The following is a 72,089-nucleotide window of genomic DNA, read 5'->3' as shown; positions in this document are numbered from 1 at the left end:
AATGGACACTACGGAGTCTATTCCTGTTCCCGGTACAGTATAATCTTTAATCTTACCATTTTTAGAAGACCAGCTTATGCTACAAGGACTCTATTTGCTTATGATGAATGCGCACCGCCATTGCAAACAAATTCTTTCATAATATTAGTTTACGAATTCACATTTTCTTTACAATTGGGTCTCAGTTACACTACATTCTTTTCTGACACCAAACTAGAACAAACTTAATAAGTAATTCGTTCTCTGCGTTTAGGAAGGCTTGGTGGGACCCCACAGCAGAATAGCTCCATTGCCAGGAATGGAACGATCAACTGATGGCCTTGCAGCTCACATGATCTATGAAATTGAGCACAGGGACACGTTGAACATGGCTTTGTCTATGGAGACGAATGGTAAGAAAACTTTGACTATATACTTTGATGCTTGTACCTTTCTCTAACTCAATCCACAACAAAACACTACAGTTTAGAAATGGTAATGGAAGAGCACACGCGGTTGTAAGGGAATACAAGCACCTTAGGAACCGTTTCTTGTCGCCTATACCCCACGTGGTATTGCGGTGTCTGGGTACCGAAATTTACCTTTGGCTACCTCAAAAGGAATAGCGAGTTCTCCCTAACTGGAACTTCGCCGAAGTTTAAATTTAGAGTAATTATCATCCTCTTTAACATCACAAAACCAGCATGTTCACGTGAAGGGCAGGATGGTTTCATTTATTTGGAATTAACTTCCTTTAGCACGAGCTTATGCCAAAGTATGCCCATTAATTACCTAATCCCATGAATTCCCTAATCCCTCTAAAACTGCCCCGAAATATTTTTGTTTGGGAAGAATTTATTGTTCTTACACATGTTTCTTTCCACGTGCATTCTAGTATCCGACAGGGCAATTGCTGCAAGGTACGATGGCAGTTCGGGAAGAGTGCCGGACCGTGTTATCATTGAGGTCTTTATTGTAGCGGACAGCGCCCACCAGCGTCATTTTGCTAGAAGAGAACTACTCCTAAATTACCTCTGCGTGTTGCTAAATGCGGTAAGCTCATGTTTTAAAGTGCACATTCTGCCGGATGCCTGCGGTAGTTACTCTGAAAGTTTTTGTTTCTTCAAATACAAATGAGTAAAATCAGACAACACGAAGCGAAATCATCATCCATTTTCTCAATTTTTAATACCATATCTCAAAACAAAATATTACTAGACCTTGCCCGAAAGAGTTTTTTCAATGGAGGGAAGTTAAACATAATGCGTCAAGGATTGCTTGAAGGGCTGATAATTACCTAAGAAAATAAGAATAAAGTGCATGCATGTTAAGGCTTGTAGCGCCTATTCTATTCAAAATAAAAAAAAACGCTGTCATTTTTTATTATTTTGCTTACTTCTATGTCATGCAAAGTGTCTTATTTGAGCTTTTGATTGATTCTTTTGCTTACTTATGTCATCCAAAGTGTCTTATTTGTGCTTTTGTTTTTTTTATATTTGTGTTTTTTTTTGTTATTTTTTATTCTGTTCAATTACCTGTGCCCTCCCCCCCTATGTAATACCCTCTCGAGGACCTTTAGGGGTATTCTGTGTAAATAAATAAATAAATAAATAAATTATATAGGTCTCAGAAGTAATTCCTAGTGACCAGTTTCCAAAAAGAGATCACTCGCAAAATTACGAGCAGTTCGCTTGCTAATATAATGTGCATCTGGGGCAATCCAGGAATACACAATGTTGATATAGGCTAAACAGTACAACGCCTTGGCCAAGAATATTCATTTGTGTTTTCTATAAACTGCTGTCAGTAACGTCAAAAAAAAAGGAATGAAAATCAATCTATCAAATCAATTTTATTTTCGGGAAGGAGGAAAATATACATGGCGAATAAGGGGACAGTAGAAAAACCAGCACAGTGCAGCTTCACAAGCCTCCAACCACCCAGGCAACAATGACAGGATTTCATTGGTTTAAATTTGCACCCTAAAACTGGGCACAGTACAGAAAATATCAGCGGGAATCAGCATGTAAAAAACAATCAAAACAAAAACAGTCTCTATACTCATACAACTAAAATTTGTAAAAGAAGTAACTCTTTAATGTAAATTTGGTTCAATGCCATTACGTCTGCGTTGTTTTGCGAAATCATTAGGCCTGCGGGGGAAAGTGTAATCAATGCGATGGCGGTGATAGCTCGTGCATGTGAAAAATTTTCAAAAAAAAAACACCTTAGCAAAAACTTAGGGGTGTGCGAATATCAAATTTTTCGAATACGAATCGAATACGAATACTTAGTTCCGGATATCTAATCGAATATCGAATAATCAAGGACAAACGCATTTAATCACTAAAAAACATTTATTTGGGCACCAACGAACATCACAGTTCAACTATCGATGATTAAATGAACAGAAAAGGTGTGTGTGGCTGCACAAAAAGTATCAAAGTCTCGAACGTTATTCTTAGAAGAGTGGAAATATCAGAGAAGATGGCTAGTACACAGCATTGATTAAGGCTAGCTTGCCATCAGCACAAAAGCGCGTTGTTGGGAGGACGTAAAAGTTTGTCGTGAAGGAAAACCAGCTGCAGCACATGGTCAGGCAGAAGTAGTTCCCTTCTAACTGAAACGACTCCTCCAGCCACAGAAATTGCCCTATCACTTGGCACTGACCTGGCACGTATTGCGAGGTACTTCGTGCACAGCTCTGACTATACCAGCTTCGCAGGTATAGTAGCCACAAAAAATCTCACCAGCGCAGTCAGCTACGGCATGGCCCTTGGAGGAAGAAAGAATTTTCCTTCCGTGTAGGCGCCGCCATGTTGTTATGTATCTGTCGGTAGGGCTTGCGGATCGAAATGAACGCCGGTGCTCACAATGAATATTCGGCTAGATACGAATATTCGCGTCGTGTCGAATATTCGAAACAACACGAATACTTGGATTTCGAATCGAATTCGAATACTAAAAATATAATATTCGAATTATATTCGAAAATTTCGAATATTCGCACACCCCTACAAAAACTTCGTTGCTTCTCATGAGCTGGCTTAAAATGTCTGCGAAAAAACAGCATATCCACGACATTCAAAACGCTGTCGATTTGATTTCCCTACATGTTTATTTTCCTTAATTTTTATTTTCGCACTCCCTTGTCTTGCTGCGTTTCGCTAGAAAAGCCCCTCCCCAAATCACAGTTGCATGCCATGGCTTACTGAATACTGTCCAAAATCTCAACCTTTCAACAAATATCTTCCCTCTTAATCTCTCTCTTTTAACTTTCTTTGAGCCCGAGTTATTGGCTAATGGGATATTGCAATGTTGTGTCTCAAACCTATCTGCGGCAACGTGGCTAGGAAGCCTGGACTGCGGTCTAGTTCGCCTATTTTCACACCATTTGACACAGCGCCAAGAGCCAACCGTTTTTTTTTTCTTTTTAAAAATTTACACCGCTGCAGCAAGGACGATCCGAGAACCTCTTATTTGTGCGGTGCATGATTACACCCCTCAGCTATGGCGAAATATAAACATGTGCGGGGACGCATTGTCTTACAGCGCTAGAGCATCATATGGGGGTAAATATGCTGGTAAAATGCACATTTTTTATTTTTGTTTTTCGTTTCTATTGCTAAGCACTGCATTCAACAAGGAATGTTCAGTACCTGTTCCATTTCAAGCAGCTGCGCCATGAAGGATTTAATATGCACACTCTTAAAGTTAATGTTTTTGTTGCACGAATGGGCTCGAAGTCATTGTCGTTTTCCTAAGACGCCCATTGTTTACATTTTTCATGGTTTGGAAGAAAAGTAAGGCAAGACAGCAAGGAGCCGCTACTTTTGGCATCTGCAGGATATCACCTGGAAAGAAAACCCCGTTTAAATGTCAGTTTCTTTAAAGAACGCTTAGATGCACCTATATGCGCGACTGTTTCCATTCAATCGCCTGAGGCAGCAAGGCTAAAATGCGATAGCAAGGAGTTGACCCAAATTCCTAAAAACGGTGCACCACTGTTCACCGTCCGTGAACACAATCAAGAGTCGGAGTATTGGACAGCTGCCGTAGAGTCAAAAAATAAAATTGTGAAATTTCAATTTCCATTTTTCGCAAGCGCGTTTGCTCATCAGGAGATGTCGAGCACAAAAAAAAGTAATACTATTGTTTAAAGCTCCAATAAATAGTGTAATGTTCATATATAAAATACATTGGAGTTTTGTAATGTCACAAAATAAAGGCGACCATATGTCCCAGCAGTTCCTGCTTAAATGAAGAGTATTATCTTTCGTCAGCCATGTTAGCACCATGAAATTTAGATGTTAATAAGCTCGAAATAATTTTCAGGGACCGTGACACATATCACATTACATCAAGTGATAAACTGGTTAATAACCGTAATTTTCGTCTGTCCTAGTGCGGGGCTTATTTTGGGTAAAACGCGAGGCAAATTGGCTCTGACCCAACTTGTTAATAGGAAAAATACTATGTACCGTGACGCTCTCTGCCCAGACCTCTCCTTTCTCCAATAACATTTATTATCATAAATATTGATATGAATATTCATAACAATAACAATTATCCGTGAAGTTAACTATTAGAAGAACCCTAATCATTTGAATCTATTGCTGGAACCGTTCATACTTTGCTGCTGCATAGCACTTTCAGCAAGGTATCCTTGGCCGAACCTATATCTTCTTGCAGAAGCGGCTCCTCTGAGAATCTTAGAGAGTGCCAAAATAACACTGTTCAATTTCAACAGTGAAGCTATCTTTTCAGGTCAATCTAAGGTTTCGTTCAATGACAAGGCCAATGGTGACTCTAATGCTCACTGGCTTCGAACAAAGTTGGGTAAATACGTCCTCCTTGATCTCTCTTGATCACAAAATGCTTCCGGTAATCTGCTTAGACCAAATATTTTATTTTATTTAGAGAGAGCCCTACTGGCGTGGAAACGGGAAGTATATGTACGACACGCCAACACTAAAGGCATTCAAAGAATACGTCAGCGCAAAGAAGCAATCCTTTAATTCGCCTGATCTCGTATTTCTGCTCACAGGGTAAAGTGAACACTTTTGTTGTTATATCTTTCAGTTCGCACACTGCATTTTCTGAATAGAGAACGAGTTAACTTTTAATTTTTACCCTGCAGACGGGATGTGTTTTGTCAAAGAGCTAATGGCAAAAAAGCCACCGGTGAGTCATCAAGATTCCTCTCTCTACAGGGCTGTGTTTTGTAACCTTTGTCCGAGCTTGTACGCTTTTTTATTGCTCCCTTGAGATTTTCATTTAATCCATTCTTTCAATGCGAAATCTGTGAGTGTATCTCAAGGGCATTCCGGTTGCACTCTGTGTTTGTTTCATTGTTAACAGTGTTCAGCTTTCCTGCCGTCAAAAATCTTGACCTCCGCACCGACTTGTGCAGACTATTCGCTTCTCACACATTGCCGCTAGTATCATCATTATGAGCAAAGTTGTATATTACCCTGCATGACGATAGGCACTCCCAGTAATCTCCCGGTATGTAGGTGCTTTCGATTTTATTCTAGTAGCAAATAGCCTCATGACTCAAGGTAGTCGCTGTTCTCAAATCCGATTCCCATTTCGAAATACTTGTTCTTCAAAATAACAGTCAACTTGTCAAGGCTGTTTCCCTCCCATACAGCCCCAAGTCCAGGGTTTTAAATTTTCGTTTCATTTACCATCAAGTTACAGACTATTTAAAAACAGTGCAACATAAAAATATGTGGTGACCTGAGAACCTATCAACACATAGAACTTTCCCCCAGCACCTGGCCTATCTCTTGCACTAGCTCATGAAGTCAACACGCTAAAGAAAGAAATCGTTTGTCTAGTCCTGGTGCTTTAAATCATACGTATCCCATGATATAACAAGCAGTGCATACGCGGCTTGTAAATACGCTTCAGAAATATCATCTGCGGAGGAAGGATTAAAAATATTTGATTTTTATTGGTAAGAGCGTTAACCACAAGTTCTAAATTTTATTGCGAGACAAGATTTCTCACAACTCGCAAACTGCATTAAAAATTGCTATTTCTCATTAATATGCTTGCTAGCGCTGCTAAATTTTGTTTTGGTCAGCGTAAAATTTGACTCATTAAAATGATATGTTTAGCAGTTTATTATCTAATTCGTTTTTAGGAATGGCCTACGTTGGAGGCTTGTGCAATTCCTTCTTTGTGGGCCTTGGCGAGGACGATGCGGGATACTACACTGGAGTCCACACCGTTGCCCATGAGATGGGCCACCTGTAAGATATTTACAGCTACCTGCATGGCGCATCACATTGAAAATACTACAGGGTACAAAAAAAGAAGGCCACGGGGAGATTGAAGTATAATATTGCTCCCGACACAAGTTGCATTTTATTTTGCTTTACAACTGGCTAAGTGATTGCTTCAGGGTGAACAGTAACTTCCTGGAGAGAACTAATATGCTCAGGTTTTAAATAATGCAGTTATGTAGTGCACAAGGCAATAAATATTGCACAATTTCAGGGAAGACACATTAACTATAAAACTAAATAGCCATACTAAATGGCACAAGCCAGAGCCAGGCACATTAATATAGCCTGACTGACTGCGCATGCTCTCGTTGAATGAGCGGTAAAATCGTGGCCATTCTAAAAAAAGGCCAATTAAGCGACCGTTGATGCATGTGAGTTATAGGGAGCTCCTCATGTTTGCGTGGCTTCAGATTTTAATTGTACATTGATGAAAGCTAAACGGAGAGAACAATGACGACACTATTTTGATCCCTGCCAAGGTTACTGCTCCTTAACGAGCGTCACTCTGAAATTGCAATTTCACACGTATCTGGAGAAATGCAGCATTCACTAATTCAGTCCCCCTAGTGCATCAAGCTTCCATAAGATGAGAGTTTAGATTCCAGCTGATAAGTTGACAGCTAAGTTCTCTTAACTACATTGACACAACATAAGCCAACATTATTGTTTCATTGTCCGACACACACCTGTACAATGCAAATACATTTAATATGATCGCAGACCAGTATTCTTGGAAAAGTGGTTAAGATAGCCTTCAGCCAGCCTTTTTGTTTTGTGGCCTGTAAATTCCACCATTAATAGCTTTCTTCATCTCCGTAAGTACTGAAGATATGCTATTCAAGAAGAAGTAGGCAAGTATTTCTGTTTATGTACCGAACCACGGGCCTATATGTTCGCTGCAATAACTTTTGCCTGACAGTCGGCTACATCAGATCACCTGGCAGCGGCATTTCATCTTGTCTGTTTTTAGACGCGGAGGCCTTTAATGGCCTTTTTTTTAAGTATAGAGACCGACCACACTATCTAAACAAAATGAAGCTACCTCCTTACCACCGCATGGTGCCGTATTTCCATAGTCACCGTTTAAAAAAAACTGTAGCTTTCGCAGATCCTAGCGTGACTTACACTTCAAAATTTACTAATGAAGTTCTCGCCCTAAATAAAAGAAACAATACAAGGTGTACATTCAAATGGGGGGAATTTTCCGCATAGCACTACCCTAGAGAAGGATTATTAAGCAAGGTGAGCTTGATGGCCTTTATGAAAGAAGTTTCTATATCATTGCAAAATAGGAAACTGGGAAACTGGAGTCAGAAAAATCTGTTGCGTTAGTCTGGTAATATCGTTGAAACTGAAAGAACCGAAAGAACCGAAAGAACCACTGTCACTCCCTTGTCATAATGGAAAGAACCATGCCTGAGACTTGTGCTGAAGCATGCAGTGATACCTATTTCCGTGCCTCTTGTTTATGATGCCATATCGAAAAGCTGTATATTTCCCCAACGACAAGCGCCTAATTTTTCTCCCAAGCTCATGGAAAAAAATGATAGTCCGTAAAACGTGCTGAGTTCTTTTAGATGGACCTCTATTACTGGTGGAAGCAAGTCAATGATGCTGGCATCGCCAAATAACGTTGTCCTTATGTCTGGATAGACGAATTCATGCCTCTCATGGACATACTTTATAGACATGCCCATGTCTTTGTAGAGTAAGGAAAATGGGTTTTTCTATTGACAGATAAAAACTTCAGCCAAATTAAGCTTACGGCAGCTCTAAGACTACGGATATTGACCGCGGTAGTGTTCTCTTCATGGTTGTTGGACGAACGGCGTTCACACTGCCGAATGAGTGGGACCCATTTGCAATCGTTTGAAATTAAAAGCTAATTCAAACATATCCCCCGCGAGAGGCCTCATCCTTCCCCATCTCCTCGGAGTGTCTGGTATGCTGCGGCACAAAGCCTCACGCAAATGCCAAAAACAAACTTTGAAGTTTATTATCCCCGCAGTCTTTTCATTCTTCAGCAGTGTCCTCGCATTTGAGGTAATGAACTGCGTATAGCTCGCGAAGTGGTACCGTGCTCATAAAACGATTGCTTTAATAACACCCATAGTGAATTGAAAGCATTCCGTGGTGTAAGCATCGGCACCTTGTGCTTTAGAGATTACTGTGCGTTGAAGCAAACCGCTAGCATGAAAAGGCGGCAGTGCTGGTTTGCGGCTCAAATGACGCATTTGCATAATAATTTAAGCGATGTTTTGGAGTGATCTGTTCTCTTTTAGACGATATTCTAAACCTACACCGTTGCAGAAAACCCGGAAGTCATCGGCCAGAGAGAAAAAACCGCAGCGTGAGCGAAAATTCTCTTTACTTGACGTGGCGTAATCGTGACGGCATGTGGACGTAACCGGAAAACCCCCGTGTGATAATCTTCGCTGCTGCCTCAATAGATGGCGAGCGACCAGCGTGAAGACTTCGTTTCAATTCTCAATGCGGAACCTGCGAAGTGTGGTTCCTATGCTGTGATCACGTGCATCACTGTGAACAAGAACAGTGTCCGCGTCTGTGTTAATTAATGCTATCGCGACAACGTTTTTTGGCAAATAAGTAAAGGCGACAGAGCCGAAACACAGAATTTCTTTCTACGCAGTTGAATAGAGTCACAACTTTACGTTTATAGTTTTTTTTTAAACATGGTATATCCTAGGTTTGGTTTGGTTTATGGGGTTAAACGTCCCAAAGCCACTCAGGCTATGAGAGACGCCGTAGTGAAGGGCTCCGGATATTTCGACCACCTGGGGTTCTTTAACGTGCACTGGCATCGCACAGTACACGGGCCTCTAGAATTTCGCCTCCACCGAAATTCTGCCGCCGCGGCCGGGATCGAACCGGCGTCTTTCGGGTCAGCAGCCAAGCACCATAACCACTGAACCACCGCGGGGGCCAAGGTATATCCTGAATATTCGTTATATCACGCGTATTCCTAACACAACCGCCAACTGTGAAAGTTAGAAAGTGGCGGAAAAACAGACAATTTTCCTGGTTTTGCAAAATTTGCTGAGTGTGCCTTTTTAAAGAAGCTTCTATAGGTGGCGCCAGCTACACCAGCGGCAGAGTTAAGCTACCGCGGAGAGACAGAGGCGCGCGGCGACCAGGAATAGCGCCGTGCGCTATTTGGCCGAGTGTCGCACTAACGGACTCCGTCCCGGTAGCCTAAAGTTTATTCTCAAGAAACCCTGCCGCCGAGCATAGCGAAAGATCATTCCTACGGGCCCTTAGGGTTGAATGAGGTAGCGTAGGAGTGACTATAGGCGGCAGTGCTGCGACCGGCCTTTCGTGTTAAGCGGTCATTTGTTTTGACGCCTCCTCTTGCTGTCGTTCTGATTGACGTCACAACGAAGTGAAATGAAATGAGGTTTCGAAATCCACCTTCTGCACAGAATATTCTAAGGCTCGTAGAATTTTTTTCAGGCTCTATAAAACGGCTTTCAGGCATATATTGGACTCAACGGTGACGAACCGGACAAGATACTTAGTGTATTCTACTCTTACTCTGTTTTGAAAGGCTGGGCGCCACTCATGACGGAGATGGGCCGGAACGGGGTATCCCAAATCATCCCAGCGCCAGGCAATGCTCCTTCAACGACGGATACCTCATGAGCTATGTAAATAAAGGAGTGCAGCGCCACTTCTTCTCACATTGCAGCCTCCGCCAGATGCGGTTTATAATTAGGTAAGTACAATGTTTAGTACGTAAGTTGTTATTAATCGTGTTATTTGAGCGAATTGTCTCTGCCTTGCTCTAAGAACTACCCTCAGTAAAATGCTTCGTTTCTGGCAGAATTTTGCACAACGGCACATTTACCTCGTATATATCTGAGCTTTTTCAAGGAAAAACAATAACTTTACCACCACTCTCGAAACCGGAACCTCGGTGTGGTAACTACCAAGAATAAGCTATTTGGTGACCGGTAATAAGAGCTGCGATTACTAAAGGTAATCCCTGCATCGGATTAAATTATATTTGTTAGTGTTTCCTGACTCAACAGAAAGTGGTCCCGTGGGGTCGTGAGGCAATTTACGAGCGTACCAACAAAGCATTGAAAGAGCGATGGTTTTACGTGTGAGAATTTTGCATGTCAAGAAAATTATTACGGCAGTTCACAGCAGCAGGTGGCCTTCACTAGCGACAATAAGCAGACAGCTTTCACCGCTTCACTTGCCAGAGAAACCGCACTTGCACAGGGCGGGAACATTACAGCCAAAGGGAAGCGCTCCATCTTTCCTAAACGCCATCGCCAGTCGGGCGACATTAGCAAACTTGTTTTCCCACGGCATAGTAACCAAATAAGTGCAGAGAATGAGAAAGAACGTAAGAGAGGTGGAAACTCACCCATAATGCCGCCTATGACCACTTTAATGCTCATGACGAGTAATACCTGGACGACGTCAAAGAGTGGATCAGACCCCGCAGTACGGCAAAAGTGGAAGATTACATCCTTTTTATTTCCGCCCATGATGTGTCCAGCCGCTCGTTTCGATTTAAGACATAGAAAGCAATCCACTAGAGTCGAAATTGTGATTATCAATTAAAAAGAAAACAGCTTGAACCAAACGAAGCCACATTATTACGGCCAAGTCGCTTCCGGAACAAACGGAGCTATCTTAAGCGGTAACCGGACGAGCGCCAAAGCCAAAAGCGTTGTGATCCAGACTCTTGATCAAAACTCGCTATCTTGTATTGTAATTTGCATGGCTGTTTCTGCCTAGATACAACTGGCAGTGTTATGTAGGCTTTACGTTATGATGCACATTGGCGGGAATGGTGCATTAAGGTCCGGCTACGTACTATGTTGAACCACCTTGAGTTTTTAATGAGAAGTGTTATCACGAAGCACATGGACTTGTCCGCATTCCGGCTCCGCCAAACCTTTGCGGCCTAGGTCAGGATTTCGTACCGCGGGTTCGGTCTCAGCAGCCCAAATCCATAGTTACTAGTCACCGCGGCAGGAACTTGCATACAAGTGTCAGACTTCTTATAGCCTCATGTATTGCACCAATATATATGGTAGATATTTCCTTTCCACAGGCTTATTTTAGTGAAGGTTATAAGTGGCAGACTTCTTATAACCTTTTGTATTCCACCAATACACCTAGTAGCTGTTTTATTTCCACAGTTTTATTTACGTGAAGCTTAAGACGTCGTAACACTCTCTTCAGGTACCCTCTGAGAACAGTCAGACAAAGCAGACTCTCTGCGTATTTCATCGTCACCCATATGCTTATTGTTTCAATAATGTTATGGCAGGACGGAATGAACTGCCCTTGTTTAGGAGTCTCAAGGTTTCGATAGGATGATCTGAAGTATCCTTATTGACCACGTAATTGACGTTCTCGCCGAGGCAACAGTACGCGAAAAATGAAGCCGTGATCTTACTAGGCGCGCACCCGGGATACTCAAAATTGTGTCAAGGCTCGTGCTAGACTTCTCTGAAAATGAAGCGATCCCGCATGAAAAGTGCAGAAATGTTCATCGTAAAAGTTTCGCACATAGCCCTTCTTCAAATACGAATCATGCTCAGTTTTGAAACGACTAAGCACAGTGCTCGGTTAAATGAAATATTTGATTGTTGCAACAACATATAAAACATTCACCTCATTGCGGCGTGCGGGTCGAACCTAACGGACGAGTAGGAACGTAAGCGCATTTAGGACACCAGAGGTCATTGCTAATTATCGATGAAGAGAGATAATTGCTGGTCTTATCTTAAACACAGCATGGCTTGATAGTCAGATTCCACATCTCACTGAATTATAGAGCAGAAATTCAGAAAAAGTTTATGTAGGATAAGCAACGCAATGCAAGTATCTGGAGTGACTGGTGGATGCTGAGAGAAAATGAAGTGCAGGTCATGACGGCCAGCGTTTAGTTGCAGCGGTGAGGTTTCAAGGTTTCCTAAAATATGCAATCCATATGCCAGGCACGCAAAAAAAAAATGAAATTTTGATCATTCCATGAAGCCGTATCTCCAAAGGCTACTAACTTCGGTTTATAATTGAGATCAGCAGAAAATTTCTGGAGAGAAATAAATTATACATTAGGGACTCTCTATGCGTTGTACGATTTTCTAAAATGTTACAAATGGCTTCGAATTATTGAAAGGTTTCTAAAGAATGTGCTGAATGGCACCTAACGCCCACGTCAATAGCTTTATCATGTGAACTTAACTCAGATCTTTTCAAAACATTACTGAACTCGTTATTAGATAAACTTCCTAATGATAAACCGTACAGCAAAGGGCGCGAACAGAGCAAGAGAATGCACTTCGCTTAGAAACTGTTCTTGAGAGTTGCTTGATAGGTGAGATCCTCATTCCAGAACTCCAGTGGCCTGAGTTCCTTAACGAACCCGGTAGACGAGCTTTAGCCGATCTTCCAAGGATGCGCTAATCAGTTGAGCCTCCAACTGCTCGTAACACGCATGTGTCGTCTTCAAAAGCTCAGGCCTACCCTTACACCACAGACAGAAAAGAACAGTACAGATTTTCTCGATAGAATGCACCCATACTGATAAGTAGGTTTCGTGGCAGGCCCATGCTTAACTTTTTTTTAATAGAAACAGCGCATTAGACGGGACCAAGAAGATAGAACACACAGACACAGGCGCTGCTTTCATTAAAGCTTTCAATAAAACCCACAAGGGCGCAATCATCTGTAACGCAAAATATTTCCAGGTTAACAAGCTCACACGCAATCCAACAAAATTAGCATTGAATGACTAGCTATCAGAGCCATTCTGAATTTGTAATGTTTTCCAACTCAGAACTCTACAGGAACATGTTTCCATTTACTCAGCTAGCAAACGAAAACGGCTCTGAAAACCTAACCGCACCACTTGTGAAATGCTTCAGCACTCTACAGAACAGACGACTACAACTTTCAGTTCATATGTTTTACCTGTAAAGTAGGAGCGCATTGTGGTAACTAGAAAAGCGGTTCATCCTTCCTGTATTTGAGATCGAGAACGCGGCCGTAAATAAACTCCAGACATGCTAACTATTACGCTTGTGGTCATAGCATTTTCTGCATTCTAAAATTTCAGCTTTCAGCAAGAAATTACATACCCATAAACTCTGATAAACGCATTTCAGAGCGGTTAACTGTTTATGAACGCAGTTTTTTCATATGATGTAAGATCTCTCTATAACAATCAATGAATCGTCAGATCACCCGTGGGCCTGTCTCACATTTTTTTTTCTATTAACGTTTTTGTTGTCGCCAAGAGCATTAACCATTGGTTCCCCAATGCGATCAGTGGAAAGCCTCTAAAAGAAAGATTTTGATATATATCAGAAGAATGGACAATTACCTTCAATATTCCGATAACAGTAACGTACAATTTTTCAATTCTCAGAATATTTGTCCTGTAATGTTATACACACTCTGCTCTAATTCATGATATTGCCTTAAAACACCTTTGTTGTCCGAAAACTAGATTTTTAAAAATGAAACGTGAAAAGATACACCATTTTCAATGTTTGTCCGTCCTGCTGCAGGCACGTAGATATTTTTTATGAGGTAATTTTGTAAAATGTTTTTCGCAAGAAGCTCCAGCGAGATGCCTCTCAGGTCCGCTATTCATCGATTAGTAACAGGAGTTTTCGGTTCATAAATGAGTTCATGGTCTCATACTAGAGCCGCGCTGTGACACAGTATCAAACATGCGGTTTGGTGGCAACTGCAAACAAATATTTCCGAACGGCTTAACGCACAACGCTAGTAGAAATATAACATTCTGCATAAAAGTCCTTGTTACTGTTCCATAACAATGTATCATCTACTTACTTCCTCATACGTTTACTTAAGTAACTTTGAATTTTGCACGAGCAGATGATTGGCCTGGCGATTGCTGTGGAGTCCATGCTCAGTCTCAGAATAACTCCACGTACTTTTCATAATAAATAAGATGTTACTTTCGGCACGGACTTGCTTAAAAGAAAGCTTCAGCCGGTTGGGCTTTTCTATTTCGACAACATTGTTTCTCTGAAAATGTTTACCAGGGAGAGGGGTCCGAGATGTTGGAAAATCCTGTCAAACCGCAAGTGCGCAAACACCAATTACCCCGGAATGCAGATTGAGGCCAACAAATTCTGCAGGCGTATATATCCTAATCAACGTAATGTCGTCGCCAAAATGGTAAGTGGATTCAAAAGCTGCGGCAAGGAATATTATCTTAGCAGTCTTTCTGCTAAAGTGATAACAAGACAGTCTTGTTCAGAACAAGCATGAGCGGCATGTTTCTTTTCGCTCGACATGCCACTAAAAGGCTTGCGACGATATCATATGAGGATCTCTTGCTGATGGTTTGAGTTACCAACCTCCCAATTCTTGCAGATAAGTAATGATGGCCCACGGGGGCAGTAGCTTCGAAATGCATGCAGAAGCCACGACAGTGACTCAGTGGTTATGGTGCTCCACTGCTGACCCTAAGATGTAGGTTAAGCTCTTGTAGGGGCGGTCGCATTCCAGTGAACCGGTAAGCAAGAGGCCCGAGTACTGAGCAGTGCCAGTGCACTTTGAGGAACCTCAGGTGATCGAAAATATCCGGAGCTGTCCACTAGTGCGTCCCACCATAGCGTGAATCGTTTGGGGAGGTTAATCCATGCCAACCAAACCAAACCGAACCTAACCACTCTTAAAATAACTCTACGGCAATTACATCAAAAACATGGCTACGCTTTACAAACTAAACTTCATAGCGCGTATTGGTAGTTTAGAGTACAGCATTAAAAAAGTAGGAGTGATTCGGGTCGACATTCTCAGCACCGTTTGAACTAAAGAAAAACTAGCGCCAAACCATGCACACCACAAGAAAAGAACGAGGAGGAGGCACAAGCGTTTGTGTCTCGTCCTCGTTCTTTTCTTGTGGTGTGCATGGTTTGGCGCTACTTTTTCTGTAGCTCAAGTATGCACCAACTAGCCGAAAAAGAGGTGTTAATTCTCACTACCCTTTGTTCGTGCACAAATTTACTCAACGCAGAGCGTATACCTCCCACCTATAGACCGACAAGGGCGTAGCATAATTTTGAACATAAGTTATATTGGAAAAATGTTTGGAAAGCTACATAAATTTTTCTGCTGAAAACCTGTTTAATGTAAACCATCTATTTTAGCAGGAGCACCACCTGTGATATCAATAAAAGCTGTCGGTCGTATTTAAAGAAGCAAAACTGCATGCGAACGCATTCACAGCACCTAGCGAAAAAGTTTGGGCCTTCGCATGAGATTATATTAATACAAATAAAACAACTGTCCCTTTCCACGTCGCGGATGCATGACGTCGCAACAACGTCGTTAAGCTCAAAGAAAACTCTCCAGACAGGAAGTGACGTCCCTTCCGGTGAATGCATCAGGAGCTTCAAGACTTTTGCAATCATCATCACCATCAGCCTGGCATGCCCAATTCAGGAATGCCAATAGATGATATATTTAAACAATAATGAGCTTTTTCTCAACAAACCTTTTTTGGAACTGGCATGGAAATCGCCCCACATCCCTAGTTGCTCTATCCCGCGTATCGCAGCACGCTAAAGCGTGCTTAGCAATCTGGCATGTTTGGTATTTGCTACCACATTTTAACTAGTTGTACTATTAGCTTTCTTTGACGGAATTCTTGAATGAGAATAATAAGACAATCTCGCCTTACAGATAAACCCAAAAAGCAACGAATGCAAGATGCGCTGTCAATACCCAGAGGTTCGTCGTTATAAGCGTGGGGACTACACTTACGAACATACTACACTGTATTACACCGACACCGATGCCTTGGACTTCTTTCAATGCGGACGAGGAAAGGTATGTACTGCTTCCTTTGAGGCAACTGCCCCTGTTCGAAAAGTACTATTATTGAAAATAAGTTTGCGAGCTATTTTCATGAGGCATTCTTATTTGTGTCGGGGGAAGGATGGGTAAGGAGAGGGAGGGAGGTGAGTACGAAACGAAGTTGCTTCCACTCTTTCTGACCCCAAAACTTGGAGCCTTTTGTATAATGATATGTTATCTATATTGCGTTGAATTTTGCGCTGCACCCCCCGCGGTGACTCTGTAGTTACGGCGCTCAGCTGCTGACCCAAAAGACGCGGGTTCGATCCCGGCCTCGGCGGCCAAATGTCGATGGAGGCGAACTTCTACAGGCCTGGGTACTGTGCACGTTAAAGAACCCCAGGTGGTCGAAATTTCCGGAGCCCTTCACTACGGCGTTCCTGATAGCCTGAGTCGCTTGGGGTGTTAAACCCTAATAAACCTGAACCAACCATTTCGCGCTGCAGCAGATTAAGTAGCAATAGTGAATCGCAACTAAGCGGGACTGCATGTCCACATTAGCATTCGCCACTCCGCACACTCACCGACTAACTATTTACTGCAATATGCAGGAAAAGCGAACGTTTGGTGAACAATGAGCAAATGGTTCCGTCCTTTCCCACGCTTTAAAACCTCAGTTACGTCATCTAAACACAGTGACCAATGAGGCAGGAGGAAATAGAACTAAAATGAAAAATGTATACCGAATCCTTATAGAATACAGCCCCTGGTATCATTGACTGCTGTAGAAGCGAATGACTTGCATGTTAGGTGAGTTAAATGTTCACAGTAAGGCACTTGGATAAAAACTTCATTTTTTCACCGCTCACATCAGAGGCTGCTGGGTCATGAACGCTTTGGAAAAAGAGTTTTGTCCATGCAAATGCGAGCACTTTGTCGTGAAATAGCCAAGTTCAGCGTGCAAATCATTGGCATGAAGAGCCTAGAATATGTATTGTAGCTAATAAAAATGCTGTTTTGCAAGCCTTTAAGCAAAACTTGAACAACTATCTTCACTATGTCAAGCAAGGACTACGCAAAGAGAAGGCTGAAAATTTTTTTTCTGTATATCACTGCCACACCAATAAAAACCGGTCATCATCCTCTTCCTGAAACTAGGGAGTGGATTAACAGTAGGCAACTCTTTTTCAAGAAAGACAGAAAACTTCTCTGCGCAACTTTATTCTTTGTCTTCAGCCGCAGGATTTCGAATGGCAATGTCTACGAGTTCAAGCAGTAACTTTCTCTTTGTGGCCAGTTGTGAGCTTTGAACAAACCTCCTCCTCTTATTATTTCTTAACTGGGCGCCACTGACCGCATTTCGGTGCCCCTAAATCTGTGATTATCTCTGAAGAGGTATTCGGCCAACTGCTTATTCAAGCTTTTCGCAATTCTTTTTGTTGTTCATTCTGGCAAATGCAGCTTGCAGCGCTAAGTTAGAATAATTTTTCAAAATGGTAGTTATGCTACCATGGCATCAAAGATTGAAGGAGAACTGGCGTTCAATCCACTAGCCATTTATAGTCACAGTCCGCTTCAGAAGCTGCCTCGCCATTTTATTCTCTATAATTTAATCAAGTATATGTAATCATTACAACGGAACGTTTTTTTTTCAGGTATGCATTCAAGGACAGTGTGTATACCCTTCAGGACAAGGAAAATAAAGACATTCATATTCAACAAATGCCGGCCTGGGAAGATTGTGCAACCACGCAATGTCAAATTGAGACTAACTAGGGCTAAAGTGAAGCGCTGTTTTTATTGTGATAAGTTGTGTCAAAGAAGCTGTTAATCATTTTCTATTCAATGCAGCATTTTTTTCTCATTGTAATCTTTGCTTTATGTCATGCCATGCGAAAATTTTCTAAATAAAGTTATTTATTTGCAAAAAAACATCTTAAAGCGATATTTATAACAAGGCATATATGAGCAACGTTACGTTAACACATCTAGACTTTGAAGGCAAGTTACCGAAATAAACGTGGTGGCGGCTAGTGAATTTCGATACAGGCGAAAGAAAAAAGCCCCGAGTACTGTTGTTTTGGCGCTTGTTAACGATCCCCTGGTGACGCAAACGGATTGAAATGGTTCCATTGCTTCATGCGTGATTGGCTAGAAAACTGTTCTTTGCGCCACCTGCATATCAATTTCATCGACCACGATAGTTTTTGTATATCAGGTGCGCAGCATTCATGGTGTATTAGGAGGTGCTACAAAATTTTAATTTTCCATCTGAAGAGGGTAGCGCTGTTCGGCCTATGTGCGCGCGGCTCTAACCTAGCGGTGTACTCGCGCGGAGGTTCACAGGCACCGATATGACACTGACATTCACTCACCCACTCATTTCAGGAGGTACAATAAGCTACATTTCAGCAGGGCAGACCTGGATTCGATTTTTAATTGAAGATCGAGGAGTGATCATCGGACGACAGTAGCACAATTAGCTAAGGCGTGAATGCTTTTACTATGCAAGAGCAGCTATCTTCAGACATCGCAGCTGCACCTTCTTCGTTTGTTAAAGTATTTGAGCTTGTCGTGTGCGGCTATAACGCAAGAAGCTGGCGTTGCAGAAAACATGCGCCAAGCTTGTGGCACACCAAGCGTATTCAAGGAAGCACTTCTCCATCGTCCGTCGACGCGTGGTGCGGTGCGTCACAGTACGATTAAGTATATCAGAAACTGCACCTCATTCGCAGCTGCCTACAGAAATTTTCTGAAGGTGGAAATCGTGAAACACCAATCTCTTGGCGGTTCAATGATGCAGCTGTGAACAGCTGCACAGAGTGTCCTTCTAAGTGAACACTGTGCCTTCAAGGAGAATAAAAATTCAGCTTTTAATTTCTTTCCGTGTTTCGTAAGCTTATGTGGTGACCTGTACGTTTAGTGCGGCTTGCATGCCGCAAGACAGCGCTAGTCCGTTGGAACAAGCCCAATACAAAGAAGGTAAAAACACGTATGGCGGCATCAGGTTTAGTTGAATTAAAAAGCTGATTTTGACCATGCGGTTTCACATAGCCGGAGCATGTAACAATTAAGTGAGCAGGTTTCTTCTCCCTCCCGCACATTTCTCTCACCTAGCACATGCAGGCGACGCTGGAGGCAGGGTTAATGTCATACCGGGCGGGATCGTTTTATATGACCCTCTCGGTTGTGACAATACAGCAACTGTTCACTGATTGGCGCGCAAACCGCCGGGCTCCAAAGAAACACTGTTGTAAAGAGGCGTCCCTCTTTCATAATTCTGCCGTCTTTTATCTTTCGAGGGCAGTCGCTTTTGCAGTGCGTACTATTGCTGGCGCAGCAAACCCCTCATGGTAAAACAATTTGCACTTTGCCTGAGGAGACCAAGCAGCTGTGTTTTTATTAACCGTGGTACTCAACAACAAATGTCTAGCTGGCGGTGAAATACTCACTGATGGCGACAAGCACATGCCATATCAACACTTATTCCTTTTTCTAAAGATTATCTCTCACCTACCAAGAAATTTTTCTTTGTTGCGAACAGCTATACCCGCACACTCAGGCACCGGCACATTTGTATGTGTTGCGATTTCGTGTTAATGTCTTTAGGAAGCAAGAAGGTGAGGATTCACCGCTGTCCAGGCGAAAAAGGCGCTCACATTGTCGTCGAGCGGATAACAGTATTTAGTACTCCATTTCTTGCTTTTCTCTGTGTCAGCGCCAGATTCTGCTACGCCTGTTGCGTATACTGCGCTATCGTTGACAACACTGTTTATTATGCTGAACGCCTATGTATAATTATGGCTCACAGAGTTACCCCCCAGTAAGTCAGGCTGGCCTAGATGGACGAGCACATGAAAAGCAGAGTGGTTTCTTGGGCGAGTTGGTTTACCATATTGAAATATACCTGCGCTTAAAAGACACGGACTGAAAGAAAGAGACACACACACAAAGCGCTGGACTTACAACTGAATTTTTATTCGGGAAACACAGCTCTTTATGCACACCAGCAGCTGATAAAAATGGAAGATGGTAACACCCGGATGATAAAAAATCGACAACTGTCTCGTCACATGTCCAGTCCTACCTTCCCTTTGTGTCTTTCACTACTATCAAAGGAAAGGGCATTTTTACAAAAGGGAAGGCAGAACTGGACATGTGACGAGACAGTTGTCGATTTTTTATCATCCGGGTGTTGCCATCTTCCATTTTTATCAGCTGCTGGTGTGCATAAAGAGCTGTGTTTCCCGAATAAAAATTCAGTTGTAAGTCCAGCGCTTTGTGTGTGTGTCTCTTTCTTTCAGTCCGTGTCTTTTAAGTGCAGGTATATTTCAACATGAAAAGCGTATGCTCATTTCCCGAAGCTGCTCCCTAAAATAATTTACCAGGCAGATATCATAGGATGCTCCCGATTGTAGCTCCACCTATGTACTTACCCTTCCTAAAATTTTGATGTTAATCTCGGAGCTGGTGTCCTGCATGCGGTCTTCGCAAAGGCGAAGTAAAGATCACATGATCATTACTCATAGTGATCAGATACGTGAGCGGATATGTGAGTCGTTCTGTGCAGAGAGAACTGTCTCTCGAAAGCACGTTCTAACCACATGCTGAGGGATGTGGTTGTGCTCGTCAGAGCCTTTCCCTCGCCCAGGCCTGCGTTCTCAGACGTGTTAAAGCTTACAGTAGCGACGTGCTCTGTCCAGGTAACGTGCCGGGCAGGCAACGCTTTTGTTAATCTTACAAAAGACGAGCGAGAACATGGTGTTATCTCTGCACGAGTGCAGACGTGCACTGCGCTGCTGGCATTGTAACTAAAGAAGATTCAGCGCTGTCGCCATAAAGAATTCTCCCATCAGGATCCTCTCCTGACGGCGCCTTCACTCCGCTTCACTGGGCATGCAACTCTAGGTCTCTAATTAGTCGTCGTGTGTACTCGTAATTTTTGGATACTGCGTAGTTATTTTTACGCATACTTCCTCTGAGGTCCCCTCTTCTCTGGAGCTAGAGCCGATTAGATAATAAAGCACAGGGGCATGAGGCAGTTATTCTGGTAATCAGACACTGTACTGGGTCGACCCTCCATAGGGGAGGTCTCTATTTTCTCATGTGCGCCGTTGCTTTCCTCGCTCATCGCCCAGTGGTTACGATCATTGCATTTCCCGAGGATAAAAAATTCCAGGGTTGTATTCAGCAGACCTGCGCACGTCGGAGCGTATTTGGGCTTTCCTGCAGGATTACAATAACCATGTCGTCTTTTAATTATGTTAAATAAATGAAGAATTTGAAGCAACAAAGTAGAAGCATGCCTCCTTGGCGAAAGCAATGAATTTATTTTAATTAATGGTAATAGTTCAGATTTTAATGTACAAGGGTGCAAATATATGGGTACGAAGAAAATCCTGCTCACTGCACACGCCTCGGGAATCAAAAGAACGAAAGCAGCAAACCCAGAATGAAGCAAGAAAAAAGCATAGAAAACGAGAGTCCTCATTTAGGACAAAGGTCAACATTAACGGTAAAATAGCGCTCATTTGCCCCACTGCGTCAGCTTGCTGGAGCGCGCATTGATGCATCCGAGGCGAAGCGAAACACTTCTAGGCCGGATGCTCGCCTTCTTAGAAGAGGAGATAAGACGTAGGGCATCAGTAAAAAAAATGCTACAAATCTTGCCTCCAAAACGTGACACACCTTCATCTTAAGTGCCTCAGTCAAAACAAATGCGACACAATCAGACTAGTGATCCGACAATTCTGCGAAAGCAGTTGCATTTGCCCTGGATGATTACTTTGATGCGTTTACTATAGTCAATGCTTATGTTCTGTGCCGGTGTTTCAAATGCGCGGTATAACTTTTCTGAAGGGTTAAGATGGGTGGAGTTGCGTTGAGCCTGCCAGTGTGTGGGCAGCCATAGCTGGACGGGTTCGTGTGTGACGCTGCCGGAGGGCAGCTGGCCTTCCCATTGTGTCTTTCAATTCGATTTCGCCAACCCTTTATTGTTCCGCGGCTGCGTGAGTGTCTTGTTAGTGGATGCATTGTGGAGGTTGAAGGCAGGTAGTTTGGTGGTGGGTGGCGCTACTGGAAAGTCGTCTAGTGGGTGGGTAGTAGAGGGAGCCTCTGGAGGTTTAAAGTCAACTTGGTTGGAGTGGGGAGGCTTGTTGAGGGTGGCCGTAGCCTGAAGGGTGGGGAGATGGCTGGTGGGTGGTGATTCTGGAAACTGTAGGTGGAGATAGGTTGATCCCCGCTCGGGCAGGAGGCTTCACTCTGACGCGCATCAGATTTTCTAAGGCTTGCAATTGCACTTTAGAAGTAAATGTAACATAGCTGACTGATGGTGCACACATCACTTTGGGTATTTTCTATCTCGACCCAGTAACACATAGTTCAGTTTAACGGCCTCTCGAGGTAAGTTGTCAGATATCAGCAAATGACATTCATCGCTCACGTAAATGCTTTTACATTTGTCAGGCGAAGCTTCCAAGGATAACAATACTTCCTTTATAAGTATGCAATCTAGCATGGTAACATTTAGCTTGCAATGCACCCGTGGTCTCACAACGTAAGGGGGGGGGGGGGGGGGGGGGAGGTTATGCATTCCATTAAAGTGAAATTTAAAAAAACTTGAGAATTGTAGAAAAAGAAGATGAGAACCTAGTTTCAATTCTTGATATCGTAAGGTTATAGGCTAAGCGTGTGTTTGTGCAGCAGCCCTACTCGCCATTTTGTGTGTGTTTGCATTTTTTAGTTCGAGAAGACTCACTAGCAATCCTGAAAAAGGCGCGGTTCGCCTGAAGCCTCCCAGATACCTGCGAAATACAAAAAGCATTGCTGCGACTGGGTTTCGAGCCCACGGCTGCACTAACCAATCAGCTTCGCTGGCGACTGTACGAGAGCACTGTGCTATCGACGCCGCCGATCATGCCTCCTGTTAAACTGCCGCACTCTTGCGCTTTGATAATGATGATGATGATGATGTCCTCAGGCTTAATGGCCCATACCCACGGCGAGGGATTGGCTTTGCATTGCATATAGCCGTCTTCTTCAACTTCTATCTGTTCATAAATGTCACGAATGGAAAGGAAACGCTCATAGCTGGCTGGGTTAGTGGACTCCTCAAGCGCGATTTCAGCTACGTGGCGCTAGTGACAGATGTGCGCTGCTTGCGTTTCCGTTTACGACGTTTTGACAGAGACGCGACATTGAAGCAACAGGCCGCTGGGATTCATTGGGTTCGCTGGCGCTGACACTGTGGTAGACTACGTTGAATTTGATGGAAGGAAATGCCCATAACGGGCTCCCTGGTTCAGTACACACCTCCATCACGCTTTCGGATACGCGGCGGTGGTGACCCCCCCCTTCCGAAAAAAAAAAGACTTCTTTCGCACAATAATTCGTGTTTAGCAATGCTAATACGCCAATAATTTTTTTTCTTGGAATTTTAATAAGCTTCGAATGGCAATTGCTATCTTATTCGATGTAAATTTGGTTTCAATATCGAGATGTTTCGACTGAGATCGCAAAAAAAGATCTAAAGGAACTACTTTTATGGTCAAATGTTTTAGGGGAATCCCCCAAGGTGGAGTAGATTTGTAATAAGGGAGTAATTACTCATTGGCATCCACCCAAGCGCAGCCATACGGCTACAAAGGAAAGCTATACAGCTTTCTCAGAAACTTCGTATTTAAAGAAAATGATGATGTAGCCGTATGGCTGCGCTTGGGTGGATGCCAATGAGTAATTACTCCCTTATAACTACTTTTATGTCTCTGCACTTACAAATGTAAGGCCTTTGCGGTCGTTAAAGCAGAGGCAGGCGGTGCACAAAGAGCAAAATATATTAACCCCTTAACCGTTTTGGACGAGCTACGGTCGTCCTTGCCAAGCCGTCCCCAAACCGTTTTGGATGACTATAGCTCGTCCTCGCTGAATAGGTTCTTCCCTTCAGCGTTTCGGACGATCAGCGCTCGTGTGTGGCTTAGATGGCATTTTGCTCGACAGATGGCAGCACTGACCTGATAATTTCGTTTTCTTCTACCGCATAAACGTATTTTTCGTATGGCAACCTGGGTTTTAAAAATGGCGTCCGGAGGAGGCGATGCGTGTTTTCATGGAGGTAAAAAAACTAGGAGGGAGTGCGCTCAGCCTCTGCAAGCCATCCTCCTCTGACGCCGCTGCCGAGGGCCCTTTTGCGCACTGACTCATGGGAAATAGGCCCTCCTCCACAGTTACCAGACTGCCAGCCAGCGGTGCTTTTTAGTGAACATCCGTGCTCCGAAGTAGCGCAGCGCAGCGCTTTGGCGGAATGCGTACCGAGCTCGAGGTTGTCTGCAGGCTCCGCGTCTCTGTTGATTACACTCTTGAGTTTTTGGGTGCACTGTAGAAAACTGCGGATAAACTTTTCATCAAAGGGTGCGGCCGCGACCTCGTCACTGTTCAACTGTGGTTCATAAAGAGAATGGAGAGGAATTCCTTTCGTCGTTATACACGCATACGGAGCGTTTATTTCAGCGCATGCTATGAGCGGAGAACTCGAGAGTAGGCGAAGAAACGAGCCTCTAAAAAAGGGCGCAGCGGCTTCCAGAGCGCTCACGGCGGACGGACGTGTTGAACGAGCGCTCCGGCGCGCTGCGCAAGATTCTATTTCTCGGGCAGGCGGACTTCGGCCCGCCCATGGGCCCTCCGTTCTCCGCTATTCTCAAGGCACAAGTCGTGCCGAATACGCGCGCGCACATAGGCGGTTCCGACGTGAAATTCAGCTGTGCAGTATTTCTCTCTCTCTCGCTGTCGAGAGAGAGTGCCGGCGGCTTTACGTCTGCCCCTGCGCGGGGTCTCCCGGCCACTGCGCACAATCACTTACAAAAAGAAGTAAACTGTATGTATACATAGCCGCGCGCTCGTAGCGTCCTGTCTCGGACTAATCGCGCGCGCGGCATACTGCACTAGCGGCCGGGGTGGGGCGCCCGGCCGCGTATACCGTCGGAGGTAGCACCCACGGAGCGTTCGTGTCACGCGTGCACTACCTGGCGAAGAGCGAGCGGGAAGTCAAGCCCGCCTGTTCGATGAACGCACAGAGGCTCAGCACTTTTGTGTCACGGGTATAGAGGCTAGAATATCACGGGTGCGCGCAGTGCCGCGCGGCCACAGGAGCGCTTCGAGACTGTCCGGGATGATTCCCAGCGCCCTGCAGGCCGCGAGAATCTCGCGATGCGGCACTGCAGAAGCGGCACAGCGAAGGAGCATGTGCTCCAAGTGTCTCCACTGCGCCGCAGTCAGCGCACGCGTCGCTCGGGGATGGTGGCCGCTGCGGCGAGCGAGCAGTTTGCGCTCACCACGGAGCCGTCAGTGAACGCAAGCAGATGGTCGCCTAGTTGCTCGTACAGCGAGAGAGCGAAACCGAAACCGAAATCCAGCTAAGAGCTACCACTGCCTTGTCACGTGAGGGCCTATTTCCCATGATGCTTTCCATTATATTTTTTATGACTAGGCTTCAAGATTGTGACGTCATGGTCCCTCCTAGTTTTTCTTCCTCCATGCGTGTTTTGTTGAGCCGTCTTCTCGGAAAAGACGCTTTTGTTCCTCGTCACCTTCTTCAAACGATGGTGATTCAGACACCGAAGTGTACATTGTTTCAGGGAGCGAGGACGATAGTGATGACGTTGTGCTGATCAGCTCTTCCGGTGAAGAAGAGGACAGCTCTGATGCAACATCGCGAGCGCACGTCAGTGGATGTAGATCGACGTCAGCAACATCCCTACGCGACCCCCTCGGTTTCCTTTTTTCGCAGCTCCCGGTTAGACCACCATAAGCTCCCCTGATGACTTGCTTGAATGTATTTATCACTTATTACCTGCAGGAAGTTGGTTTTCTGTATTGCGAGAAATAATAAACTTCAATATGGTAATTTGACTTCATGTTTGCTTCAAATATTTTTTTAAAGATCGAATGCATGGTTTTTATTGCAATATTAATCGAAATCAGGAATAAAAAAAATAAGCAGTTTTGTTAAGAAATTTGATGACATAACAAAACGGTGAAGGGGTTAATATTATGAATAAGTAAAAATTCGTTTCATGTAAGGACACCAGTATTATGTACTTCAGTGAAACATCGTTATCTTTATTCATTGATTGTGCTCTCTACTGATCGTCAGCGGTGCGCCGTTTTATGTCTTTGTAAGTGAGAGGAGACGAGATATTTCATAGATATTTGTATTCGTGCAGAGCTGTTAATGCTGCCCGCTATGTAATGAATGTTCAAGGATGTCGTAGCTGATTTAGGTGTCTTACCTCGAACCTTTTTAATTCTCAACCAATCGCGTCTGTGAGCGACCATGAGCCTGAGCTTCTGCACCACAAAGCTCCCTTCCCGCTATAGACGCCTCTCAGTTCGTCTTTTGCGGCCGCAGGCTCAGCCAATTACCTGATGCTTTGTAAAATCCTTCAGCTCTTCAGTGCAGTCACAAAGTAATCCAGCATCATTTTTGTGTGCCAACTTCTACTTGGGTGATACTGGCCCTTTTCTCGAAAGTTTTTTAACTGGGAGTAAAAATCGTTTAACGCAAGCATTTTCAAGTTTTACACAACAATGCGCGGAATATGGTTTCCAACCGCTGATCTGCGAAAGCACAAGGCACCAGCGCAAGCACGATCGCACGCTGAAAGTCATCGACTCTTTTTAAACTGCAAGTGGCCATACTAGCTGTATCGGAGATGCTTCAGTATCACGCAACAAGGCAGGTTACGTAACTTTTGTCCAGTCTTTAAGCATTTGAGCTTGTATTTTGAGTTGTTCGGACGTCTTTTGTTTGTTCCCTCCTGTACGACACATCATTTTCCTACCGAAACTTTTATGTTTTCTAGTGAGTTCATATTTCTTGCGTCAGTAAGGAGATAAGTGTTTTATTTTTCTTTAATAATTCTTGAGCCTGCACCTGGTGACTCGCTCCCAACCTTCGTCAGCAATGTGCTCAGTGTTATTCATGACTGTGCCAATGCAAAGAATTTTACGCATGAAATGCCTAGTGACAATGCCATTCGGTTCCTAGACTTATTGCTAACCTTTAACGAAGGCCACATCTGCTGGAGCTACTCACCCAGAACTCAGAAAGCGCTTTTGCCTTATGTTTCATCGCACTCCAAGCTGATTCAAAGAGCCATAGCTAACCTTTGCCTAGGGAATGCATTGCAGAAGAGCTGCCCACATGCAGTGAATGAGAGCTTTCATTAGCAAGTCCGTCGCCTTAGCGATGCGGGTTATCCGGATGACGTGCTGACTGCAGTTGGTGAGTCGATGCTGCAGAAGATTAAAAACCAGAACGCACGGGGGTCCGGAAGTGCTAGACAGGATGGGAGGAAAGTTGAAGTGGTGCCCTATCTTCACGGTGTGTCGCGTAACCTGAAGAAAGTGGCACAACGGCACGGCGTGACGGTAGTGTTCTCGGCACCTTGTAAGATGTCTGGTTTATGTGTACGAATTGCGAAGGCCAGTGAGGGGAAGAAGCCCAAGAGATGCACTGTTAAGCATGCTAACAAGTTCGTTGCTTGTTCGACTCGGGTAGTTTACAAGATTCCCCTGTCATGTGGTGGAGTGTACACGGGCCAAACTGGCAGATGTGTTAATGACCGGGCACGCGAACATAATAATTATCTGAAAAATTCGTCAGATCCAAATACTCTCTCACGTCAATGCAGGAGTTGTAAAAAATGTGTTCCAGGTTTTAACAACATTTGTGTTATCGAAAAAGGGAAAAACAGGGAGGAGAGGGAAATCCTTGAGGCCTTTCATATTAGGCTGCAAGGCAGTGACACATGCATCAGCGCACCGTCCTTGCATCTCACTAGCAAGGAAGTTAATTTCCTAAGAAGTGTGCGCGTGCAAGATTGATAGACATGTTATCTGTATTTTGTTGTTTGCCAGTGTTGGAGCGTGTATCCACTCCTCGGTGATCTGCCACTTATGTATCTGTTTGTTTTCTTTGGTGTGTCTGATACGCATGCGTCTTCTGGTGACCTAGGTTGGCCGTTTCTCGATTAAACTTCAGTTGTTAGTCCAGCGTTGTCCTGTGTTCTTCTTCTCCTCGTGTCTCGTTCTTTCGCTGGTGAAGTTATGTATGATGTACACCAACTAGCCCACATGGGTACCTTGTTAGAGATAAGTGTTCACTCCCTGCTGTTAACGTGCTAGACTCAGCAAAAACTGCACCTGATCTCCTGGCTGTCTTCCTAATTGTTAAGTCCAATGAGCAAGAGAGACAGAAGCGCCGACTGTGGCCTGCCGCAATGCAATCGGTAGGCCTGATTTTGCTACACCAACGCTCAGCGCACGTCTGCGCTGAGCGTTGGCTGTACTCTCTCCCTCCGCTGCCCTTCGCTCGGCGAAGCGGCTTTGTGCACGTTTTGTTCTTTTTCTCGCTATCGTCCTTGTAAAAATGACCACGTAGGCGTGTCACCTGTCGACTCTTCCGCGAAAAAAAAAAGCTGTGATAACCAGCTGCGCAGCAGACGTAGGCAAGGCGCCACTTAAGCACCACAACGCTGACAAGTACCGTGAAGCACCCTACGGCGCATGAGCGCGCCTGACGAATAAGGAGGAGAAAGTGTCCAGGACCAAGACACCTCGAAAGAGATGGAGAAGCAGCGCAGTGCTAGTGTTCTACCAGCGCCAATGTCAGTTGAGATGCCTAAGTAAGCTTTCTCCTAGGTAGCAAAATTCATCCCTTCTTATCAGCGGTGTTCGATCTCCTTACTCCGTGTTATCCTTGAATCTTTAACCAATAAGAGACCATCACATCGCACTCACGGCCTGGCGAAGTGACGGCAGGTTATCTGTAGCCTACGTAGAGGCAGCCGCTTACCCAGAACCCGAGAAAGCGTGCGCGATAGCAGCGATGACTGAGAGAAGGCTAACTCGTAGCAAAGGCGACTTTAGTACGCACAAACCCTTCATAAAAAGCCGGAGAAGCGGCAGTCGCTATGGCGCTGACAAACCCGCAAACGGAAGTGAAAATAGCCATTGGCAATTTCGCCAAGGGCAGAGTATCTCCCATCTTCTTGAGAATTATCAGGAATTACCCGAAAGACAGGAATAAAGTGGAAATGGTCTAGGTACTGGCTGCCTCCTCAAACTAAGGGAACGAGGCAACCCGCGATAATACTCGAGGATCTATCAGCCGAGCGATACTAACTCCGACGTCGGAATGTCAAGGGACGGCCATTATACCTACCACTAGATCACTCAACATTAGAGGCTGGAAAGGCTAACCTTCCCACCTCTGCATAAAACCTTAACCAAAGAAGAGGAGGTTCCGTGGAAAACAACTCCAAACTAAAACTCTCTTTAATCGCGCTGTCCTAAGCCATGCGTGCCAGGATGGATTTAAGCCGGAGTTCAGCAAATGCGGCAGCAAAGCCACCGTAGGCCCCATCTTCTAGAAATGTCCGACAGATCCACCACCAATATCGTTCCAGAGGCTCACGCAAACAGGACTGTGGAAGATCCTTCTCCTCGGCTCTGACCTCAAACCCAAGAGCAGCTCCTGACTAGAGCCCAAGAGGTCACCGTCAGTCTCCACTGACGGCCACATAGCAAGATCAACTAACTCACTTGTAACTCAAGACGGTAATAAAGGTGCTCCAGTCCAAATCACTCAGAAGAAGCCCCCTACCTGCATTGTATAGGAGGCGCTATATTTGTTCCACTGCGCAACTGACTGCGGTTAGTTGCTTTGGCGTCGAGAAACGCACTACCATATTCAGGGCGATTAGAGGCGCGCATTTCACAGATCTCAGTCCCTACGTATTTTTTTCTTGTCATAACAGATTTAACTGAAGAAATACACAGCGTGGCTAGAACACAGTGCGGAATCTGACGCCTGTAAATAATACAGGCGGCGTGCAGCAGCTCTGCGCGTGCGCCAAAAACTGCCCCTCTCGTTACGCTGTGCTTTTCGGCTCTGTGATCGACAAGACAAACTAAACCACTGGTTGCAAGAAGAGCTTTCGCCTTGAGCCGCTAGTTGTCGGACAGCGCTCGGGGGTTTATTCACATTTCTTTCACCTCTGTTTGCGCATAACGAAGGAAGGTAATCGCATTTTACTTTTAAAAATAAACCAAAACGCGCAGTAGTCCCTGCTGACACCGATAGTAAACCACGCAGTGATGTCATTTGACACCATCACCTCGCAGCCGTCAAGGGAATGTTTTTGTGTTAGCTATTCGCGAGTGCACAAGAATATTACTCATAAAACATCTGCGATGCTGATCCTATAGGCGGGTTTGTGTCCTGACTAGCAAAAGGTCCTGCCCGCTTCAGGACGTCAGATCTTATTTAGATTTGTCCTCATCTCAGCTATCAATTCATTCCCGTTCCTCACTGGGCCCACAACCATCCAATGAATGTTCTCCAACTTATCTATTCTCGCCTACAGGGATTACGGCAGGGATTACTTAAGGACATGAGCATAACTGCCAATCTTCTGTTGTTGAAGGAAACGAGCGTTACATAGTATGAAGCGTGTGCTCTGGCACGAATAGACGTGTTTCAATCATAAGTTTTGATATCGAGTCGTGTGGAACAGTTTGCGAGATAATTATGTTAAAAGAAAATCACAGATCAGAGTCAGAGTTACAATTTTAAGAGTTTATTACTGCTGCAACCCAGTTTCCTCCCAATACTTGTGAGCTCCACAATATTAGTTCACCAAAAGTATTTCTTTGGTGATGTCAACACCAATATTACCAAGTACTAAGAATTCATTATGGAGTGTTGCCGGAGTAGACAGCATCAATACCTCCTATACGGCCGATTGCGATTCTTCCAGATGGGATTCTCCCACCATCTTGTCGTTCGGATGGTAGGCTTCGGGGTTACTGGGGGCCGAGGGGTCTCCTTCTTTTGAGTGTGATTTCCCCTTCCTTGAGAGTCATACTCGCACAACCCTCGGACGCACACCTGGGGGAAAAGAAGACGCATTTTAATTCACCACAGCACTTGCAATGTGTCTACCACCCTCCAGCGTCCCTAGAAATGACTAACGGTTAATCCGTTTTGTTTCGGAGTTTATTACAGACATACAAAAAACTACAAGAATTTGTAGTTTTTGTAACACATCGTTTCACAGTTATTGATCCGAGCGGTTACAATCAGAAACGCTTAAGGTCTCATCCTCCCCACTGATGTTCACACCACTTAGACCATAAAAAGCTTCCTATCAGGTTACTTAGCCGACGTGATCGCTACTATTCTCTCCGTCATCACTTAAGTCCAGCGGTGGTTCTTACGAATTTCCTTCGGTTCAAAAGCTACTGCTTTACTTTGCGCGTTTATAAAAATTCATTTTGCTATTCCTGCATCAGTGTAAGACCTAATGAGTTGAACTTTATCGTGGTGCGTTGAGGGTTCCTAAACAACTTGCCATTCAGACCTGTCGTAGCTTCTATTCACCGACTTGTACGCATCGGACCTCTCAACTCCTGATCCCAAATTATCTAATCGCAATTTTGGTGTCAGAAAGTGCCAGCTACATTTAATTTTCTTCTTACTGCCTCTTAAGGAATGGCACCTGCCAATGGTGGGGGACTGGCCAGGGTTTGGTGCAGAACCAACAAATTGCATAGATTTCATCCTAGCAGTGTTTTTTTTTACTAAACCAGATATCGCACATTTCTTGCCGCCATCAAAAACTCTCCAAAAAATATCCCAAATGCAAAGTTCGTCTAAAAAACAACCTCCTTTAAAATACACTTTAGGAGCTCCCAGCCAACGGGCGGAAGAAAGCGCATGTTTTAGTTATTTCAGCAGTGTTGTTTTAAGTTAATCTTCATAATTTCAAACTTTCCCTAAGGCCTGTTCTTCAACAAGGCTTCACGATAAGTAAAAGGCCTCTATGTAAGAAGCGGGATATCAGAGCAAAACTCCGACCAGCAAACTTAGCACCATACCACTGTCAAGCGCTACGGATGCTAACGGCGCACATCAGTAGCACCAATGTGTTTTGAGTGCAGCCGCTATGAACCTTAATCCATTTTTGAAAGCGTGTGTTTAGTAGTGATGGTACCCTCTAGCCTTGTCGCGGAAGTCCTTCAGGTGTAGATAGCAAAGTACACCTAAATCGAACGCCCCTGCTTACCATTTATAAATTTTTTATGGTGCAGTAACCAAAACATATCTCATCTTACATCTCGCAGCAAATATGGCACTGCTATCCAGTTATTTTCACTGACTGAGATAAAAGTGAGGGCTGCAATGAGAAGTCGCAGTTTCACGAAACTCTTCTAGAATAGTTATTGCTAGTTTTAAATATGAAAATCCAGACCCATAAAAAAATCTGAGCACATTATCCCGTGCATGATTTTATGCAGCAGCAAAATTGCTGCATATTTGAAACGCGATGCTTAAAGTTGAGAGCCAAATGCCAGCAGGATGTTCGGGCTGAAAGTGCAGCCCGTTAATTTGCTGTCACAGATGAGCGCGGGCATATCACTTAAATTACACCCTTTTCAGAAGAGACAATATTGTCTATCTATTTGTTTGATAGTGAATGAACTACATCATTCCAATGAACCTCATAAGTTGTGCGAGTGCTTTATTATTCAGGCGGGAGCTGAACGGAGTTTGAGAAATTTATTTACAGGTTTCTAAGCGCTGTGACGCGGCCTCAAGTTCCGGAGGCAGTTAATAAGTGCAGAAAACTGAATTTAGGCCGCCAAATTATGCATTAAGAAGTAGTTATTTGTAGAAGTAGTAATTTCCTCTAGTTCTGGCTTCAGCAGTTCTGGATAGAGATGTACTCCTTTTCTTCATAACTGATCATTCGAGTCAACGCAGTATGGGCTTTGAAAGCTGCAAATTACACATTCCGCAATGGCAAAAATCGGAGTGCAGGATTTTTTTTTACCCTAAACGAAATTGTCAGTTAAATTGTGGTCTATCATAAGTCAAGTTTTTAAAGCGAAATGGCGCAGAACAACAGGAGGAAGATAAGCTAGGTATGCTTTCCTCCAAAGTGGTGTTAAAATCTGTCTTACCCGATTGGCTCCACAGGACGTGTAGTCTGGCGCATCAGCATATCTAGAGTACGTATATATGCGGTACCCTTCCTGTACGTCATAACTACACTTCAACTTGCATTCGTTGCCCTTGGGATTTACCTGAAAAAAATTGCGTTAAAAGGCACGGTAAATAAAAACCTCAAATTCCTATTTACTGCTGAAGCAAAATCCGTACGTAAATTAAACATGTAAAAGAGTCTTTGGAAACAAGTATGTCCTTATCACGTCCCTTCCCGGCCCATGTCCGGAGCAAGCGCAGCCTTCACCGTCACTTGGTGTACGTGCGGTGGCAAGATGCCACAAAACGTCCCGAAACACCTCTCGGTCGCCCAACGACGCCCTCCTGAACACAGGGAGCACGCGATAGGGATACAGCCAGAAAGCAGTCCGCGCCGACACCTTTCGCAGTGAAAAGTTAACATTTACGCCGTGCTGCGAAATGCGGCAGGTTCTAGGCAAGCAGTTTCCCTTGTGAGCGTTCCTAACACTACATACTTCAAATCAATTGCGCATGCTCGTCTACGTGGGGTTTCTAGGTTCCTCTAAAAAAAGGCGCCAGCCCTCTTACTGAGGATGACACCGAGACGGCGCCGTGCAAGATAGAAGAGAGTGAAAAAAAAAAAACTGGAAATTCTGCAATTCATGGCTTGTCTTCCCGATTTGCAAAACAAAAGCATCAAGATTGCGGCGCATCGGCAGCAACAGAAGAAAGAAAAGGATAATGCATGCGTACATTTTCTTTTCTTTCTTTTGTTGTCGACATGGCGCAGCAGTTTTTTCAGTCATGCACCAACTCGCCCCACGCGCCGTCGTTCTAATGCATTAAGGTAAATTTCTATCTGCTCGCGTCTAAGCTACTTTCCTGTTTTATTTGCCTCTTGATATTGCATTGATTCTTAGAAAGTAGCATGACCTTTCATCAGCGTTTCCTTTTCAGAAGCGACGCTCTGGTCGTTTACTCTCACCAGTACTTACGTGAGAAGCCTACACGCCAGCAGGCTGCAGGTGGATACGGTCTTTGAATTTCAAGAATGAATCTCTCCTCCTAGCCAAATATATGTTATCACGAATCACATATATGCAGTCTTTTTGAAAAATATGCACCTAAGTAGTTTGCTTCTTGGTGTTGCAGCATGGCTCGTTTCGTATCTTCTGCGGTCAAAATTGCTAGCAGGTGAGAGGAGCTTTTGGCCTCACATGTCTGGAGGTTTTGATGCCTAGGGATGCCAGGGCGCTCCATTGCACTGATTATAACCAAACCTCTTGGGCCGTATAATTTTGAAAAAGGCTGTACGTGAGGGTAATTTGATAAAACCCAGCTTTCCATGCTAAACAACTTCAATTTTTAAAGTTCCTCTTTAAATTTAGTAAAATCACTCAAGCAGCGTCATTCACTTGGAGTATTCTCACTGAAGTACACTGTTGGGCGATTTGGTGAGCTACATCGTGAAAGAACACAGCTTAAATAAACGAGTCGCAGGAAGAACAAACACACGCGATCGATGTCTTGCAAAGAATGCACACAGAAACACAAAAAAGGACAGCGAAATTTCACCAAACGTTAAAGCACCAAGGCTTGTCATTCAAGAATTATTATACGCAATCTCGCAGTGAGACAGAAAAACCGAACATCTGCTCAGGCATGACTCCTCTTTGCACGCTTTAACACATTCCTCAAAGATTTCTCTTGTCCATTGAGGGTGATGCCCTTTTTTTTCGGTTTCTGCAAGAGCTTTCTTCACATGTATTCCCATGCTCTCGCAATGTATCCATTCAGTTTCCAGGAAGCGCACATGTGAATATATTCCTCCTTTATTTTCGCTGTGTTCTTTCACAATGGGTCCTCATAGTTAGAAACGTGCTCACGTAAAGAACGCACGTTATGCATTACTTGACGCGCTGTAAATGACGAGTGCAAGAACACTGCAGGCAAAATTTAGTTCGATGAAGGCGCCTATGAATCATACCAGCTAAATACATAATTTTGAAATAATAATGCCGTTCAAGTTAAGCCGACTGAAGTGTTTCGGTAAAAATTATAGATATTTTTGGCACTTATAAAGCATTCGCCGTCTTGCGCAAGCATCACTGTTTGGTCATTGTAATTTGCCTTGGCATGTCATGCGTAATGTGACAGGCGCTACAAATTACAATCATAGCTACAACAGAAACAATGATGGTAGATTTGCGTAGTTATGTAAATGCGAATTAGGTGTGCTAGCCGTTCGGTTTACATTTTGCTTTCGTTGTTCAGATGTAGTCTTTACGGATGCCAGTTGTTCGGACAGGATAATGGGTTAGGAACTATGTATTCGAAATTATTCATTCTGTACATTCGTGGAACCCTGGGAGTGTTCCTAGCAGCCCTGGCGCAGTAGTGCAGTGGTCATGGGATGCGTCACTTCTGTTTTATGGCATGTGCTGCCGTCGGTGGGACTGGGGTTGCTTGGATGAGGTTGCGATCCTGGTTGCTTTTCCCGAGCAGCATCTCACGATTAATACAGCTGCCGCCTAACACAAAACCGGCTTCAGACGAACACACAGACAGGCAAACAAACACACCACGACTAAATGCGGGTAATGGCCACTAGAAGTGCATGCGCACTAAAAGCCTCAAATATTCGACTTATACACGTAGACACCACCTGAAACTCTTTTTTGTTTACTATGATTCTATTTATTCATAGCTCGCAAGTGACATGCAGTTTGTCTCCCTCGTTCTTCTCTCGTCACGCAGGCTCCCTATCTAAGCTACGCTCTCGGGTACCTTAAACTGGAGCCATGCACATAGGGGCTCAGAACGAAAGCAGGGCATAGAAAGAGATAGCAATGACGATTGCGACAATTCTCATTTATACATTTCCCCATAGTGCAAATGTGGTAGGTGTTGATACTTGTGCGTTCAGGCAGTTATTATCAGTGGCCTATCTGTGTACAGCTGCAACGGAAAAAGAATGGCACAAGTGAATCACGATCGGAGCAAAAAAAATCGCGACACGCGGCGCTATTGTTGCCGAGTGCACCGATAGCGAGAGTACCAGGAACATACCATTTCCTAAAGCGGAGGTGGCCGGCAGGAAGCAGCCCACCTAGACATTCGCCCATCAGAAATGCAACATCTTAAACGAACGCCTGTAGATGCCTTATCAGCCAAACCTTGTGCTAAGGTGGCTAAACACATAATCTCGTTTTATTTATTTCTTTTGGCGCTGGCGTGGCGAGCTACGTTATCTTTATCACCTTTTTCCTTTAAAAATGTGCTGGGGATGCACTGTCAAAAGTAATGTGTGGCAGTGCCTACTTTCGGATGCGCTCCTTTCTGTCGGCCACCCCCACTTTGGAAAGTGGAATGTGCCAGGCACCCTCGCTATCTGCGCATACGGCTACAATAACGCCACGTCTCGCAATTTCTCCGCTCCGGTCATGAGTCACTTGTGCTAATCTTTTTCCGTTGCAGCTATACATTATACCGGGTGTTTCACCTAAGATTTACACAATTTTTAAATTATCCTTTTTGAGTGAGAAGACCGCTTTTTTCGGTATAGCATTAACAGCGGAGCTCACGGAGGCGATGACTATGCGCTCTTCTCAAGCGCCTGCCCGCCGCAGTCGCGGCTATAGCCTTGATGCGGTCGGTTGTCATCATCATCTCGTCAGATCTCTTACGTAGTATCATGTGCGGAATTTCTGGCGGACTCTGAACGTTCAGTTCCCGAATCGGATCGGAAAAGCTGCAAATTCAGTCGCGAATATCTCATTATCAGTTGCACTTGTTGAAAGGCTGCAAATTATATTAGCTTTTAATCTTTTCAGTATTCAAAATTGCTATTGTAATATGCAGCGCAAATTGAACAGTAAAAAAGGTAATTAACGAAATTTGGCTAATTATTTTAATAAATTTGACCACTAGTTCCTTATCTTTTGTCCGCCGAGCCGAATGTACATTCCGTAAAGGCGGTATTCATGATACTATCAGAGCCTTTTTTGTTTAATCTGTGAACGGTTAAAAAAACACCCTGTAGAGTGTGTGTGGCTGAAAGCAGTCTTACTACACGACCGTGGAATGTACATGTTGCAGTCGCGGCCGCAGAACTCGGCTTTTCCTTCAGCAGACTAAAGTAAGGGCAGGAAGCAATGTGCTCCTCAATTCTTTATCCGCCTATCTAGCTTCGTGTCATTACATTCGCGCGACTAGATTAAGGGGGTGTGTTTAGATGTTGCACCGTCTGTCATGCAACCTGGAGCAATTCGTGCTTGCTTGTTCCAATGTAGTATTTGTGGTTGCAGAAGGCAATGCATTTATTTCAGCTCCAGTTGGATTGTGCTCTTTTGAGACAATTAGGACCTCTTCATGTATCCTGTCCAACTCGGACCATTTTTAAAACCTGTTTTCCGTCACTCTGTGATCAAACTGCTTTAACCACATATTTTAGCAGGCCACGGCTCACCATTTCTGCGTACACTCCGCGTTTATCGGGAATGGCATTCCTGCAGACATCCTCAGGTTTCACCACATTGCCGGGATAGAGGTCAACTTGTTCTTCTTGGGTTGACAGGACCACCCAACACGTTTGCCCTCGGAACCTGCGAAGAAGGCCGGAAAAAGATATACCTGAGAAGTTCATCACTGATAGAAAATGGTAAGTAATAGACGTATTAGTCGTAACAACAATAGTCCTATTAGTAAAGAACTTGTTGGAGTAATCAGGGCAGAATATTCAATCTACTGCTTGTAACCGAACGCGGGCCAGCATCCTGTCGCCATCATAAAACTGCTAGATGCACTTCAAAAATTATATTTTACCGTTACCTTAATGGGCTGTGGCCGAAAAGCGGCGCGGATATGACAACTGTCGTGTTCAAATTATTTTGGCGTGGGGAAGAAGTTCGTTTTTAAGAGCTGGATCGATAAAATATCACAAGTATGGATAGCATTATGAAACACATCGGTAGATGGCGCGGAGGGGCCGCCGTGACATAACGACTATTGTTTGTACAAGTTTGGTTACTACGCCATCGAGCACAGAAGTGTGTCGTGTAGATCGCGTTTGATGATGTGCGTTGCGCGCGACTGTCGAATAGCACCGGCTGTCGCGATATCAGTGATGTGAGCCCATATGGCTGGAGTTGGTTTCGTATTTCTCCTTGGCGTGTGTTACGCTACAATTTCAATGCGAAGGCATTCTTGGCCAATGATTGGCGGCAACGGAAGCTGTGGACGGAAGTTGTGGACGGAAGCTGTGGACCGAGCGTGTTCGCAGAAACTGAGTAAAAATTACTAAACGAGAACGGTGGCTAAGGCGAGGATCGAACCCGAACGATGGTTTTTTTTATTTTTTACTTCTGGCCTGTCTTTGGCAAAAATTACACCAAACCAACAATCTGAACTAGCTACAGTACACTATATATATATTAAATAGATAATGTACACAGAGAGGGTTCGTAATCAACCAGCCAAAGACTGGCTTCGCCCAACTAAAATTCACGCAACCCCACAAGCGGTTCTACTCTTGAGAGCCACTCAGGAGGTTCCACGGCCAATTTTTGCACAGCGGCAAACAAATTCATACACTGTCGAAAAAATGGCTGAGGCTTAACTTGGCTAAGCCTGGAGAATGGGAAGCATCATCGTGTCGCGTGATTTGGAGGCGCACAACCACAGAGACGGCGCGAGGTGGGCCCCCGTTTCTCCACTGTCGTGACGTCATCGTGTCACGTGGTGTGACGTCATGTATCACGTCATTTGGAGGCGCACAACCACAGCGACGGCGCGAGGTGGGCCCCCGTTTCTCCACTGTCGTGACGTCATCGTATCACGTGGTGTGACGTCATGTATCACGTGATTTGGAGGCGCACAACCACAGCGACGGCGCGAGGTGGGCCCCCGTTTCTCTACTGTCGTGTCGTCATCGTGTCACGTGGTGTGACGTCATGTATCACGTGATTTGGAGGCGCATAACCACGGTGAAGGGCTGAAGGGGTAGCTAAAGTAGTATGCTTCGCATAAAAAGAAATTTGGCAGAGGCTTAGCTTGGCTAAGCCCTGTAAGTTGCGAAAGCAATAGCCCTGGCTGCGCCCCGTTTGCCTGGTCGTGTGTCTTGGTAGTGCTCTTAGTAAAGCTTATTTATGAAACTTTTGCGCATTTGTTTTACATGGCATTATACTCACCACACGAGGGCCCCCACGTGCTGAGAGATTTATGCATGCCTCGGTCGCCAAAACGAGCTGCTGACGCTAACGGATGATTGTCTAGAAGCTTCCCTCTTCTTTCACTCCCACTTCCTTCCTTGCTGTACGGTGCGGTTCGGGCGTCCACCGAGATGACAGAGAATTTCCTTTCCTCAAAAAGCGTTGCGTTCAAAGGGCAAGGCATCGCGCCGAACGGGTCGTGGCGTTTCTCCCTTCCTATGGTTCGGGTGTCCACCGAGATGACAGAGAATTCCTTCGCCATGCCTTGTCCTTTGAAAACACCGCTTTTTGAGGAAAGAAAGTGGCGCAGTAATTCTCTGTCATCTCGGTGGACACCCGAACCGACCGCTAAGCGCGCCGCGCGTGGCAGGAGCGGGAGTTAGGCTGCGCTTAGTAGCTGCGGCCTCGCTACGCGACGGCACGAGTTGGAGCCCCGTTCTTGCAACTGTGACGTCAGACCGCTAAGCGCGCCGCGCGTGGAAGGAGCAGGACCGGCCTCGCTACGCGACAGGCTGAAAGTGCAAGCAGTATTGCTTTCGCATTAATAAGTACGGGTGCCATTTGATCTCATAATGCTCTTGGGCCTCCACTGTGCATGGCGCTCGAGAATGGCAGGATATCATTGTGACAAAGACGCCAGACCACCTAAGATTTATTTTCTCAGCCAGGCCAGTTCAACGTTGGAAGTTGCATAAAGGCAAATCTAGGGAATGCACAGATGTCTCAGAAACGCATTTCCGAGATATGTACTGAGCGTACATGTGTAATCTTGAAGTGTAGTCGTAGCGCCATCATGCGGCACCCACTGAACCCCCCCCCCCCCCCGCAATGCACGGCACTGTTTCAGCAGATGGCGCGCGCGTAGGCGAGATGACAGGGACGAGATACCGGACACGCATGAGGATGAAGAACGCGCAGTAAGAAAATTTCTTTCGCTTTACTGCGCCTAAGCAGACTGAAGTGCGCGCCTGGAATTGTTTCCAGGTTCTATGAACACGTGTGGTTATTTATCACTTGAAAATTGCCTAAACATTCTGCTGCCGTTGCAGAGAGCCGTCACCTCCCGGTACCGAGGTGCTAGTCACGAATCGATGATAACTGAAGCCACGCATCTACAACATGCACCACGCCAATTCATCCCAGACCCTGCCCGGGCATCAACAGGCCGAGAAGATAACGCTTTAAAACAACAAACAATCCGCTATCCGAGGCAATCCAATAAACAATCCGGATACGAGGCAAGTTTTTTTGTTTTGCTCTGTGAAACCAAGAGGTGTTTTAAAGGGCAATCTGTATTGAGATCCCAAGTTTGGGCTATCACCGCTGCGGTTATCTTACTGCCTCGCGGATTCGAAGCATTCAAGATGACCGACTGAAATACGCAATTAGACAAAAATAACGCAGCGCAATCAATAGAGTTTGTTTTCTTTAATTCAAAATATTCCAACGTGCTTACATCCACACACCCGCTATTATTAAAGGTACTCAACTCCAGCCAATGCGTTTATTTTCATTGACTTGAGAATTCGCCCTGCTGTTCCAGGGCGAATGTCCCTACACGCAGGGAGCTGTTGTTTACTATTCTTTTTCTCTTGCCCAGTCTAGCCAAGGTCCCCGGTCCCTTCATTATTTTAGGCTGTATGCGCCCTAAGAAAAAAGTGCACCACACCTGCTCGTCGTTCGGCCGAGACGCTGGTGACGCAATTAACCATGGCAAGAGCTGCCCCATGCCTGTTAGAAGAGCCTAAGAGACGACTTTAGTGCTCGGGCAGGAGGGGGACGGTGAGCGCAGGCGTTTTTTTTTTTTCGCTGAGTTTTCCATGTCTACGCCGTGATAGGGCACTGTCATGCCGAATGATCGAAGCTTACGGGGTACTGTTAAAAAATTTGTGGATAGGATGAACCTTCTGCACTTTTTTTCCTGTATTAAAAGTTGATTTAACTTGCGTCTGTATTATGCCGAGCGCGCTAGGATGAGGCAGAATTAACACTTTTAGAATTTTTCGCTCAGGAGCGGTATCGACGTGTTTTACCGCAATATGTATAAAATATATGATTTCAACCTCATCTGTTCTTTTACGTTCTGGTGTTTATCCTAATGAACTTATTTCGTGCCAGCCGCTATGCTAGAAATAATTTTCTTCTACCACCTGAGTGTTTCTTTCCAACCAATGGAAGAAATCAGAGCAGGCAATTTTCGTGTTACTTTATGGAATTAGTCACCGTTGGAATATTTTCCCCTTAAAACATCGTATTTGCTATTTGCTCTGGCGTTTTACCACGTATTCAGCATTTTACATGTGTGGGCTTTGTGTTAAACTCATGAAATAATTTGGTGTACAAAAGAAGCTTTGAAGAAAAGGACTTACGAGATCACAAGGCTCATCTGCATTCGACTGCACTCGGAAAACCTCTGGTGATTTGCACCTTTGTCCTTATAGCTCATCAGGTATCCGTCATCCCATGAGCAACGTTCCGATCCCATGTATCCTGGAACCAGAGCTATTTTCTTCGATCCGTCGTGTTGAGCTCCCAATCTGTTTTGAAAGAGCCCGTTTAGAAACAAGCAACTAGAGCTTCACTCAGTGTCGTGAACAACAAAAGCGTTATTCCACGGCAAAGCGAAACCAACAAACTTTCCATATTTTCCTCCCTCGCGAATGGCACGGAGAACTGTAAACCGTCCTGTGAGAGGTATTGGTTTCAAATACAACATGCACGACGAATCCTAGAGTTAAGTTACCGCCGAGCGTCTGTCCCTAAGCCCCCGCGTGTAATATTCTTCTTTCAGAGCTCATGAACGCGGGTGTTATCGCTTACGACATGCCAGGGTGATGCTTAGATTCCAAAATTAAATAACGAGGTTATCTGATGCATAAACCTAATGAAGAGTTACATCCAATTATGCGTTAAATGGCATAGTTGGGCAGCGCTGCCGACCTACCGATGCCGCCGACAGAGCTCAAAATGGATCAGACCTGTTACCTATGTAAACATAGAGCGTACTCTAGTGAGACATTGTTGTCTGGCAGATAAAACATATATTTAGTTCAAATCAAGGAGGAAGACTATAGGAGTTCACTTCATATGAGAATAATGAAAGTTGTGAACTGAAAACATGTTAATAAGCGGCAAAAGTCCTAGTCAACGAGAACACGAACTCCAGTGTACAGTTTGCAGCTTGTACTACACTGTCAACATATTGAGAAAGCCAGCCGCCTCGGTCTCCTCAATTGTATTGCGCTCGGCTGTTAACCCGAAAGATGACAGCTCGATCCCGGCCGCACCGTTCCTATTTCGATTGAGGCGAAATGCTTGAGGCCGGCGTATCGTGCCATACCAGCACTCGTTACAGAACATCAATTACGCGAAATTATCTGGGGGCCTCCACTTCGGCGTACCTCATAGCCCGTCCCGGGTCGCTTGGGGACGTTAAACCGAATAACCATTGTGAAAGCGAAAACGATACAGAGTGAGCATTGTCTTACAGATGTCCCATTTCATGCGAGAATGTGAGCATTCCGTTGTAGAATCCAGGACGATCTTCTCCAAGACCTACGTAGTTATCCGTGCAGAGCCCGCCAAGATAGGCGATACCTGCACGAAACGGAAAAACGGCATACTCAAACTATTTAGTCAATCATCGTTTGCAAGAACCACTTTTCCGCCGTCCTAAAGGTCTGCGGTAAACTTGCGGTTCACGCCCTCGCTCTATATGCTTTGGATACTGCCCATAATCATCATCAGAAGCCCCAAAATACTCCCGGGCAAAATAAATTACGTTCCTGAAGATCACTTATCAGCCCTCTCCAGTACTAGCTGCGGGTACAAAATCTCCACCAGCTTCCTAATCTCTTCACTGACCTCGCTCTCTGACGCCACCTTCCATGCTTGTCTTTTCTAGGCATCCACTTCGTCAGTCTTAAGGGACGAACTGTTGCCTTTTCTTTGCATAACACGCTTTGCCGATGGCCATTTCCTCTTTATTTCTGGTGATGTGCCGCTAACTCGCACCCGTTTTTAAAACCACTCTCCTCGCTTGCTGCCTCCTGACAACATCCTTCCTATTTTCCTCGCCACAGCTTGCTTCGCTGTCCCGACGCTGCTCTTTATTCACTCAGTTTTGTTCGAATTAAACATTATTTGGGCGCTCAACGCCATGAATCATGTAACTTGTCTTCACTATTTGTCTTAGCGCAAATCTGGAAACTTTGTGACGCTCGACTATAGAGCACTGCACATAATGTCATATATTTGCGGCACAACCTTTCACGCACCTTTTTGCACCATTGTGATAACTGCCAAGTGCTGTACTGAAAGTGTTAATCTTTCCCATTGCAAAGCGTAGTCCTGCTGCTGCTGCTTTTATTCGTCGGCACCGTCGTCGGCTAGGCCACACCCATTTTTTTTTTCACTGGTGCACACAAGTATGAAAAATGTGCTGCAACTTGCGCTAAGTTTCTTTTCTTACGTTCCTTGGCTTCCTTTTCCCTTCCTTTAAGCGCACTATAACTATCCCAAGACACTGCGCACGTTCTATCAGAGTTAACTAACGTCATAAGACGTTTGTGCAGTGTAGCTACATAATGAATAGTAAAAAGGCAAGTCTCACGCATAATAATGCGAAAATAATTCTTTGGAATTATGTTAGTTCAGGCAAGAGTTACAAAGATAAATAAATAATACAATTTCCCACTGGTACCTATGCGACCAATTTCTTAAGCCTTTTGAAGATTATCTGAAGAATTATTCTCCTTTTTCATTATGGCCCATTTACGCGCACTAGCGCAACGCAAAAGCAATTTCGCATAAAAATGACAATTTAGAAGGTATTTAAAAGCGTTTTCTACGTGATTATTTTTTTCATCGTAGAAGAAACGGTCATGGATTATGTAAAATTGCTGAAAAAATTACTGCTGTTTCCGAAGATTTACTAAAGGACGCTTGATTCGATGCTCTTATTTTTAACTATTTTAGATCTGTTTCTTTCGAGGTGTTCTTTTTTTATTTTAATGCGACACCATCAGAATCTCGATGAAACAAAAATGCATCGGTATTAACAAAGTTCCCAATTGACTGAAAAGAAATGATGTCGCCAGAGGGAAAGTAACGTCACCGGCCCAAAAGGGAAATCACTTCTGGTAAGGCATCAACATTTGCTTCTGCTATTGCGTTGCGAACACATAATGTAAATGGGCTCTTTGTGAAATATTTCCCGCCAGTAAGCTTACTTTAGGCTCATGGTCCCCAAATTTCGCATCGTTGCACAGCACAAGAATACTACTATTCGTAAGCTGCTCAATTCTCTACCAGTTCCCAGGCAGTAATAAAAGTACCTTACGAGTTCAATTCTTATATTACAACATGAGCTTTACGCGTCGAATCAGAAAGTCGCGTGGCAAACTCAGCTTGCAACTAACGAATTTGGTCTTTAACTAGCCAAATCATCGAGGCTAATTTTCCACCAAGGTTTGCAGTTTCAGACATACTATTGAGTAACGTCTACAATAAAAAACGTACCTAAGCCGTTCGTACTTATTGTACCATCATCTTCATCAGTAACTACGTCACGCCTGGAAAAAAATAGTAAAATGGGATTATTGCCTCTTTTCAAGTAGCAGTCGGTCATTTGGATAAGTTGCATCGAAGAGAGTTACCCCGTGAAGAAGAACACGACGTCAGGAGTTCCAAATTTTGATTTCTTCATCTTTGCGTACTCCCGGAAGGCACTCAGCGTCTGGGAGTCATGCGTATATTTATGGTTCCCGCGCAGAAACTTCTCATCCTGAATGGGATAGACACGCAGTTTAGCCAAGGGGCAACACAATGCTATAAAGACGGAAGAGATATTGTAGGGCATACCCAGCTCTGTTCAGCGCCCGTCAGTATGAGCTTCACTCTCGGCCGAGTCATATCCTGAAACCTTAGGTTTGCCTGCGGGAGCACAGGTAGCATCGAATTACAAGTCAAAATTGTGCAGAGTTAGGTGTATGGACCTTGTCAAATGTCTGCACCGTCAAACCTACATCTGCCTGGACAGTTTTAACGGTTTTAACGAGTGTACAGTTTCTGTCGAAAGTATACAGCCTAAAGGGTTTGCTCCTTAGCCCTGCAGCGCAGATCCTCTGGCATACTCACAGACCCTAAACTGTCGAAGGCGGGACGAACTTAATTCCTTAACCCTCCTAAACTTAGAAATGTGAAATGTGCTTAAAAGCAGCACCACACGGCTTGGACGCAAACTTCTTGGGTTGTATATTTTTGATAAACACTGTTGATCATTAATATGTATGCAAATACAGCATAACGCATATTACTCTAAGTCATTACTTTGCAATTCACACCAAATGTTTGGTCTTTACTGAAAGAAATATCCGCATTCAGTTAAAAAGCCACAAAAAAGCGGTTGGACTTTGGTGGTCAAAATGTATGGAGCGGACATCTCCCATCGGATTTGCTCTTTTTGTTTACTCCCTGAAAGATGGAAAGAAAGTAGCGTGGGCCAAGGTTAATGCTTCTAGGAGTTCATAAAAGGCATGGTGTGGCTTTTCTTTTTTTTTCAAATCGGCTTTTAAAAGCATGTGACTTAATTCATGTTACTTTACAACAGAACAAACTGCCGGATGCCTCAGCAACACGACTAGATGAATCTGTTCAGTGCAGAAGCTTTTATCACATTTTCCCCGATTGAGGGCAAGTGAATCCGCATAGCCCAATCCGGAGAACATTCCAGTTGCAGTCAAATCAAATATTTCTAAGGCTCTGTCAGAAAGCAGCGATGGAATTCCATTGAAGTTTATTTTCTCGTTGCTAACACAGATGGGTATTTTGCTCCTTATTTTTGAGTGCAGCTTTTCACAGACTACACAAAAACCAGCATTGAGCTACTTATTATTGCTCTCGAATGATGCTCAGTGCTCCAACCAAGCGAGACAAGAGCACCTACGTGCTTCACGGCGGATAAATTACTTGACATCACAACGCCAAATTTTATTTCCCCCCAAAAAGGGCTGCCTATATTTTTTATTTCACTGCTTGGAGCAACAAAATGCGCTTGTATTCTCGACGGCATTCGGATCATGTGCAGCGAGCACATTTGAAAATAAGTCTACTTATTTCTCCCGTTTCTGTAGCCGCGTCTTTCGAGAACGGCACAGTAAGTTCACAACCTGCTTTCTGGGTCGGCGACCTTTTTGACCACTTACTATATTCCTCCACCTACGATCGAAACCCGATGCAGTCAGGCTTTAATGTGCCGGGAATTAGCATATGCTGTACTTTCTCACTTTGCAGCTAGATATTGCCTAACAACCGGGTTATGATGTGAATGAGTACTTCAGTAGATCGTTTACCCATCAACATGGACCAGGCTAGTTGAATACTGCTGCTGAAATTGCAGTGATTAAGTATTTTGATTTGTTCGCAGGCGCCGTTCGAGTTTTATTCCATCCTGACTATGCACGGCGGCATAACTTTACACACCGCACAAAAATTAATGCCTCACTACCAATCCCTTCGGTACTTACATATATTAAAGCCGTGTCGTGGCAGCCACCCGTAAGTAACTAATTTGCTTTTCTCGCGAAGAAGCTCCGTTCCAGTCGATTATCACGCAATTTAAATCTCACCAATACTCGAGAAAGAAAAACAGCCGTTGCACTTGCAGAATTTTTTTTGTGCCAGCAAATGGAGGGAATGCTCTTCGTGGCTCGAAATCTTATTTTATAGATATATACAATATTTCCGTAAACGCTATCATTGCTATTGTTAGGGCAAAGGCAAATAAAAATTTCACTAAAACTGCACACATTGAAGCTGTAAGAACAGCAACTCAAGATTGCAGAGGCAATGCTTCTCTTTTAGTGATTCTAGTGACACTTACCGAGTTCAGCGTAACGCAAAGGTATACAATGAAGTCTTTTGTCTGATTGAAGTATCGATGGTGGGGCTTGTCTGCAACAATAAAGACCTCGACAGTCACTGCCGGAGGAGGAACAGGAGGTCTGATCCTGTTCCAGTCTTGTCTTTCTGAAATGATGCTATGCTCCTCTGAAAAATAAAAATAAATTTGTCTACTTTTTGTACGCCGCAAAACCTAGCACTGAGAGGAAACCGAGGAAACCCGCGAGCAAAACGCATTTTCCATATGGGCAAGCTAGAATAGCGTAGTTCGTATTAATCTTTAGCAAAGCTAAATTACAGCTATGAATTTTATCTCAAAAGTACATTCTTTCAGGGAATTACAGCAATAGTTTTAATAGGACAGAGCATAATTCTGCCGCTGAGAGGTGGTAATCCGCAAATATGCGACCCTATAACACAGTAACTAACTCATTATCAGCCACTTCATGGCTCCTAAGTGGTGGCTACGGAAAGTGAAATTCAGACGATAACCTTTAAATGCCACTCATTTCTTCAACACGCAGCGTAAAATAGGCGAACAACTTTGATGATTGTAATGTGGGTATGATTGCATTTTTGTATTCTTACATCTTGTTTGTATCATGCCTGCTTTTTTTTATCGCCTGAGCACTATAGTCCCCGCTGTAAAATAAAATAACGCGCGCCTCCGTGTGTGTGTTTTGTGTTGCGAGGAGGCTTGGTGGGTGATTGATTCTGTGCATGGGTGATGTGAAGCTCCTCCTTCCATCTCCCGTAGGTGATCGGAGCGGATCGAGGCAACTCCGTCTCCGCAAGGTGCCTCCTCCAGAGCACTCACCCAATAAAGTACCAACTTTCACCCTTCAGAGGTGCCACCTACCACCCACAAAGGCACCTACCACCCACAAACTTTCACGCAATTACCCACCTCCATCAACTTGAAGCCCACAGAGCAGCGGAATGAAGCACCGACAGTGCAATCAAATTCAAAGACAATCTGAACAAGTAATCAATGTAAAAGCAAAAGGCAGAGTCGCCCACACGCCTATCAAGAGCGCTCGAATGGCGTTCACTTGTGTCACTGACGAGTGGCCTAGGGCTCTAGAGACTTATCCTCATTGTGCGTGCACATTACCATCGATCGCGTTGAGCTCATGTCTTTAAAACCGGTAATGGGTGTGACGACGATTTTACCCCCAATACCAGAAGCGAATATTTGTCGCATCATGTTGTACGATCGCCTGTGCATTTTGTTTAGTCACCAACACATTATAAGGTTGCTGTGTTGGTACACTTTCAGCGCACTGAACATTCGCAGCTTCGCGGGTTCGGAGTGCTAGTTAACAAACTTTTACTTTGCGCTTGTCGATTTTAAAGCCTACACCATGAACTGCAGGCGGCCCGCAGCTATCAGAACGATCATGCCTGATAGCTTAACAAAATATTTCGTCATTGCTCAAATAAATATCTTTCCTGCTGTTTCGATTTCTTTTATGTAGTTGTTTACTCGCCATTATCAACGGGACGGGAATAAATGCTTAGTTCTAGCACTTAAAATCCGAATCGGTGCAAATACACAGTACAAGAAAATGTACGCACAACGCGTAACCACCTTTTTGCAGATGTATGAAATGAAATGCGATATAAAGAAAAGGTTCTTCAGGTAATGGTGGCCTTTATGCGTGACCAATAAGATCTTTCTTATTAGGAATTTTTTTTTTACTTTAGCCACCTTGCCTGCACACACAAGAGGAGTAAAAAGTGAAAATGTAAAATTTGCTTTGTTGAAGGAAAATGGCGCAGTAACTGTCGCACCGCGCCGTAAGGGAAGTGACGAGGATGTCCTCAGGCTTAATGGCACATACCCACTGCGGGGGATTGGCCAGGGTGCATAGCGGATACAAACGCACTTATGTACAGGAGTAGAATATTTGGACAATTTTATGTCTTAGAGTAGAATTTCTAATGATAAAAACGGAAAATAAAAAGCAGTGATTTATCATTCTAGGAGAGGAATCTACCTGACTTAACTATAAAGTCGTGAGTGTAATCGCTCACTGGATTCAGCGCATAACAAAGGTGGGAGACAATAGAACAAAGCCAGAAAGAAGTGCTATATAGTGCAGGTCTCTGGAATAATTTCTACTACCTGGGGGATCTTTACCTTTCACTGATACTGCACAGCACACGTACGCCTTTCGTTTCGCCTCTATCAAAACGCGGCCGCCGTAGGCAGGATCGAACCCGGGAGCCTCGGCTCAGTAGCCAGGTTCCCTAAGCACGCAGCCAACGCGGCGGGTCAAGAAAAGTGGCAAGTTCAAATTTACCGCGAACACTTCGTTGCGTATGGAATAACTGCGAAGAAAAGTTACGAGTGCATCGTGGGCCAAACATTTAAAACTAAATCCACCACAGCCCTTCAAAGTGTGCAGAGAACGGTCGATGCCGAATCTGAAAGGCCATTTTACAAATGCTCAATTGCGCTTTTATGCAATGACTGCACGGTTTCATCGCAACGGTGCTACTTTAGCAGAAAATCGAGCTTATATATGCTAGAAAAGTAAAAAGAAAATACATGTATTTCCACCATCTGCCGCTTTCTCGGTCAAGCTGCCACAACGTCAAACCTTTTTTAGCTGACCTCTCAGTCTTGGCAGCACGAATATCCTCTTCCGGTAGCGATCTCCGGTAGCGGTATCCTAATTATCAATTCCCTCTTCATTTTGTTAGTCAGTCAGAAACGTGCTAAGAAACCCAGTTTATCAATGGCTCGAAGGAGTTTCAGAAGTTACACGCCCCGGTTATAGGGGTCATCTTCAGTACCACAAAGTTGCCTTGCAGTAAAATCTGGTTCCTCTGGGGGCGTATGTACGCCGGGTTTCACGCACTTCTATTAACTTAAAGCAGGGGCGCAGTTACCTAAGACGGCGCGCCATCATTACGTCGATCAAATGCCATATAACCGCAGCTTGCGGCTACTCGCCCTCGGCGGTACAGCAAATTCTATCAACCTCGCTCTGCTTGCCATTCGCAGAACAGCACGACACAAAATGAGCCCGACTTAGACAGCTATAACTTTTACATTTCGTGATCAAAGCACTGCAAATACTGTAAATGTATGTCTCACTTCATGTTCTCTCTTCTTTCAATTATACTCCACATGGAAAACAGGTTCCTTACAATAGGCGACATCCTTCTTTTCTACTTTCCAGCGAATGCGATTTCCAGAAACAATTGTACTTCCTGATCTAAGACAAACCTGCTATACAATTATCTGCCAAGTTCCCACCTATGCCAACTAAAATTGTGTCAGTCACATTGTTAGGCCCAGTACTGTACAATTTCGGCATCATTGCGATGCTCCTCCAAATAGAGTGAAGGCTGCACCGGATTTTGTACCCACGGCCGCTAATAACTTGCATCCGCATGAGTATGACACAATGCACGTACTTTCCTCAGTGAATGTGAGAACTTTGTCCCTCATCTCATTGCGCTCAATCTCGTGTAGCATATGCGGGATCAGCCCTGATTCCGAACGTTCCGCTGTTGGAAGAGGCTGAATCCTGTGGTTAGGTCCCACAATTCCTTCCTACAAAAAAAGAAGAGAAGCACTGTGGTAAGATTTTGTTTGGCTTTTCCTAAGAATATTGCGCGAAATATCAACTAAAGCATAAACGATGCTCATCAGTAGTTGCTATAATAAAATTAAAAAATATTCAGACAGATAGCGCAGCACACTTAGTAAACAGTGTAATATGCCGCGGGTCCAGATATAAACTTCAGTAAAACGGCGAGTTGAGCAGGTTGTACATACTTGAAGACGGATGGGGTGCCTAACCACCCAACCGTCTTCGTTTTTGACTGGGAACTATTGTATCTTGACCACAAAGACTGATGTTGACAGCTTACAAGCGTTGTTGCGACAACTCATAGCGGCTCTTGGTGGTAAAAAGAGTATATTTGAGGTATTCCTTTACCTCGAGTTGCTAGTTAGCTCTTGTCTCGTCTTCTCTCTTGTCCCTGTAAATGCTGCACTGTTTTTGTTCTTCAGGTCCAGATATAAGGAGCTGAATTAGCCGGGTGCAGTTAGGAGTGACTACAAACATGCTATATGTGCTCAGAAAATTCATAGTGCCTGTTTGCAACTTTTGAAGAAACGAAGTTTTCTGCAAAAAACTGTCGGCTACTGCATGTTCTGCTCCGCTAATAAAACAAATCAGAATACTCAAAAAGACAGTTCGTTGGCAAAGCCTTCGTTGACAAAGTTTAAGACCATATTGTCCTGTCATGTAGTTGTCAGGCCTTGCCGACAAAATTCTATGACCTTAATTCCACCACAGTGTTTCGAGGGAATACATGCACTGTTTTATGTTCTATAAAATACAGTTCGAAAGACAGGCAGAGAGAACTTCATTGCGCAGAAAAAATTTTAGCAAGTATGTGCCAAACCTTAGACGTGCTAATCTGCACATGGCGCACAGAATTGGAGAGAACCTGTGTTCATTTGTACAAGTGGCACATGAGCGGTTGGAGCCGCATGTTAAAGTAAGAATATAATTATTGTGAGATGGGTTGGACAAGCTCGACGGCCCATATTCTGCGGTATTATGTGAGGTATAACGGTGGGGATGAAAAGGTCTGGATAGGTCCAGTCGATTAGTGACGCAGCATTAGCCATAGCTTTCAACTCCTTTTCATTTCAATGACTCTACTAACAAAGGCAGCGAAATAGACGACGAACATCCGCAGCTTGATAACACAAAAAAAAAAGAGACAACTGAAATTTTCATGCCAGAGTAATCATTTTGAGACTGCTTTTATAGCGTCAGCAGGTAATGTCTTACCAATTCAACGCTTTTTCCAATGCTTTTAAGGGACACCGTCGCCATCTTCTCTGCGTCCTGGTAGAGGTTGCGGTTGATCTCGTTTCCGTCATACTGAAAGCAATGTGAAACCGTGTGAGAATATGCCTTACATTCGATAGCGCGGTACAAAATGTTGCAGGCTCAACAGGCTGCTGAAACAAGGCATGGTTTCCCTACTCGTACGTTAGGTTTGGTTGGTTTATGGGGTTTAACGTCCCAAAGCGACTAAGGCTATGAGTGACGCCGTAGTGGAGGGCTCCGGAAATTTCGACCACCTGGGGTTCTTTAACGTGCACTGACATCGCACAGTACACGGGCCTCTGGAATTTCTCCTCCAAAGAAATTCAACCGCCGCGGCCAGGATCGACCCCGCGTCTTTCGGGTCAGCAGCCGAGCATCATAACCACTGAGCCACCGCGGCGGCGCCTACTCGTATGTTAAAATAATTAAGTAGCGTTATATCTGTTGTGGAGCCCTTGATCCTAGCTAGCTTCTCCGAACTGCGCATTTGCAACTGTTGCCTTTTCTTTGCATGTTGCTCAATTTATGGGGTACCATTGCGAGGCGGGTAGAAAAAAGCACAACTTCTCCAAAGTTGCACAAAAAACTGCAAAAACAGTAGGAGAAAATTTCTTTTCATTATACTGCTCACAACCTCTCGCATGTCCTCCATGAAATGTGAGCGTAGATATTTATTACCCATTTAAAGGCATACTAAGCAAAGGTCGTATGAGACGCTCCCCGAGTTTAATCTTCAGAACAATTGTACCAAAGGCAACAGTTACAACTGTACCGTATTTTCCGGTGCATAAGACACGGCTTTTTTGTTCAAAAATTTTGGTGGTGCATCCTCTACAAGGCCGCGGCTTATACAAGAATTTTCCTTTTTTTTGCGAGTTCAGAAATTGCTCAGGTTCATGATCAAGTTTTTTTCACCGAAAAAATTTCACTACCAATAACGCGGTTGTAACACGGTTAATACTTCAATGCCGGGACCGCCATGAGCCACTTTTTTAGGTGAACTTTATCATGCAACGGTGGGGATGATGACATCCGGGATCACAAATATAAGGCCATTTCGGAGGCCCCAAGCAAAATTAATGTGAAATGCCAAAAGTTGGCAACAATCGCGCTTCTCGCCATTGTCAAGACAAGCTGGCGTTCTTTTTAGTCATCCTTTGCAACTTTGTTTGCTCCGTGTCCGTAGTACGTATGCAGTGCAAAGAGAATGTTTCAGCTGCGTTGTCTCCTGAAATGGGCGAACTTTTTGATAGCGCATGCGAAGAAGAAGATTTCGAAGGTTTTCAGTGAAAATAAAATGTTGTTATGGACATATGGGAGAGTTCTTTTGCTTTTCTTCCTTATGCTAAAACGTGGGCGAGTATGGCGCGAGTGTTACCGTTTTCAATCACTTCGCATTGCTTAAGAACTTCTCACAAGTACGGTAAATTTCGCGAAACTTGCGCTAGTGTGTTTAATTCAGCCTTAGTAGCCTAACTGGATAAATTTCGGTGGGTCTTATAGACGGGTGCGTCTTATATACAAACTTTTCAATGACCACCTGCATATATGGCAGGTGCGTCTCATACAAGGGTGCGTCTTGTACACCGGAAAATACGCTATATACAAAGAAGACTAGGACATTTGTAGATACCATAGATTAGTTTAAACATACCAACAAGAGGCAACCCAGAACAACCACAGCAAGAGCAGTAGACACAGGTGCATGTACAGACATGGATAGTAAATAGAACCAAAAATACACAGAACTGTTCAGGCATATTAATACGATGGGGAAAAATATGCACTAAAAAATTAAATGCCCCCTAGAGGGAACAGCTACCGGGTAAGAGCGCTGTCAAATCAAAAAAGTCCACCTCCTAATATTAGTAACCAGAATTACTAAAAACATCGAGCAGGTGCAGACAGTATAGGAGATACTTGATTGATTTAACTACAACAGAAGCACGACAAGCACAAATATCGAAGTAATTCTCGGGTGACACTGAAGCTGCGCTGAAGAGTATTATGGTAGCTTTGTAGAGGAAGCGGGTATCACAATTAGGTGATGTCGTTAAGATTACGAGTAAAAGGGAGATCTACAACATGAAATTGCATTATTAAGCAGAGTTGGAGGCCAACACAAAGAATGCATGACAAATACAGGCCGCGACTGACTGAAATGCTGTCAATAAACAAAACTAATTCGTTAAGACAAGGATACTGCGCAAGTTCGGCGCAAAACCGGACGGCGGACAGCAGCGGCTTTGTCCTGTCTTCCACTGCGATGGTGTCTAGGTTGGTGCCGGCAATGGCGCTGCTACAGATTTGGCGCGGCGGTGCTGAGCGGTGCGTCTTAGTTCTGGACGCCGCCACAAGACATCGCCACTATAGTCGTTAAGATTACGAGTAAAAGGGAGATCTACAACATGAAATTGCATTATTAAGCAGAGTTGGAGGCCAACACAAAGAATGCATGACAAATACAGGCCGCGACTGACTGAAATGCTGTCAATAAACAAAACTAATTCGTTAAGACAAGGATACAGCGCAATTTCGGCGCAAAACCGGACGGCGGACAGCAGCGACTTTGTCCTGTCTTCCACTGCGATGGTGTCTACGTTGATGCCGGCAATGGCGCTGCTACAGATTTGGCGCGGCGGTGCTGAGCGGTGCGTCTTAGTTCTGGACGCCGCCACAAGACATCGCCACTATAGCACTAAGTTGCGCAGCGCTGCTAAGCCAGTCGGCCGGTCAGGGGATTTTTAGCGAGCGGATTTTTCGCTCCTGTAAATGCCGGCGATGCAGATTTTTCTGCATCACAGAACCCTTAGGCTGTCGCTTAAATATACTCGGAAGTATTTAGAGTTACCATGTAGTCCAAGCAGCCGATAAAAAACATCAATTAAGGGTGTAGAGGGCTAGCATGCACCATGTGTGTTTATTCCCCCCCTCCCCCCTTCCTTTCTCCACGGATAAGGGAGGTGAGCTTCACCGTTGAGCGGGCCCCAAGGAGATCTGTGGATGCGCGCGGTCTCATTAGGAGCGCCCATCTTTCTGTCTCCTGTGTCGCAGCTGCAGACTCCAGAGAGGCCCCGGTGAAGGGGGGGGGGGGGGGGTGCGAGGAGGGCGCAAAGCGGGAGGCGGCAGTTAGCGTTCAAGGCGGGCAGCATCCAGAGAGGGAGCGGCCGGCTCTCCCAAGCCTCCCATTGTCCCCTTTCGAGGAAGGACGCGTGTTTCTCGCCAGGACCGCTTCGCGCCAGTTTAGAAAGAGCCATAAAAATGTCAGCACCACCACCGCATCGTACGCCGACGGCTCACAGCGTCCTGACAAACCCCACTTGCGGCCCAATTTAGATACTAACGCTTCGTCGCAGGTTCTACAGCTTTTCTTTTAAAAAGAGAACACTGCTAGACGAAGCGGGGCCGGCGGCGTCCGGGTGAATGGGGGTTGTGGGCGACAGTGCAGCTGGCTGGCGTCCGGTATGGCCCCGAGGCTGAACAACTCGGTCTCGAGAAACGGGTGCGCACAGAAGACGCCACCGGACAGAACGTACGCAGCCACCTGCTTAATTATGGAAAGTGACGGCCAGTTGAGTTATGACGCCGCCCGGACCCCGGCGGGCGGCTGCTGGGTCGGCAGTCCAGGGCAATCGGACTCGCATGGGACGCGGTTCGGTGTTCCCGGTTGTAGTGTGCGACAGTCGTGGCTCGCGTTTGGGTCCGATAATTGACCTGATTCCGAGAACCGTCAAGGCCACGGGTTCTGGGGAGACCAGCGCCCGTGGAAGTGTCTTGCTATGTTGTTTTTATGTGTTTTGCTTTTTCTTCCTTAGAGGAGAGAGTTGGTCTACTATAGCGGAAGTGTTTTGCTATGTTGTTTTTAAGTATTTTGCTTTTCTTTCCATAGGGGAGAGAGTTTGTCTAATACGGTGGAAGTGTGGGGCGTGGCACGTAACCCAGGGAGCCAATCCGTTTGTGTGTCCATTCTAGGAATGTACGATGTTTTAAGCGAAAGTGACGTCCTTTTTACACTATGTATGTTTGAGAGAAGGTTATGTGCCTTACGGAAATTGGAGGGCGGGCCACACGGCTAATAACCAATCGTATTAAAAGTTGGACACGATTGGATGCTGAAGAATGTGGGCCGGGCCCATTTGTCTTTAAAACAGGGTCCCGGAGCCCGGAAAAGGGGTTCTCGGCTACGGAGATAGATGTAACGCATCTTCGGCTATGCCGAGTAGGGGCCTCCCCTAAACGTTAGACAGTTCCATGTTGTTGTTGTGCTCACTGCCCAACATTGTATGTATATATGTAAACTATTGTACATAACGCTTCAGTATATATCCCCTGCAAGGTCTCAGTTGTTGCCAAGGATTGTCTGCTAGAACTTCATTCAGCCTTCAAGTCATCAAAAGCCGTCTCCGACGGGGCACCCCTGGTGCAAAGGAAAGAAGAGGAAAAGAATCTTTTCGCTTTGTTCATCGAAACTTTGCAAAGGGTATTACAGCACGTAATACCGAAAGCTCTAAATACCATTAAATATTGCTGATGGTTTAACGTCGCTTAAACCTGGTGTGTAAGCGAAAGCTTCAAAACGTTGTGCACGCTGCTTTGCGGTCTCTGCTGCGTGATTCCTCTTCTCGGCTTTGCGTTGCCGTCTTAAGCCTAACGAGCCGCCCAGCGAAAACGGACGGGTGCTCCAGCTCTTCGTCCATTTCCAACTGCCGCCGAAACAGCGCGGCACACGTGGCTGATCCGCGACGTCACTTAATAAGCTCGCATCGCGGCGTCCCTCATAACCTCACTTATGACGACACTCAAGTGACCACCCATGGGTCCAACTTTCACTTTGACCTTCACCCTGAGATTGCGGTGTGCCAACCTCAAACTTGATGTGACCTCTAAGTCTATGGACCACCTTGGTGTAGCACCCGGCTATGTACACCATGGCTCTACTATGGTTTGACCTCTAACTCAGCTGAAGGTCAAATTTCCACGGTCTGTGATTGAAGCTCGAGGTCCTGTAGAGAAGCTTTCTCTTCAATACTGTAATTACTTCCCCACATGGCCAGCTCTCTGGGCTGTCATTTCGCTGATCCTAGTGGTTTTTTCTGCCTTTGAAATTTTTCTTTTTTTTATTTAATTCAAAATTTGTTATTGCCACCGGCTCGATTCAACTGTATACATTCATTTAAGCGTGTTATATTAAGTGTATGGGCGAAGACAATTTATTTTTCTTTTTTTTAAATGTCATCCCCAGTGCAACATACCATAGCATACCACTCTGATTGTGTCACAATTCAGCCTTGTTTTTGGGAAAGCCACAAAAAGTGCTTAAATGACAGCTGGTTTGGCTCAGTGTTTGGAGTCTTGCCGGGCCGCCCATTTTTAGGCAGATTCCCGAGAGCGCGTTTTTCATCATTTCGACTCCACGCATGTTTGCCGCCCTTGCCACTCGCATCCCAAAGCGTCCACAGTCCAACGCTCTACCTCTAGTGCGCCTATGGCCCTAACGCAGCGGGACTCAAGTTCCACGACGTCTCTGGCAGCTTTGTCATAACTGCGGCGGCTGCTATACTGAACTACTGTTTTCCCCGCTTATGATGACGAAGCGAGCACGAGGCAAGGGCAGTATGGACAGGTGGATCATGGGATCGCCTAGCCTCTGGCCTCGCCGGCGCCGGTCACGACTGAGGCTGGGGAACTGCGCTTTTTCAACTATCGGGCTAAAAACGACCACAATGCTGAGCCATCGGTGCATTTTAATCCGTTTTCTCTGCGCGAAAAGACGGGGAATTTCCTATACGCGTTGACCCAATCGCCCTGGAAGTGTGCCAACCCATAACTGTGTCCAGTAGTGCCGCATTAGACTGAAGCCTTAGGGATCAAATCAGTAAACTAAGATACTGGGAACAAAAGCTGAAACTGCAGCACATTAAAAATGTGCACCAGTTTCTTTTGGAGGAATATTTCCCTGTTTTCCCGATTTTCCACCAGCTGATTTAGTTTCCGGTGCGTTCATACAGCACGCTATCGGCGATGGCTGGTGCTGTCCTATTTTGCCGAGAAAAGACTAATTGTGTACACTCACAAACTGGGTCAATGGGCGCCCGTTTTCCTCTGTGAGAACACGCATCCTGGGTGCAGCGACAGATGCTCCCTCCAAGTTGAGTGTCAGCTCATCGTGTAAGTGCAGGACCATCTTGCCGTCGGGCGAACGCTCCTCGAGAAGGCGGGGGTAGACCAGCCTCGGCTGCTGAAGGCCTGCAGAGAATTTCGAAAGTGGCTTAAATCCTCGAAGTTGGGGCTTTTTTACAAATTTACTGGATGTTGCAGCGAAAGTGAACCAAAATTTTGAAAATTACCTTTTTTAGGTATGAAGCTGGCTCCCGCGGCGCAATAACTGCTTAGGCGGACATCAGAAAACATGTAAAGAATGTTAACTAGCTAGCTGCAAAATTAATTAACTTTCAATAATAAACTTTTTAATATAACCATTAGGCTGCTGGTTGCGATTCGAGACTTGTAGCCGGTCGGTAGTAATAGTTGATTACACACAGAAATGGTAATAGCGCTACAGCAAGACGTACACAAGAAAGACTGACACAGGACTGTCCTGTGACAGTCTTTCTTGTGTACGTCTTATTGCAGCGCTGTTACCATTTCTGCCTAAAATAATGCACCATCTAGCCTTAACTGACGTTCTTCTAAACCGTTAGTAATGGCCATATCATTTTTAAGAAATTCGAAAAGCAATTACCCTCGGCACTGTGGCTCGCAAAATTTAGCTTTTTTAACTTTTTACGTGCACTGGTATGGTTGCTTGGCCTGCGTGCTTTTCAAAACCTCATTATTTTGGCACGATTGAGCCAAATTTTGTTGAGCCGCAGCGCCGCAAATAATCCCGTTTTCGAAATTTTAAAAACTGATATGTCTATAATTGCAACCACTAATTTCAACCAGTAGAATAACTGCTACAGCTAAAAAGTTAATTATCAGAAATTAGCTAAGCATCTAACTAGTTAGCATTTGCATTTTTTCTGATGTCGGCAAACCAGGAATTTTTCACAGAATATTATAAGTACCATTAGTTTCGCTCTGACGAAAGGCTTGATTCTTGTGAAAGTGCTTTTAAACACACAGTGTGCTCACACAGGATAGAGTTGCGAGGGCCGAATTGTAAAATAAATAACGATTTAAAACTGACTGCAACTAGGAAGAGTTTTTTTTTTTTAACCTATTTGTAGATTCTGAAGCATATCTGCATGATATCAACGAATTCATGTTGTGAATATAGAGCGTTCACTTTTCGGTGTTCATTTTTTAAACCTGCCATGCCCATAATTTTACCTTGCTTTTTAAGCAGTCTAAATCCTGAGCAGAATTTTAGTGTTTTAGATAAAAGCTTAAATATGGTTTTCGGAAAGATTTGGCTTTCCTCAGCAAAGCACAGTTAGGAGTTGCTCATACTGCGTGTCTGTTTTCCTTAGTATCACATTCAGGAGCCGCAGCTATGCTATCCAGACACAATATTCAGCTTTATGCTTTCTTCTGATGCCATTTGAAGAAGACATTTCTTGTCACACAATGCCATGACGTCACCTCTTTCGTCATTGTGCGAAGGCTGGACAACAGGCCTCACTCAGTGCGACATTTTTGACAAACTGAAGCGAGAGCAGCGTTCTGTCTTTTTCTGTGTGCCTGTTAAAATGCTTAAAGGGCACTTCAGCTGCAGCTCTCGAGCAAATACTGGAATTAAAGAAGTTACACTGTGTGCTGTAGGCGATGTTGCTACCCTTGACGAGGCCATGCGGGCCCATATTTTGACACTTTCCTGATCACATGATTATCGAATTTTTCTTTTAATAAGTCCTCACAAGTGTCCACAGTGCTCCGAGACCAAAGCACTCAAACAGCCCGAAGCCTTAAGGCTCGTGATTAGCATTGCCACAAGGCTTAGAAAATTATGTAACAAAAATAAATTCAAGCATTGCTAAGTGGCAAGCCAAATCTCTAGTATTTGTGTATGTTTCGAATGTTTCACTCGTTATAACATAGGGGCAAACAATAAATTACACAAGTATATTCGATAATGCCGCGTCTTAATAGACTAATTCTTCTTTTGTACATTAGGTTTAAGAATTCACTGCAAACCTCTAAAAACTTGGAACGTATACGTTCAGAAACTATGCTTGTCATAAATAATGAGTTCGCAAACTTCTAGACACCAATGTAATAAATTTCTACTGTGAAGTGTTACAACGGCTGCGATGCAATAAGGCCAAGTTATCGTTTAAAAAATCACTTCTTAACTGTGGATAATGAATAAGGAAAAAAATTCTCCGAATGAAAGTAGCAATTGCGAACATTTCGGTTTATGATGTTCTATGATGTATGATGAATGTTGTATGATGTCGTTACCATATTTGCATCACCGTTTACAGTGGTGAGATTGAGGCGACTGCGCATGCGCTGCTATTTGCAGGGTGCAAGAATTTTAGGATATCTCTTTTACCGCCTTTACGAGAGTCGAGCTGTGAGACAGGCGCAACCAAGCCACGCCAACGTAAAAAAGGCTGCGCTTGAAGGCAGTAATAGCGGAACGAGCTTTCTGATCTTCCAATTTGCGAAACATTCCACGCGGCTCATGTAGCAAATTCCTGCGCCCTGATATGGGCAACAATCTGCCATTAGCAGATTGTCGCCACTGCTGTGGTCATTGCGTAAACTGCGCTGAACTTAAAGATGCCTAGATTACTGACCAACACCTTATTGTCTGGTAACAAAATAAACTAAACAGATGAAGCAACAAAAATGAAGCGGTATATTGCAGACAGAGAGAAAACTGAGCCAACACAAGCAAAAGCAACGTGAGCTCTTTGTGATATCATCTTTTATTGGTGACTTTCAGATCGCGCCGTCTTATGTGAACATCAGCAAAGTGGCCTTTAGCAAGAGGCAAAGTAACCTTTAGTCGCATTTCAAAGTGTAGTCTCTCAACTTTGTGAACAAAGAGCTCTGACGGTAACGTGGAGCTACGCAGTGCGCGAGCTACATCTGCGACGACATTGGAGCGCTTTTAGAGGTCATTAACCTTAGCCCATTCGCGAACAAGGTGCAATGAGTGAAAGTATCAGCCTTCATTGGACTGGCTGAGGTACTGACTGAGGTTTACCTAGAACAGGAAAGGCTGCTTGACGGCTCATCTCGAAATCCCTGAGCCCTCTGTCAGATAAAGTTTATCTGTACGTCTTCTTAAGCCGCGATACAGATTATGAGCACTGGGTGCTACTTCAAGCTGCATTATGCAGCTTTTTGCCCAGTGTCCCCTTTTTCCACTGTAATGTGTGTGGATAAATGAATTTTCAATTTTCAATTTCAATTTCCAGCTGCATGCAGCAAATAAAGATGGTTATTTTATTGTGCATGTTGCGTCGAACTGCATAGAAATTCTTGCAATTTGTGCGTATTTCTGTTCTCAATAAATACTGATGAGTTTGCCACCATCGTCTTTCTTTCTTTAGTTATGGGTAATTTCGTACGGGAACAGCGATATTCTGAAATAATTTCTGATAATTTACTGCGCTAACCCAAAAGACAGGAGTCCGGCAACACCGTAGACAGTGATGTAAACACGATACCAATAAGCTATAAATCTCCACATACTCGTGGACGACGACTAGCATCCTTAGTTGCTGAACACTGGAACTGCACCTGCGGTGGCTACCTGGAAGTTTACATTGATTCCTTTGTGAACAGGCGTGAGCATTCATGCATAGTCGCATTTCTAATGACTCGCGTTGGTTTATCTTGGGCTGGGCGCCTTCAAACGATAGTGTCAACTTCGACTGAAATATCAGCCATTACAACGTCGCTGAGACGTCTTATCTTCAAACCATAGAGAGTCGTCATTCTGTGTGGCATCACGCCTGCACTAGAGCGTCTGCTAAGAGGGACTCCTGTTGACAAATGTTCCCTTTGTCAGGTAGCTGCAGTTCAAAGGATTTGGAGTTTGCTTTCACTGGCTAAGAACTCACGCTGGAGTGGCTGGTAACACGCTGACAGACCTTCTTGCCCAGGTAGCCCGGTCTCATTCATCTTCAGTGGCTCTCCCAAAGGACGACAATTTCCCAAGGCAGCCAGTGGTACATGAGCTTTCTGCGCTTGGAATGCCTCTGCACCTATATTTCGTTGCACGAGTCTTGCCGTGCGACAGAGCTGCCCTCCTGCATCGCCTGCTCACGAATTGTGTCTATTCGCCGTTGTGGATGCACAAGCTTCAATGCGCCTACTCACTTCTGTGTGGACGCTGTGATAATGCGGGTAATGTGAACCATTTATTTTTGGCGCGTCCGCGTTTTGGCTCCAAGACTGAATCACTACTGGACAATCGAGGATATTGACCGATTCATTGGATGCCGTCGCTCGAACCGTATACTTTGAGAGCTACCGAAGTGAGCGGTGATCAGTGTGGCAATCACGCCTGCAGTTTTTAAAGGACACTGGCCTGATAGAAAGTTGTAGAGACACAATCGTCCAAGTCAGTGATATAGACGGAACAATATCCGAAAGGTCCCTAATAAGGCTAGTCCTGTCTGTGCATTCGCACTACCACCACCCACCTAATACATAATCACCGACTCGCGAGGGGCCTGTCGGAACGTCGACCCATACTGCACTCCCTGCCTAGCCTATCGAATCAACCAAAATTGCATACGGGATACGGACCCCGCACACCTTTACCTTATATGGGCCCCTGCTCATCAGGGGTTGGCTGCAAACGAGGTAGCAGACGCAGCCGCTCGCGCGCTCTCTCACCGGGCGGTTTTCCCTTCCTCACCCGATCAGGAACCCGATCCAAATCCTCCCTATACCTTCAAAGGTGTAACAACCTACTGTCAAGACAGTCATCGCCTTTACCCTCGCCCGTGTGAAGGCCTCAAGAAGGCGGATGAGGGGCTCCTTCTCCGCCTTCTCACCAATCCGTTGCTGTGCCCGGCAGAACTAAAACATTTTGACCACTCCTTTCACGGCAGCTGCCTGCACTGTAGTGCGGTGGCTTCGGACACCTATCACATGGTGTGGACCTGCCCCATCAACCCGGCTATTCCCCCCATTCCCAACCCCACCCGGGAGGACTGACACCATTGACATTACGGCGCTGAAGCAAAAGGAGGCGCCACATTCTTGATGGAATCAGCGTTCATTTGAAGAAAGTTGCCACGTAAGCCGGCCACAAAGCAGTTAGTCTTCATCAGACTTACGTCCACTTCAGGACAAAAAGCTTTTCCGTGTCTCTTCAAGCAGGCGTACCCGGAGGAGACGGAGTGAGGTGGGAGGAGAATATTAAGAAGTACGGTCAATGAAGTGTCCCCAGCAAGCAGAGGACAAACACAGTAAGACATGCCGGGTGTTTCACCTGAAATGCTCTGAAATTTTTAAAATGCGCTTTTTGAGTTCTGAAGAGCACTTATTTTCGCATAGCATTGTCAGCGGTGTAGCAAATCTAAATGCAGCAGGACACGCTAACTATAAGGCTGGTTAACTAATATTCAATAGTTACCTTTTTTAACTACTACTGTTAGTCTCCTTTTTGCCCGAGAGTCACGTAGTTCACCATAAGTTATATCAATATTAGTTCTTTAGAATTTCGAAAGCGCAGTTAGCCTCAGCGCCTTGGCCCAACAAATCTTGGCTACATCGCACCAAAATACATTCATTATCGAGAAGCTTTCAGGCAAAGCAACCGTTCCAGTGCACGTAAGAGGTCGAAATAGCCGTCATTTGTTGGGCCACAGAGCCGAGGCTAACAGTGTTTTCGAAATGCTGAAAGCTTATAAGGATATTACTCACAGTAGGCTAACGCGCCTCTCACTAAATAAGGACACTAACAGTTATACTTAAAAAGTTCACAAATCAGTACTAGCTAACCAGCCTACTAGTTAGCGCGTCTCTGCTGTATTCTGATGTACAGCACCACTTATAATGCTATGCCGAAATAAGCGCTAGTGTATCTCAAAAAGCTTATTTTTAAAAATTCAAAATCATTTGGGTGAAACACCTGGTGATTGTTTCATGTAAATATAGATATAGACTGCTCCCTTTGGTTTTTTTCGCCCACAGGCAAGAAAGCTGATAGTTTATGTTTAAGTACAGGACTCCTTGGACGGCAACCTAGCGGCAAGAAGCATGCAAGGCCAAAACGAAAGTAGGGAAGAAGAGACAGAACTTGGTTTGCACTTACCTTGAGCGGCCGCAGCCACTAGTAGTACGAACAAGGCTATCATTGTCATGATAGTGAAGACGGCGGCCTCGGCGAGACGTTCTGCCTTACTGGGCTCCTTATAAGCAGTGGAAAGTCAACTACCTGGTGTTACATATCTAAATAGACTGTTTGACATTTCTGAATCAGTGAAGGGAGCACCGCGTTCAAGTGACAAGATTTGTCAGGTTAATATTGTAGGTCACTCGTCTGCCTCGTTCTAGCGTACACAGTTGACGTCTATGTCCAAGAGAGCAGCAAAACTGCACTTAAGTGCACCCTGATATTCGCCTTTTTTCCAGAGAACTCTTTTCCACTGCAGCACACAAGCCGACGAACTGGTGAGACCTTTCTTGTCGGCAACACTTTGGCCGGACAAGTTCTTTCTAAGGCTTCACATTTCGAAGGGCGCGAAAATACGTCTTTGGAGTAGGAGGAAGGATAAATATTAAAGTATTTGTTTGATCGAAGGCCGTCCTGCCCAGCGAAGGTCATCGAACGGCTTCAGGCACTGCGTCAACAACCGCTTTACTGACGGTAGCTCCGACAAAGGAAAATCTCGATTAAGGCTTAGTTATAAAATATCTTCTGCCGCTCAGACGAAAATCGCTCACCACTAGCTCCTAATATTGTTCACGGCTATCATTCAGATATTAAGTGATGCATCTTTAGAAAGCCACGTAATCACCAACCTTTTTCCCTTGCGTCCTCAGTACCAGAGCAATAGCACACCGGCTGGTCGCCTGGGTGACTGAGCATGCGCCTCGTATGCGAGAAGTGCGGGGTTCGAACCTCCAATGCCACCAGCCACCCACCAGTTTCCAATGGGTGCCAGCTTTCCCATGGCCTGATGCTCGGCTTCTGTGGGGTGAAATGGTGTGAAAATGTTTCTCTTTTACGCCACAGTTGTCACCGCGCAATTAAAACCAAATCATCATCAGCAGCAAAGATATACTAGTTTACGCTTTTAGATTGCTTCTTTTTAATGTACGTAGCTGGACATGCATTAGTAAAATGCATAAAAGAAATTTTGCTCTGTCGGAATTACTTCCTCTCTGGGCTTTAGCAGGTAGTTAAAACTAGAACGGTGCATTTTTTAGCGCACGTTACAAAATGTATCTTTTTTTATCGTATATCAGTGCAGGTTAAAGATCCCCAGGTGGTGGTGAAATTTTATTTCCAGCGGATACAGAGGAGTGACTCGAAGCCGCACCCCGCTTAAACGACGGCCGCTATCCTTTGGACAGCGGCGGCGTCTTCAGCCAGCTGGAGGAGCTTGATCTGTGTCCCCGGGTCGGGGCTGAGCATTAGAGCCTCCCAATGATCAGAGTCGGTAATGAATTGACTCGCGGGTAGGGACTGTGGGCAGTTCCAGATCTTATGATTTAGATCGGTTTTGCTGTCAGCATGTTTGCATTTGTCTGAGTAGAGTCCTTCCGAATAGAAGCTACACAATTGTGGATTTGGATAGGTGTTAGATTGAAGTTTACGCCAGGCTTTGGACTGCAGTTTGGACAGCGTTTTATCTGCTCCTTTTATCTGCTGTTTTTTTTTAGATGATCGAAATTATTCCGGGGCCCTCCCCTACGGCACCTATTTCTTCCTTTCTTCTTTCACTCTTTCTCTTACGGCGCTGCTCGTGTGTCCACCTAGAAGTGAGAGAGTTACTGCGCGACTTGCTTTCCTCAAAAACCAAAAACCAATTTTTATCTTTAGCAACTTCTCGAACATGCATAACTTAGCAGTTCATTAAATGACGACGATTAGTATAAGTTAATCACATAACAGAGGCCTCTTTTTACTGCATAAAATTTTTTTTATCACTCCACAACAATTTGAACAATGGAAGCAGCTGAAAACATGAAGCCTCAAGCTTACTGACAGTTTCTTGGTCTAGGCAATGATTCGGAAAAAACTCAGAAGCCTCCGATTCATTTTGTTAGGCATTAAGGCACTGTGGGCGAAGATATAGATGCTCCTTCCAAGTTTAGTGTCAACTCATCGTATGAGGGCAGGAACATCTTGCCGTCAGGCGAAAGTTCGTCGAGAAGGCGAGGGTAGACTAGTCTAGGCTGCTGAGGGCCTCTAAAAGAATTTATAATTGAATTCAGGCCTAGAGGCCGCTAATTTTTGCGTTGAGACATCACTGAGGTTTTTGTATTCAGTTCCATGAGCTTACATAAATTGCGGATGTATTCTATTTTGACTTGATTGGTTTATTGGGGTTTAACGTACTATAACGACTCAGGCTGAGGTACCTGTTGTATCGTAAGTAATGATAATTAGCAATGAAACAGTACACGTAGCATACGGTCGAGCCGATCTGTATTCTCCTACTTCGTCGTCTTCTCTACTCCCGTGCGCGCGAGTGAGTGCAGCGCACTTGCCACACTTCATCTTTATCACATTTCCGCCGCACTTAAAAAAAAACAAAATGTCTAGCGGATGTCATAGTCTTTGAACCATGCGGGCACCTTCTTTTTGCAAGTACTTCGGCGAGGCGGCGCAGGAAGTGAAGCCGCAGTTGCCGCTGTGGATGTACTGTACTACACGAGGGTTGAGGAACGGCTGCCGATTCCGGAGCGGGCGAAACCAGGTGCGATGAAGGGCCCGGGCAGCTAACTTGAGCGGCTGGCATCAGATGGATTGAAGGCGCGTCCGAAGAAGAACCCTGGACCACGGGTCCGGACTGTGGACTGGGCGGCAGCATTCTGTTGCCGTCGATAGGCGGCGAAATATCAGCGAAAAGGGCCGCTGGAGCTGGGGAGGACCGTTGCTGCTGAACTACTTCTGGGCGAACCGCAAAAAACTTGGACGAGTGCCACACTCGCACATCATCCAGCAGATAAGATGCAGGTCCACGGTGCTCCACAACCTTCCGAGGCTCCGAAAACCGAGCGGACAGTTTTCCTCGCACAGTTGGTTTGCGAACACGCACGTACTGGCCAATCTGAAAATCACGACACTTGGCGCCACTCCGCTGGTCCGCATAAAGCTTGTACTGCGCTTGCTTCTCCTCAAGCCTCTGCCGCAAAAGCTTAAGCGCTTTTGTCGGATTCATTGAGAAGGACTGATCTGGCAGTCCTACGACGTTGAGTCTTGTGCGAGGCAACCGGCCATGAAGTAGGACAGCTGGTGCAATTCCAGTCGTGGCATGGGGCGTACAGCGGTAGACACCGAGGTAGTCCACAATAGCTGTACGTAGGTTGCGTCGCTCGCACAGAGCCAGATGAATATAGGACTTAAGCACTCGATTGAATCGTTCCACGAGTCCATTAGCTTGGGGATGGTACACTGAAGAGTAGCAATGGCGTATCCCCCGTTCGCGGAGGAAAGTTTGCATGGCCATCGATGAGAATTGAGGTCTGTGGTCAGAGACAATCTCTTGAGGGTAACCCTCACGAGCGAAGAGGCCAAGCAGGAATTCTTGAACGCTTTGAGTTGTGATGGCATCAGCGAAGAAAACCTCTGGCCACTTACTATAATAATCCATTAGAGTAATCGCGAAGCGGCAGCCACTGGGAGCTTGGTCGAAAGGCCCCACGATATCAATGGCAACCTCATCCCAAGGTTTTTCTGGGAAGGCGACAGGTTGCAGAGGAGCAACTCCGAGTTCCTTGGAGAAGAGATGTTCGAATTGTGGGCGTAGCTCAGGAGGTAACAGAGGCGTATCAGGTGTCATGGAAAGACATTCCAACGATGCACCTTTTATCTTCATTTGTAGGGCTGCAATGGAATCCAGACCCAGCAGCGTTGTGCCTCCCGAGACAACGTACAACAGTATGCAGGCGGTACGGTCGTGAACTGTGGCAACAAAACACCCTTGGACTATAATCTGAGACTTAGAATAGTCCAATAGTTGAACTGCAGTTGATTTAAGCGGGAAAATTGCAGCGAAGAATCGGTGGTATAGATCTTCAGAAATAATTGACACAGATGAGCCGCTGTCAATCAGGAAGCGGATAGACTTGTCTTCAATCAGGACCGAGGCGAAAATTCCGTTTTTTTGACTTTCAACTTTGAGAATAGATGCACTGCTGAAGCCATCCGGCATCGACGATGTGTCAGCAGTATCTGCAACTTGCTGAACTTGAACAGGACGGCCGGACGACTTGCATGGAGAGTCCAAGTGGCCCATCTTGCCGCACCGACGACACTTGCGGTTGCGGGCTCGGCATGCAGGGTTGTTCGCCAGGTGGGCCGTAGAACTGCAACGGTAGCACATGCGCTGTGCTATTGCAGCAGCAGGTTGTGATGGTTGACTTTGGCACTTGCAGCAATGGGCCGGAGGTGGTGTCTGTCTCGATCCGCGCTCGCATCCCACACGATGTACTGGAGCGTCCTCCTCAGCCAATTCCCTGGATTTACGGGAAGCTTGCTCGCACTATCGAGCAAGGAGCACGGCGCGCGACAGAGTCAAGGAGGAGCCTTCCATGAGTAGGCGCTCACGCAGATGGCAACTCGAGGTCTTCTCCACCAGCTGGTCCCTGATCATATCGTCCGCCATGGTCCCAAACCCGCAGTCGCCGACAAGGCTGCGAAGGACAGCGACGTACTCATTGGTTGTCTGTCCTGGAGCCTGGACTCGACGGCGAAAGCGATGACGTGCGGCGATTACATTCACGGACGATTGGTAATGCGCCGACAGGATGGATATCGCCGCATCAAATTCGTCAAGGCGCGGCGCCTCGTCACCGGAGTGCGATGCAGCTGCTGTAGGCGCTGGAGTAGACGACGGCGGCGCCAAGGTATAAAAAATGCGCTGACCTTCCAGTCTGATGCAGTTCAGCAGGATGGCCTTCCGCCTGTCCGCGCCCAGAGTAGAGGCACCAGAGGCCAGCATGTAATTCCGGAACGCCAGCTCCCATTGCTCCCATGGAAGGGCAGGACGACCAGGAGTCGGCAGGAAAGGCGGTGGTGGCTGAAGCCCCGAAAAGCTCATGACGGAAGGTGAGCAGGCCACGTGAAGGTCCCGAATCAAAACAGCATCCTCGTCGCCAAAATATGTTGTATCGTAAGTAATGATAATTAGCAATGAAACAGTTGTTGTTGTTGTTGTTGTCCTCTAGATAATGGCGCATACCCACTGCGGGGGATTGGCCAAGACACAGGCGGCAACTGATAGGTGTACAAAATGTTAAACAAGAAAATAATGGTGGGGAAAAATAAAATAATCATGATAATAATAGCAATTAGGAAATAAATGAAAGGATCTCAGATGTGTAATTGAAATAGGCTTAACAAATGCTGTGAGATCGGTGACTGAAATAGAGAACGGGGCTAAATATTCCACGTTTCAGAAAGCTATCATTCCAGAGAAATATTGATCAAGAGAAAGAGCAGAGCTTAAGACGGCAGCCGTTTAGTGTCTGTAAGGAATTTTTGCATGGCGGAGAGCACATTCCAGTTGCTGTGCCCAAGGGAGGAAGCCCCAAGAGACAGAGCAACCCCAGCTGACAGACTTAGACCAAGCTGTCGTAACGGAAGCTCCAGCAGGCGGCTCCGTAAAGAGGAGAAACGGCGGCAGGTCAACAAGAAATGATCTATCGTTTCGGGTTCTCCGCAGAACGGGCACAATGGGGAGACCGCCAGACCAGATCTATAAAGGTAGAAGTTTAAAAGAGGCACGCGACAACGTAGACGCGTGAAGGAAACCTCAAGCTTGCGTGATCGCCATCCTTTACTGCAAAGGATGGGTAAAGGAGATGGATAAAGGGTAAAGGAGATGCCGGAATTCGGAAGAGGAGGTCAGAGCTGATGCTGCAAATTCTTTCAAGAGCAGATACCTGCGAAACCTGGCCGCGGTAATATATGCGCTGGGTGGAAGCACAGATACGACTGGGCCTTGAAGAGATGCCTTCGCCAGGGTATCAGCAACCTCATTCAAATGGATTCCTCTGTGCCCAGGCACCCAGACCAACCGTAATGAACACACGTGGGGTGGAACCAAGCATTTGAGTAACCGAAGAGCCTGAGATGTTGTTGACGCGGTGAGAGAGGAACACAACGATAATGAATCTGTCATAATTATGACAGATGACAAGGAGCTGTTTAATTTGCGCAACGCTAAGACCACTGCTAGAAATTCGGCCAAATAAATAGGGGTGTAATCGGGAAGGCGGAGTGAGAAGGACCAGTCAAGGGAGATGGAGAAAATGCCAACACCGGCCTTTTCTTCACACTGTGAGGCGTCTGTCGCTATGAGCACATGAGATTTAAAGCACAGCAGGTAATCCTGCAATAAACCGCTGAGCAAATGAAAAGGCATTAATTTTGCATGTTTTGGAAAGATGTCATCGAAGACAATCTGAATAGATGAGTTGGCGCATACCGGACGGATGTCCGAAATGCGGACAGTACACGTAGCATACGGTCGAGCGGATCTGTATTCTCCTACTTCATCGTCTTCTCTACTCCCGTTCGCGCGAGTGCGTGCAGCGCACTTGCCTTACTTCATCTTTATCACAGTACCCTGTAGTTAAGGGCACCGGGAATTTCGACCACCTGGGGTTCTTTAACGTGCAGAATTTCGCCCCCATCACTTCTTCGCTTGTGCACAAGCAGTTGTTTATTTCATAGACCGGTTTCACCAACAGTTGCGCTACGCAACTGCTACGGTGCGCTCTGGTAGTTGTGGCACTCAAGGCGGCGGCCGCGTCGGCGTGGTTCTTAGCGTACGTTCGCGAGTAACAAAGATCAGTACAATGACGTCACCGGAGGGGCGAAAATCGCACCGTGCGCAGGATTAACATTGTCATTAGCGAACACATCTAGCACTTTTATTATCGACGTGTTTGTAACCGCATCGCCGAGCGTTGCCATCTGCCGCTCTGCTACTACGTCACAAGTTCATATCTTGTTTACGCTGCGAGAGAACTCCTGCTTGAGTGGCCGCACGATGTTCCTCTACATGAATGATGGCTTCGTGGTACATGTGGGCTCGAATGAGGGGTGTTATGTATTTCGAGAGCCGCGCGAAGTAGAGGGCGCTGGATGTTATGTATTCTCCAAGAGAACAAAACTTCCTCAAATTCGAACACTGAAGCTGGTCATGAGAGGCAGCAAAGAAGCCCTCTTCTGCACATTTCGCCGTCGCCGCGTGCCTGTTAACCTGCGTACATTGATAAACGGTGAATTTTTAAGGCCTGAAGATCAGAAAAGCCTTTTAAAAGCCATTCACTTTTGAGGGTAAGGCTAATACTGCCAACAGAAAGAGGCGGTCGAATTTACTTTTCTGCAGCTTCGCCAAGCAGTCATTACACCATTCCTGCTCCCATGTAAGGTTGTGGACGTAGAACACTTAGAGATTCTACTGTTGTATTCAGGAGCCCACAATGCGTGTGTGCTTGATGCGCGTAATCAATCTTCGTACCTGAAGTCTCAGCAGCTCTGTGCTTTCTCGATTCCATAAAATGAGACAGTTTGAACTTAAAATCGTGGAAGGGAAGAATAACATCTGTTTTGTATACAGCGGTGTTCGGTCATTACATTTTAGTAACATGCAATTTTTTTCCAGAGAATCAACCTCGACTTATTCAATTTTTTCAAAAATAAAAAAACTACCATTTAGTGTCTACCCAACAATTAGCGTGTTAAGACTCATACTGTGTAAACAGTGAAAGTAAGTCGCACAGGAGGCGCCCTGGCAGTAAAGATTGCATTATACTAAATAAAAAATAAATGAGTGTCACAACAATCCCCTCAAAAATCGACTTATTGGTCGCAAGTATGAAAACCATTCTTCCC

General features: G+C 45.1%; 2 protein-coding genes across 2 annotated transcripts in view; one reads left to right on the top strand and one right to left on the bottom strand.

The window, feature by feature from the left end:
• LOC149328617 (venom metalloproteinase Antarease-like) overlaps window positions 1–17,800 on the top strand; it is a 26,266-nt gene extending 8,466 nt beyond the window's left edge. Inside the window, exons 4-13 of the mRNA XM_089560893.1 lie at window positions 254–392; window positions 875–1,032; window positions 4,747–4,818; window positions 4,900–5,027; window positions 5,120–5,163; window positions 6,131–6,239; window positions 9,841–10,008; window positions 14,336–14,471; window positions 15,984–16,130; window positions 17,753–17,800. Of these exons, the coding sequence (XP_089417019.1) occupies window positions 254–392; window positions 875–1,032; window positions 4,747–4,818; window positions 4,900–5,027; window positions 5,120–5,163; window positions 6,131–6,239; window positions 9,841–10,008; window positions 14,336–14,471; window positions 15,984–16,130; window positions 17,753–17,800 (1,149 nt within the window). The remainder of the gene's footprint in view (window positions 1–253; window positions 393–874; window positions 1,033–4,746; window positions 4,819–4,899; window positions 5,028–5,119; window positions 5,164–6,130; window positions 6,240–9,840; window positions 10,009–14,335; window positions 14,472–15,983; window positions 16,131–17,752) is intronic.
• Window positions 17,801–29,443: 11,643 nt separating this feature from the next.
• On the bottom strand, window positions 29,444–64,374 carry LOC149328616 (venom metalloproteinase BumaMPs1-like). Its single transcript, XM_089559038.1, has 14 exons — window positions 64,326–64,374; window positions 58,173–58,345; window positions 52,058–52,150; window positions 50,664–50,802; window positions 47,215–47,381; window positions 45,195–45,266; window positions 44,990–45,117; window positions 44,853–44,905; window positions 42,821–42,929; window positions 41,702–41,869; window positions 37,592–37,727; window positions 33,120–33,242; window positions 30,884–31,044; window positions 29,444–29,603 (listed from the first exon to the last, which is right to left on the bottom strand). Exons 1-14 carry the CDS (start codon window positions 64,372–64,374, stop codon window positions 29,444–29,446), a joined length of 1,731 nt encoding a protein of 576 aa, XP_089415164.1.
• Window positions 64,375–72,089: the final 7,715 nt, after the last annotated feature.

The sequence above is a fragment of the Amblyomma mixtum genome, chromosome 9 (genome assembly GCF_055824585.1).
Source record: "Amblyomma mixtum isolate Tamu chromosome 9, ASM5582458v1, whole genome shotgun sequence".
Classification (NCBI taxonomy): domain Eukaryota; kingdom Metazoa; phylum Arthropoda; class Arachnida; order Ixodida; family Ixodidae; genus Amblyomma; species Amblyomma mixtum.
The sequence above is the reverse complement of the archived record's forward strand: the minus strand, read 5'-3'. Positions and strand labels throughout refer to the sequence as shown.

Coding starts and splice junctions, on each gene's coding strand:
- LOC149328616 (XM_089559038.1), bottom strand. CDS start 64,374: ATGACAATGATAGCCTTGTTCGTACTACTAGTGGCTGCGGCCGCTCAA. Junction 58,346..64,325: donor AGTGGCTGCGGCCGCTCAAG/GTAAGTGCAAAC, acceptor AATTCTCTGCAG/GCCTTCAGCAGCCGAGGCTG. Junction 45,267..47,214: donor TTTGCGTTACGCTGAACTCG/GTAAGTGTCACT, acceptor GTGCTCCCGCAG/GCAAACCTAAGGTTTCAGGA.